We start from the raw sequence: 70,636 nt of genomic DNA, 5'->3' as shown, positions 1-70,636 counted from the left end.
ACCAGGCTGTTTTGGTTACAGTGGGTTTGTAGTATAATTTCATATCTGGTATTGTGATCCCTCCAACTTTGTTCTTTTTTCTCAAGATTGCTTCGGCTATTTGGGTCATTTTAGATCCATATACATTTTTGAAGTGTTTGCTCTAGATCTGTGAAATATGTCATTGGGAATTTAATAGGGATTGCATTGAATCTATAGATTGCTTGGGCTAACATGGACATTTTAATGATGTTAATTCTTCCAATCCATGAACACCGTATATTCTTCCAGTTGTTTATCTCTTCCTCTATCTCTTTTTGCAAGGTCTTGTAGTTTTCCCAATGCAGGTCTTTTACCTCCTTGGTTAAATTCAGTCCTAAGTATCTTAATTTTTCCCCCTCAATGGTAAATGGGATTTTTTTTTTTTTTTGTTAGTTTTTCTTTCTGAGAGTTCATTATTGGTGTATAGAAATGCCATTGCTCTGTGGCTGTTAATTTTGTATCCTGCTACCTTGCCAAATTCATTTATTAAATCTAGTGGGTTTTGGTGCAGTCTTCAGGATTCTCTATGTACAATATCATGTCATCCGGAAATAATGACAGTTTTACCTCCTTCTTTCCCATTTGGATGGCTTTTATGTTTTCTTCTTGCCTGCCTGCTGTAGCTAGGACTTCCAGTAGTATGTGGAATAAGGGTGGTGGAAGAAATTGCCCCACAGGTTGGAAAACCTCTTGCCCCACCCTGTGGATTTTAAGCCTTGCTGAGGTCTACAGCTGAGGCTCATTAAAAGATTCAGATTAAACAGCCTCAGGCAGAGGTGGGCCTGTGGGTGGTTTGATTCTTTGCCTGACCTGCTTCTGGGCCTAGGCCTTGGAAAAGCAGGCCTTGGTGTGCATCTTGGTCCTGTCCAAATGCACCCAGCCCCAGCAGAGGGAACCACCAGCCAAGGATTGTTGATAGCTCCAAACAGGGTACTCAAGGCCAGTCACAAACAGCATGTGACACTGGCCTGCACCAGAGACCCTCCAAAAAGAGTGGGAGTCCCAACAGATCTAATACATAGAAACAAACACAAACAGGCAGCCAAAAGGGGAAGACAAAAAAAGAAAAGAAAAGCCTCAAATGAAAGAACAAAAGAACTTTCCAGAAGAAGAGCTAATTGAAATGAGATAAGCAACCTATCAGATATAGAGTTCAGAATGCTGATTGTAAGGAATGTGAGAAAAGATATGGAAACTGCAGGAAATTAAGAATGCCATCCCAGAAATAAAGGATGGGTTAGAAGTAATAAACAGCAGATTAGTGGAAACGGAGAAAGGATTAGCAAATTAGAAGACCGAGTAACTGTGCTTTGTTTTAAAAGAAACAAAGGAACAGTCTTTAATCCCTTTAATCAGCAAAAATCTGTTCTCATTGGGACAACTCCACCCAGGAGTACAGGATTTTTCCTACACCTCCTCCGGTCCCGCCTCCTGAAGCAAACTGGCACCAGCAGAAGCCATCACCACCCAGCCTGCACCTCCTCTGCTTGGGCCCCCGAGAGCCCAGGAGAGTATAACTGCCCAGGAAGAGGCTGCTGGGAACCTTCCTCCTCTCAGCGGCAGAAGCCATGGAGCAGAACCTGCCCCGCTGTGTGCGCCAGGCCTGGGATTCCGTGGAGGAGTCGCAGGAACCAGAGATGCTCCCCCTCTGGATCTTCGACAGCATTGGGGCCTGGTCACTCCCTCTCTACCCTAAGCTGGACCACCTCACTTGGGACGACCAGGAGGTCCACCCGGAACTATATTCTGGTCCCTGCGGGCTTCTGCACCAGGACTGCCCCCAACACGGGCCCAGAGCACAGAACGGGTCCAGACAGGACCTAGAGCCTCCCGCCCCGGACCCCACGCCCAAGACCCAGGAGCCAGAGTTGCCCCCAGGAGAGGTGGCTGCTGTCAGAAGCCTGCCGGATGCCAGGCCCCCAGACTCCGACCCATGCGATCTGGAACTGACGCCCAAGACCCAGGAGCCAGAGATGCCCCCAGGAGAGGTGGCTGCTGTCAGAAGCCTGCCTGATGCCAGCTCCGCAGACTCCAACCCATGCGACCTGGACCCCATGCCCAAGATGTGTCTCCAGGAGCCAGAGACGCCCCCAGGAGAGGCAGCTGTTCCCAGAAGCCCGGCTGCTGCCTGCCTCCCGGTCTTCTTCCAGTTGGCACCCAGCAGCAGGGACACACAACTGGAGCCCGACACTTAACAGGGACCCTTGGAGCATCGCTCTCAGGTGGGACCACCTGGCATCCAGAGGCTGGAGACAGCGGGTCTGAGGCACCGTGGTCAGGGCGACCAGGGCCTGCCTCCCTGCCTTTCCTTTGGCTCCCCTGAGTTCTTAGGTTTGCTCTGAGACCCTCCATTGGACGATCCTCTGTGACAAATGTTCTTGCGGCAACAATTCTCACTTTTACAGTCATGTAAGCAATGTGCCTTCATAGGTATTTGTGAGGTTTTCTTTTGCTTAACCTAATAAATTCTGCAATAATTCCCCTCCTGTGTGTCCCTGTTTGGCTGTCAGGGAGGGACTGGGGGAGGGTTCCCTTATCCAGCCTGACTTTGTGCACTGGTAAGGTGCGGGCGTCTCCTGCGCACACCAGAGGGAGGGGCCTAGCGGGGCATCAAACTAGGAGGGCTCCTTGGTCCCCAAGAGTCCCGCAGAGAGGCAGCCAGCAGCCCCCAGGACTCCGCTTAGCCCAGAACTGCTTCTGCTCCAACACGGTGGCCTCCGGGTCACGGTCCTGTCGCTCTGCCGCCTCCACGGCAGGCAGCCACTCCAAACGCACCTACAAGCACTGGCCGCCTGTGGGCCAGAGCTTCTCTGTCCCGAAGGCGCTTTCCTGAACGGTCCCTTCCCGGAGCTCTCCATCAACCTGATTTCCAGCACACAACCCAGCTGACCTGGTGCAAGCCAGCAGGGGCGGGAGCCCTTGGTGCCAGGGACGCTGGGAAACCTGCCACTAGTCCTTTGGAGTGTGGGCTTCCCGAGCCCACATTTGGAGTGGGCACACTACCTTCCAACCCCAGCTCCACCCTGATGCCTTACCAAGGCTCATGCTTATTGCAGGTAAGGAGCAGAAATCCAACCGGCAAATGTAAAGAGTTTATTAAAGGATTCATGAATCAAGTCAACGCGTTTAAACTTTTGGATAAGTAAAAAGAAATGTCAAAATTAGAAAGATTAATTTTTTTTAAAAAAGTTAGTTATTCTAAAATAAGACATAAAATTTAATTTGATTAAAGAATTAAAATAAAAAATTAAGGTACAAATAATTTAATGAGAAATATTAAAAATAATGCTTTAAAATAAAATATGAAAATAAAATTTTAAATTAACATCTAAAGTTAAAAGATAATATAACCGTTAAAATGATTTTTAATAAAAGAGCTTTATATAACACTGCATAGAATTGAAAATAACAAGATAAAACAGAAATTGTAAATTGTAATAACATCGAACACTGCAGGCTGGCAGGCCTGGCTCAGGTATTGGCCACTTGGTCGCCCCTCCAAGCGCACGTGCCCAGCTTTCGCGTCAATCCCCAGTCGGGGGCCTACGCAAAGGGTGGTCTCTCTGTTTCCCACTCGCCCACTTATTCTCTCTCTCTCTGTCCCTCTCCGTCCATCTCTCTCCCTCAAATCAATGAAAACACATTTCAAAATGAATAAATATTTACAAATGAGAATAAAATAAATCTTTAAATCAAAGTATTTATTAAATTAAAAGTTATTATACAAACACGATAAAATAAAACTTTAAATACATTTCATTTTTTCATATTTAACAAAATAATAAACATAAAACAAATGAACATAAACTTAAAATAAAATTTTGCAATAAAATAAATCAAGTAAAATAGTATAAAAATACGTAAAACTTAAAATTTGAAAATTAATGAACCATAAAACTCTAAAGTGACCAATACGATCATACAGAAATTTTATACTTTACCAAATTTTAAGTGAAAAAATTATGATATATATTTTATATTTAAAATATTACATATCGCCTAATTATTACACAACTTTATAAGTATATAACATTAGTAAAGTAATTCACATAACTATTACTTGTACAAATGAAAGAAACAAGTTATTTAAACATTTTCTTTCAATAAACCAAATAGATCATTTCCATAGAATAAATATAATTATGAAGTATAAAATGTATATCATAGAAGTAATAAAAATCAATATAATATGACTGAGTAACATTGCTATAAAAATTTTATTAAAATAGGAATGAATATAGAAATAAAATGCATAATTATAATGAATATTATAAATATAAATTATATAAACAATAAAAATGGTACACATGAACAATATAAAGGATAAATACGAAGAAAATATTCTTTTAAATGTAATAAGTCTAAATTTAATTAGTTAAAAATAAACATTTTACTAGGAATAATATAAAATATATAGTTACGTTAATATACTAGACTATGTACTACTTAAATTGCATTTTCCCGCGGTGTTAGGCCGCTGACCGCGCTTCCGTTGCGGTGCAGCGCCGGGCGTTCTCCGCGGCGCCCCGCCCGCTGCCCGGCCTTCGGCGCCCGGCGTCGTCTGGGCAGCGCCCCCGGGTCCCGCTGGTCTTTGGCCATCGCATCGGGTTCCTTAGCCCCGCAGCGCAGCGGCTGCGCGGACCCCGCCCACACCCGCCGCCGCCTCGCGTCCCCGCCCCGCGGGCCTCGCGCCGCCCCGCGCGCTCCGCTAACGCGTCTCGCCGCGTGGTTCGGTCCCGGCCGCAGCGCGGCCCTCGGGCTCTGCGGCGCTTCTGCGTCTCATCGCCCCGCGGACTTTCTCGAGGTGGCTGCCGCGGGTCCCTCCGCTTCCAAGGACTCGGCCTTCGGGCATCTCCGCCCTGCGCCCGGCCACCACCCGGGAGCATAAACGCGCGGGGAGCACACATACCCGGGAGCACAAATCCTCGGGGAGCATAAACTCCCGGGAGCATAAGTACCGCGGCTGCTGCCGTCCCGGGCGCCTTCGGCCCCGCCCCCTCCAAGGCCCGCGCCCTCCGGCCCCGAGGTCTCCGCGGTGGAGCAGCGCTTTCCCGACGCCGTGCGGCAGCCTCGGGATTCCCAGACGTGGCCCCCGCGCCCCAGACTCCGTGGAACCGCATCTCCGAAGACTCGGCGCCGGGGCCGCCGCCCCCGCCCGGGGCTAGGAGAGCGCGCGGCGCCCGCGGCGGCGACTGCTCTGCGGTCCCTGGGCGCCCGCGCCCCCCGCTACGGGCGACACCGAGAACTCAGGGCGCGCAGGGCCCCTCGCGCCCGAGCCCAGCGCCGCCCAGGCCCGGCCTCTATCCGGGGCCACAGCGCCCACGGGTTCCGCCCGACCGCCCGCGTTTCCGGACAAGCCCAGGGGGCGGCGCGACCCGACCACGGCCCCGGGGCGCGCCTGGGGTGGGCGGTTGCTCACTGGCCCCGAGCTCCTTGCTCGGCCGCGGCCCTTTCCCTGCAAACGGCGCTATTTGCAGAACCGCAGGTTTTCCTTCCCTTCCATTCGCTGGTTCGTTCGCAGGGCGGGTCCCGGGAAGCTCCGCGGGCCGGAGGGCGGGGCCCGGTGCTGCTGAGCCCTCCGGCCACGGTGTGCGAGGGACTCGTGTCAGCCTGCGGAGGTGAACCCGCTTCCCTGCGTTCCAGTGAGTTACCCTTTCCTTAAACGGGCACTTTTACTACATTCGTTTTTCTGAGATGCTTTTCCCCATGTAGGTTTTCTTACTAATTCTCGGGTTTGTGCTTTTACTTACCTATGTTTAGTTGCGTTCATTTTATTATTCTCCCATTCTCATGCTTTCACTGGTTTCCCGCTAATTTACTCTCCGTATGTGGTACTTTGCTTACAAGGACTTGCTGCTGGCACCGCGCACGCGGGCTTCGCTGGTGCACCGCCGGGCTCCCCCCTCCCGGGCCTGGGCGAGATCCCCGCGGGCTTCGCTAGTGCACCGCCAGGGTCCCCCCTCCCGGGCCTGGGCGAGTTCCCGCGGGCTTCGCTGGTGCACAGCCAGGCTCCCCCCTCCCGGGCCTGGGCGAGATCCCCGCGAGCTTCGCTAGTGCACCGCCAGGCTCCCCCCTCCCGGGCCTGGGCGAGATCCCCGCGGGCTTCGCTGGTGCACAGCCAGGCTCCCCTCTCCCGGGCCTGGGCGAGATCCCGCGCTTCGCTGGTGCACTCTCAGGCTCCGCCCCTCCCGGGCCTTGGGCGAGATCCCCGCGCTTCGCTGGTGAACCCTCAGTCTCCGCCCCTCCCGGGCCTGGGCGAGATCCCGCGCTTCGCTAGTGCACCGCCAGGCTCCCCCCTCCCGGGCCTGGGCGAGATCCCGCGCTTCGATAGTGCACCGCCAGGCTCCCGCCTCCCGGGCCTGGGCGAGATCCCGCGCTTCGATAGTGCACCGCCAGGCTCCCGCCTCCCGGGCCTGGGCCAGATCCCGCGCTTCGATAGTGCACCGCCAGGCTCCCGCCTCCCGGGCCTGGGCGAGATCCCGCGCTTCGCTAGTGCACCGCCAGGCTCCCGCCTCCCGGGCCTGGGCGAGATCCCGCGCTTCGATAGTGCACCGCCAGGCTCCCGCCTCCCGGGCCTGGGCGAGATCCCGCGCTTCGATAGTGCAGCGCCAGGCTCCCGCCTCCCGGGCCTGGGCGAGATCTCCGCGCTTCGCTGGTGCACCCTCAGGCTCCGCCCCTCCCGGGCCTGGGCGAGATCCCGCGCTTCGCTAGTGCACCGCCAGGCTCCGCCCCTCCCCGGCCTGAGCGAGATCCCGCTCTTCGCTGGTGCACCCTCAGGCTCTGCCCCTCCCGGGCCTTGGGCGAGATCCCCGCGCTTCGCTGGTGCACCCTCAGGATCCGCCCCTCCCGGGCCTGGGCGAGATCCCGCGCTTCGCTAGTGCACCGCCAGGCTCCCCCCTCCCGGGCCTGGGCGACATCCCGCGCTTCGCTAGTGCACCGCCAGGCTCCCCCATCCCGGGCCTGGGCGAGATCCCGCGCTTCGCTGGTGCACTCTCAGGCTCCGCCCCTCCCGGGCCTTGGGCGAGATCCCCGCGCTTCGCTGGTGAACCCTCAGGCTCCGCCCCCCCCCCCCCCCCGGGCCTGGGCGAGATCCCGCGCTTCGCTAGTGCACCGCCAGGCTCGCCCCTCCCGGGCCTGGGCGAGATCCCGCGCTTCGCTAGTGCACCGCCAGGCTCCCCCCTCCCGGGCCTGAGCGAGATCCCGCGCTTCGCTAGTGCACCGCCAGGCTCGCCCCTCCCGGGCCTGGGCGAGATCCCTGCGGGCTTCGCTGGTGCACCGCCAGGCTCCCCCCTCCCGGGCCTGGGCGAGATCCCCGCGGGCTTCGCTGGTGCACCGCCAGGGTCCCCCCTCCCGGGCCTGGGCGAGATCCCCGCGGGCTTCGCTGGTGCACCGCCGGGCTCCCCCCTCCCGGGCCTGGGCGAGATCCCCGCTGGCTTCGCTGGTGCACCGCCAGGCTCCCCCCTCCCGGGCCTGGGCGAGATCCCGCGCTTCGCTGGTGCACTCTCAGGCTCCGCCCCTCCCGGGCCTTGGGCGAGATCCCCGCGCTTCGCTGCTGAACCCTCAGGCTCCGCCCCTCCCGGGCCTGGGCGAGATCCCGCGCTTCGCTAGTGCACCGCCAGGCTCCCCCCTCCCGGGCCTGGGCGAGATCCCCGCGGGCTTCGCTAGTGCACCGCCAGGCTCCCCCCTCCCGGGCCTGGGCGAGATCCCCGCGGGCTTCGCTAGTGCACCGCCAGGCTCCCCCCTCCCGGGCCTGGGCGAGATCCCGCGCTTCGCTGGTGCACGCTCAGGCTCTGCCCCACCCGGGCCTTGGGCGAGATCCCCGCGCTTCGCTGGTGCACCCTCAGGCTCCGCCCCTCCCGGGCCTGGGCGAGATCCCGCGCTTCGATAGTGCACCGCCAGGCTCCCGCCTCCCGGGCCTGGGCGAGATCCCGCGCTTCGCTAGTGCACCGCCAGGCTCCCCCCTCCCGGGCCTGGGCGAGATCCCGCGCTTCGCTAGTGCACCGCCAGGCTCCCCCCTCCCGGGCCTGGGCGAGATCCCGCGCTTCGCTAGTGCACCGCCAGGCTCCCCCCTCCCGGGCCTGGGCGAGATCCCCGCGCTTCGCTGGTGCACCGCCAGGCTCCCCCCTCCCGGGCCTAGGCGAGATCCCCGCGGGCTTCGCTGGTGCACCGCCAGGCTCCCCCCTCCCGGGCCTGGGCGAGATCCCGCGCTTCGCTAGTGCACCGCCAGGCTCCGCCCCTCCCGGGCCTGGGCGAGATCCCCGTGCTTCGCTGGTGCACCGCCAGGCTCCGCCCCTCCCGGGCCTGGGCGAGATCCGCGCGCCTCGCTGGTGCACCCTCAGGCTCCGCCCCTCCCGGGCCTTGGGCCAGATCCCCGCGCTTCGCTGGTGCACCCTCAGGCTCCGCCCCTCCCGGGCCTTGGGCCAGATCCCCGCGCTTCGCTGGTGCACCCTCAGCACCGCCCCTCCCGGGCCTTGGGCGCGTTCCCTCCCGCGCACCTCGCTAGGGCACCGCGGGGCTCCGCTTCTTCCCGGCCTTGGGGGGGGGATCCCGGGCACCCCCCACCCTTTCGCGGGATGCCCCTCCCCGCGTCCCGCAGCTGGCTTGCGTCGCACCACGGGGGTCCTCTGCGTGTTATGATTCTTTGCCTGACCTGCTTCTGCGCTCAGGCCTTGGAAAGCAGACCTTGGTGTCCATCTTGGTCCTGTCCAAATGCACCCAGCCCCAGCAGAGGGAACCACAAGCCAAGGATTGTTGATAGCTCCAAACAGGGTACTCAAGGCCAGTCACAAACAGCATGTGACACTGGCCTGCACCAGAGACCCTCCAAAAAGAGTGGGAGTCCCAGCAGAAATAATACGTAGAAACAAACACAAACAGGCAGCCAAAAGGGGAGGACAAAAAAACAAACAAACCTCAAATGAAAGAACAAAAGAACTTGCCAGAAGAAGAGCCAAATGAAATGAGATAAGCAACCTATCAGATATAGAGTTCAGAATGCTGATTGTAAGGAATGTGAGAAAAGATGTGGAAACTTTGTAGGAAATTAAGAATGCCATCGCAGAAATAAAGAATGTGTTGGAAGTAATAAACAGCAGATGAGTGGAAACTGAGATGGGATTAGCCAATCAGAAGACTGTGGTTTCTTTTAGAAGAAACAAAGGAACAGTCTTTAATCCCTTTAATCAGCAAAAATCTGTTCCCCTTGATAACTCCACCCAGGAGTACAGGATTTTTCCTGTTTCTGCTCAGGTCCCGCCTTCTGAAGCAATTGGCACCAGCAGAAGCCTTCACCACCCAGCCTGCACCTCCTCTGCTTGGGCCCCCGAGAGCCCAGGAGAGTATAACTGCCCAGGAAGGGGCTGCTGGGAACCTTCCTCCTCCCAGCGGCAGAAGCCATGGAGCAGAACCTGCCCCGCTGTGTGCGCCAGGCCTGGGATTCCGTGGAGGAGTCGCAGGAACCAGAGATGCTCCCCCTCTGGATCTTCGACAGCATTGGGGCCTGGTCACTCCCTCTCTACCCTAAGCTGGACCACCTCACTTGGGGCGACCAGGAGGTCAACCCGGAACTATATTCTGGTCCCTGCGGGCTTCTGCACCAGGACTGCCCCCAACACGGGCCCAGAGCACAGAACGGGTCCAGACAGGGCCTAGAGCCGCCGGCCCAGGACGCGACGCCCAAGAGCCGGCAGCCAGAGTCGCCCCCAGGAGAGGTGGCTGCTGTCAGAAGCCTGCCTGATGCCAGCCCCCCAGACTCCGACCCATGCGATCTGGAACTGACGCCCAAGACCCAGGAGCCAGAGATGCCCCCAGGAGAGGTGGCTGCTGTCAGAAGCCTGCCGGATGCCAGCCCCCCAGACTCCGACCCATGCGATCTGGAACTGACGCCCAAGACCCAGGAGCCAGAGATGCCCCCAGGAGAGGTGGCTGCTGTCAGAAGCCTGCCTGATGCCAGCTCCGCAGACTCCAACCCATGCGACCTGGACCCCATGCCCAAGATGTGTCTCCAGGAGCCAGAGACGCCCCCAGGAGAGGCAGCTGTTCCCAGAAGCCCGGCTGCTGCCTGCCTCCCGGTCTTCTTCCAGTTGGCACCCAGCAGCAAGGACACACAACTGGAGCCCGACACTTACCAGGGACCCTTGGAGCATCGCTCTCAGGTGGGACCACCTGGCATCCAGAGGCTGGAGACAGTGGGTCTGAGGCACCGCGGTCAGGGCGACCAGGGCCTGCCTCCCTGCCTTTCCTTTGCCTCCCCTGAGTTCTTAGGTTTGCTCTGAGACCCTTCATTGGACGATCCTCTGTGACAAATGTTCTTGCGGCAACAATTCTCACTTTTACAGTCATGTAAGCAATGTGCCTTCATAGGTATTTGTGAGGTTTTCTTTTGCTTAACCTAATAAATTCTGCAATAATTCCCCTCCTGTGTGTCCCTGTTTGGCTGTCAGGGAGGGACTGGGGGAGGGTTCCCTTATCCAGCCTGACTTTGTGCACTGGTAAGGTGAGGGCGTCTCCTGCGCACACCAGAGGGAGGGGCCTAGCGGGGCATCAAACTAGGAGGGCTCCTTGGTCCCCAAGAGTCCCTCAGAGAGGCAGCCAGCAGCCCCCAGGACTCCGCTTAGCCCAGAACTGCTTCTGCTCCAACACGGTGGCCTCCGGGTCACGGTCCTGTCGCTCTGCCGCCTCCACGGCAGGCAGCCACTCCAAACGCACCTACAAGTACTGGCCTCCTGTGGGCCAGAGCTTCTCTGTCCCGAAGGCGCTTTCCTGAACGTGTCCCTTCCCGGAGCTCTCCATCAACCTGATTTCCAGCACACAACCCAGCTGACCTGGTGCAAGCCAGCAGGGGCGGGAGCCCTTGGTGCCAGGGACGCTGGGAAACCTGCCACTAGTCCTTTGGAGTGTGGGCTTCCCGAGCCCACATTTGGAGTGGGCACACTACCTTCCAACCCCAGCTCCACCCTGATGCCTTACCAAGGCTCATGCTTATTGCAGGTAAGGAGCAAAAATCCAACCGGCAAATGTAAAGAGTTTATTAAAGGATTCATGAATCAAGTCAACGCGTTTAAACTTTTGGATAAGTAAAAAGAAATGTCAAAATTAGAAAGATTAATTTTTTTTAAAAAAGTTAGTTATTCTAAAATAAGACATAAAATTTAATTTGATTAAAGAATTAAAATAAAAAATTAAGGTACAAATAATTTAATGAGAAATATTAAAAATAATGCTTTAAAATAAAATATGAAAATAAAATTTTAAATTAACATCTAAAGTTAAAAGATAATATAACCGTTAAAATGATTTTTAATAAAAGAGCTTTATATAACACTGCATAGAATTAAAAATAACAAGATAAAACAGAAATTGTAAATTGTAATAACATCGAACACTGCAGGCTGGCAGGCCTGGCTCAGGTATTGGCCACTTGGTCGCCCCTCCAAGCGCACGTGCCCAGCTTTCGCGTCAATCCCCAGTCGGGGGCCTACGCAAAGGGTGGTCTCTCTGTTTCCCACTCGCCCACTTATTCTCTCTCTCTCTGTCCCTCTCCGTCCATCTCTCTCCCTCAAATCAATGAAAACACATTTCAAAATGAATAAATATTTACAAATGAGAATAAAATAAATCTTTAAATCAAAGTATTTATTAAATTAAAAGTTATTATACAAACACGATAAAATAAAACTTTAAATACATTTCATTTTTTCATATTTAACAAAATAATAAACATAAAACAAATGAACATAAACTTAAAATAAAATTTTGCAATAAAATAAATCAAGTAAAATAGTATAAAAATACGTAAAACTTAAAATTTGAAAATTAATGAACCATAAAACTCTAAAGTGACCAATACGATCATACAGAAATTTTATACTTTACCAAATTTTAAGTGAAAAAATTATGATATATATTTTATATTTAAAATATTACATATCGCCTAATTATTACACAACTTTATAAGTATATAACATTAGTAAAGTAATTCACATAACTATTACTTGTACAAATGAAAGAAACAAGTTATTTAAACATTTTCTTTCAATAAACCAAATAGATCATTTCCATAGAATAAATATAATTATGAAGTATAAAATGTATATCATAGAAGTAATAAAAATCAATATAATATGACTGAGTAACATTGCTATAAAAATTTTATTAAAATAGGAATGAATATAGAAATAAAATGCATAATTATAACGAATATTATAAATACAAATTATATAAACAATAAAAATGGTACACATGAACAATATAAAGGATAAATACGAAGAAAATATTCTTTTAAATGTAATAAATCTAAATTTAATTAGTTAAAAATAAACATTTTACTAGGAATAATATAAAATATATAGTTACGTTAATATACTAGACTATGTACTACTTAAATTGCATTTTCCCGCGGTGTTAGGCCGCTGACCGCGCTTCCGTTGCGGTGCAGCGCGGGGCGTTCTCCGCGGCGCCCCGCCCGCTGCCCGGCCTTCGGCGCCCGGCGTCGTCTGGGCAGCGCCCCCGGGTCCCGCTGGTCTTTGGCCATCGCATCGGGTTCCTTAGCCCCGCAGCGCAGCGGCTGCGCGGACCCCGCCCACACCCGCCGCCGCCTCGCGTCCCCGCCCCGCGGGCCTCGCGCCGCCCCGCGCGCTCCGCTAACGCGTCTCGCCGCGTGGTTCGGTCCCGGCCGCAGCGCGGCCCTCGGGCTCTGCGGCGCTTCTGCGTCTCATCGCCCCGCGGACTTTCTCGAGGTGGCTGCCGCGGGTCCCTCCGCTTCCAAGGACTCGGCCTTCGGGCATCTCCGCCCTGCGCCCGGCCACCACCCGGGAGCATAAACGCGCGGGGAGCACACATACCCGGGAGCACAAATCCTCGGGGAGCATAAACTCCCGGGAGCATAAGTACCGCGGCTGCTGCCGTCCCGGGCGCCTTCGGCCCCGCCCCCTCCAAGGCCCGCCCCCTCCGGCCCCGAGGTCTCCGCGGAGGAGCAGCGCTTCCCGACGCCGTGCGGCAGCCTCGGGATTCCCAGACGTGGCCCCCGCGCCCCAGGCTCCGTGGAACCGCATCTCCGAAGACTCGGCGCCGGGGCCGCCGCCCCCGCCCGGGGCTGGGAGAGCGCGCGGCGCCCGCGGCGGCGACTGCTCTGCGGTCCCTGGGCGCCCGCGCCCCCCGCTACGGGCGACACCGAGACCTCAGGGCGCGCAGGGCCCCTCGCGCCCGAGCCCAGCGCCGCCCAGGCCCGGCCTCTATCGGGGCCACAGCGCCCACGGGTTCCGCCCGACCGCCCGCGTTTCCGGACAAGCCCAGGGGGCGGCGGGACCCGACCACGGCCCCGGGGCGCGCCTGGGGTGGGCGGTTGCTCACTGGCCCCGAGCTCCTTGCTCGGCCGCGGCCTTTTCCCTGCAAACGGCGCTATTTGCAGAACCGCAGGTTTTCCTTCCCTTCCGTTCGCTGGTTCGTTCGCAGGGCGGGTCCCGGGAAGCTCCGCGGGCCGGAGGGCGGGGCCCCGGTGCTGCTGAGCCCTCGGGCCGCGGTGTGCGAGGGACTCGTGTCAGCCTGCGGAGGTGAACCCGCTTCCCTGCGTTCCAGTGAGTTACCCTTTCCTTAAACGGGCACTTTTACTACATTCGTTTTTCTGAGATGCTTTTCCCCATGTAGGTTTTCTTACTAATTCTCGGGTTTGTGCTTTTACTTACCTATGTTTAGTTGCGTTCATTTTATTATTCTCCCATTCACATGCTTTCACTGGTTTGCCGCTAATTTACTCTCCGTATGTGGTACTTTGCTTACAAGGACTTGCTGCTGGCACCGCGCACGCGGGCTTCGCTGGTGCACCGCCAGGCTCCCCCCTCCCGGGCCTGGGCGAGATCCCCGCGGGCTTCGCTAGTGCACCGCCAGGCTCCCCCCTCCCGGGCCTGGGCGAGATCCCCGCGGGCTTCGCTGGTGCACCGCCAGGCTCCCCCCTCCCGGGCCTGGGCGAGATCCCCGCGGGCTTCGCTGGTGCACCGCCAGGCTCCCCCCTCCCGGGCCTGGGCGAGATCCCCGCGGGCTTCGCTAGTGCACCGCCAGGCTCCCCCCTCCCGGGCCTGGGCGAGATCCCCGCGGGCTTCGCTAGTGCACCGCCAGGCTCCCCCCTCCCGGGCCTGGGCGAGATCCCCGCGGGCTTCGCTGGTGCACCGCCAGGGTCCCCCCTCCCGGGCCTGGGCGAGTTCCCGCGCTTCGCTAGTGCACCGCCAGGCTCCCCCCTCCCGGGCCTGGGCGAGATCCCGCGCTTCGCTAGTGCACCGCCAGGCTCCCCCCTCCCGGGCCTGGGCGAGTTCCCGCGCTTCGCTAGTGCACCGCCAGGCTCCTCCCTCCCGGGCCTGGGCGAGATCCCCGCACTTCGCTGGTGCACCCTCAGGCTCCGCCCCTCCCGGGCCTTGGGCGCGTTCCCTGGCGCCGGGGGCAGGTCGCCCGCGCACCTCGCTAGGGCACCTCCAGGCTCCGCCTCTTCCCGGCCTGGGGGGGGGGGGGATCCCGGGCACCCCCCACCCTTCCGCGGGATGCCCCTCTCCGCGCCCCGCATCCGGCTTGCGCCGCCCCACGGGGGTCCTCTGCGTGTTATGATTCTTTGCCTGACCTGCTTCTGCGCTCAGGCCTTGGAAAGCAGACCTTGGTGTGTATCTTGGTCCTGTCCAAATGCACCCAGCCCCAGCAGAGGGAACCACAAGCCAAGGATTGTTGATAGCTCCAAACAGGGTACTCAAGGCCAGTCACAAACAGCATGTGACACTGGCCTGCACCAGAGACCCTCCAAAAAGAGTGGGAGTCCCAGCAGATCTAATACATAGAAACAAACACAAACAGGCAGCCAAAAGGGGAGGACAAAAAAACAAACCTCAAATGAAAGAACAAAAGAACTTGCCAGAAGAAGAGCCAAATGAAATGAGATAAGCAACCTATCAGATATAGAGTTCAGAATGCTGATTGTAAGGAATGTGAGAAAAGATGTGGAAACTTTGTAGGAAATTAAGAATGCCATCGCAGAAATAAAGAATGTGTTGGAAGTAATAAACAGCAGATGAGTGGAAACTGAGATGGGATTAGCCAATCAGAAGACTGTGGTTTCTTTTAGAAGAAACAAAGGAACAGTCTTTAATCCCTTTAATCAGCAAAAATCTGTTCCCCTTGATAACTCCACCCAGGAGTACTGGGTTTTTCCTGTTTCTGCTCAGGTCCCGCCTTCTGAAGCAATTGGCACCAGCAGAAGCCTTCACCAACCAGCCTACACCTCCTCTGGCCCGGCCCCCAGGAGCCCAGGAGAGTATAACTGCCCAGGAAGAGGCTGCTGGGAACCTTCCTCCTCTCAGCGGCAGAAGCCATGGAGCAGAACCTGCCCCGCTGTGTGCGCCAGGCCTGGGATTCCGTGGAGGAGTCGCAGGAACCAGAGATGCTTCCCCTCTGGATCTTCGACAGCATTGGGGCCTGGTCACTCCCTCTCTACCCTAAGCTGGACCACCTCACTTGGGGCGACCAGGAGGTCAACCCGGAACTATATTCTGGTCCCTGCGGGCTTCTGCACCAGGACTGCCCCCAACACGGGCCCAGAGCACAGAACGGGTCCAGACAGAGCCTAGAGGCGCCCGCCCCGGACCCCACGCCCAAGAGCCAGCAGCCAGAGTCGCCCCCAGGAGAGGTGGCTGCTGTCAGAAGCCTGCCTGATGCCAGCCCCCCAGACTCCGACCCATGCGATCTGGAACTGACGCCCAAGACCCAGGAGCCAGAGATGCCCCCAGGAGAGGTGGCTGCTGTCAGAAGCCTGCCTGATGCCAGCTCCGCAGACTCCAACCCATGCGACCTGGACCCCATGCCCAAGATGTGTCTCCAGGAGCCAGAGACGCCCCCAGGAGAGGCAGCTGTTCCCAGAAGCCCGGCTGCTGCCTGCCTCCCGGTCTTCTTCCAGTTGGCACCCAGCAGCAGGGACACACAACTGGAGCCCGACACTTAACAGGGACCCTTGGAGCATCGCTCTCAGGTGGGACCACCTGGCATCCAGAGGCTGGAGACAGCGGGTCTGAGGCACCGTGGTCAGGGCGACCAGGGCCTGCCTCCCTGCCTTTCCTCTGGCTCCCCTGAGTTCTTAGGTTTGCTCTGAGACCCTTCATTGGACGATCCTCTGTGACAAATGTTCTTGCGGCAACAATTCTCACTTTCACAGTCATGTAAGCAATGTGCCTTCATAGGTATTTGTGAGGTTTTCTTCTGCTTAACTGGAACGCAGGGAAGCGGGTTCACCTCCGCAGGCTGACGCGAGCCCCTCGCACACCGCGGCCGGAGGGCTCAGCAGCACCGGGCCCCGCCCTCCGGCCCGCGGAGCTTCCCGGGACCCGCCCTGCGAACGAACCAGCGAACGGAAGGGAAGGAAAACCTGCGGTTCTGCAAATAGCGCCGTTTGCAGGGAAAAGGCCGCGGCCGAGCAAGGAGCTCGGGGCCAGTGAGCAACCGCCCACCCCAGGCGCGCCCCGGGGCCGTGGTCGGGTCCCGCCGCCCCCTGGGCTTGTCCGGAAACGCGGGCGGTCGGGCGGAACCCGTGGGCGCTGTGGCCCCGATAGAGGCCGGGCCTGGGCGGCGCTGGGCTCGGGCGCGAGGGGCCCTGCGCGCCCTGAGGTCTCGGTGTCGCCCGTAGCGGGGGGCGCGGGCGCCCAGGGACCGCAGAGCAGTCGCCGCCGCGGGGGCCGCGCGCTCTCCCAGCCCCGGGCGGGGGCGGCGGCCCGGGCGCCGAGTCTTCGGAGATGCGGTTCCACGGAGCCTGGGGCGCGGGGGCCACGTCTGGGAATCCCGAGGCTGCCGCACGGCGTCGGGAAGCGCTGCTCCTCCGCGGAGACCTCGGGGCCGGAGGGCGCGGGCCTTGGAGGGGGCGGGGCCGAAGGCGCCCGGGACGGCAGCAGCCGCGGTACTTATGCTCCCGGGAGTTTATGCTCCCCGAGGATTTGTGCTCCCGGGTATGTGTGCTCCCCGCGCGTTTATGCTCCCGGGTGGTGGCCGGGCGCAGGGCGGAGATGCCCGAAGGCCGAGTCCTTGGAAGCGGAGGGACCCGCGGCAGCCACCTCGAGAAAGTCCGCGGGGCGATGAGACGCAGAAGCGCCGCAGAGCCCGAGGGCCGCGCTGCGGCCGGGACCGAACCACGCGGCGAGACGCGTTAGCGGAGCGCGCGGGGCGGCGCGAGGCCCGCGGGGCGGGGACGCGAGGCGGCGGCGGGTGTGGGCGGGGTCCGCGCAGCCGCTGCGCTGCGGGGCTAAGGAACCCGATGCGATGGCCAAAGACCAGCGGGACCCGGGGGCGCTGCCCAGACGACGCCGGGCGCCGAAGGCCGGGCAGCGGGCGGGGCGCCGCGGAGAACGCCCCGCGCTGCACCGCAACGGAAGCGCGGTCAGCGGCCTAACACCGCGGGAAAATGCAATTTAAGTAGTACATAGTCTAGTATATTAACGTAACTATATATTTTATATTATTCCTAGTAAAATGTTTATTTTTAACTAATTAAATTTAGATTTATTACATTTAAAAGAATATTTTCTTCGTATTTATCCTTTATATTGTTCATGTGTACCATTTTTATTGTTTATATAATTTGTATTTATAATATTCGTTATAATTATGCATTTTATTTCTATATTCATTCCTATTTTAATAAAATTTTTATAGCAATGTTACTCAGTCATATTATATTGATTTTTATTACTTCTATGATATACATTTTATACTTCATAATTATATTTATTCTATGGAAATGATCTATTTGGTTTATTGAAAGAAAATGTTTAAATAACTTGTTTCTTTCATTTGTACAAGTAATAATTATGTGAATTACTTTACTAATGTTATATACTTATAAAGTTGTGTAATAATTAGGCGATATGTAATATTTTAAATATAAAATATATATCATAATTTTTTCACTTAAAATTTGGTAAAGTATAAAATTTCTGTATGATCGTATTGGTCACTTTAGAGTTTTATGGTTCATTAATTTTCAAATTTTAAGTTTTACGTATTTTTATACTATTTTACTTGATTTATTTTATTGCAAAATTTTATTTTAAGTTTATGTTCATTTGTTTTATGTTTATTATTTTGTTAAATATGAAAAAATGAAATGTATTTAAAGTTTTATTTTATCGTGTTTGTATAATAACTTTTAATTTAATAAATACTTTGATTTAAAGATTTATTTTATTCTCATTTGTAAATATTTATTCATTTTGAAATGTGTTTTCATTGATTTGAGGGAGAGAGATGGATGGAGAGGGACAGAGAGAGAGAGAATAAGTGAGCGAGTGGGAAACAGAGAGACCACCCTTTGCGTAGGCCCCCGACTGGGGATTGACGCGAAAGCTGGGCACGTGCGCTTGGAGGGGCGACCAAGTGGCCAATACCTGAGCCAGGCCTGCCAGCCTGCAGTGTTCGATGTTATTACAATTTACAATTTCTGTTTTATCTTGTTATTTTTAATTCTATGCAGTGTTATATAAAGCTCTTTTATTAAAAATCATTTTAACGGTTATATTATGTTTTAACTTTAGATGTTAATTTAAAAATTTATTTTCATATTTTATTTTAAAGCATTATTTTTAATATTTCTTATTAAGTTATTTGTACCTTAATTTTTTATTTTAATTCTTTAATCAAATTAAATTTTATGTCTTATTTTAGAATAACATTAACTTTTTTAAAAAAAATTAATCTTTCTAATTTTGACATTTCTTTTTACTTATCCAAAAGTTTAAACACGTTGACTTGATTCATGAATCCTTTAATAAACTCTTTACATTTGCCGGTTGGATTTCTGCTCCTTACCTGCAATAAGCATGAGCCTTGGTAAGGCATCAGGGTGGAGCTGGGGTTGGAAGGTAGTGTGCCCACTCCAAATGTGGGCTCGGGAAGCCCACACTCCAAAGGACTAGTGGCAGGTTTCCCAGCGTCCCTGGCACCAAGGGCTCCCGCCCCTGCTGGCTTGCACCAGGTCAGCTGGGTTGTGTGCTGGAAATCAGGTTGATGGAGAGCTCCGGGAAGGGACCGTTCAGGAAAGCGCCTTCGGGACAGAGAAGCTCTGGCCCACAGGAGGCCAGTACTTGTAGGTGCGTTTGGAGTGGCTGCCTGCCGTGGAGGCGGCAGAGTGACAGGACCGTGACCCGGAGGCCACCGTGTTGGAGCAGAAGCAGTTCTGGGCTAAGCGGAGTCCTGGGGGCTGCTGGCTGCCTCTCTGCGGGACTCTTGGGGACCAAGGAGCCCTCCTAGTTTGATGCCCCGCTAGGCCCCTCCCTCTGGTGTGCGCAGGAGACGCCCGCACCTTACCAGTGCACAAAGTCAGGCTGGATAAGGGAACCCTCCCCCAGTCCCTCCCTGACAGCCAAACGGACACACAGGAGGGGAATTATTGCAGAGTTTATTAGGTTAAGCAAAAGAAAACCTCACAAATACCTATGAAGGCACATTGCTTACATGACTGTGAAAGTGAGAATTGTTGCCGCAAGAACATTTGTCACAGAGGATCGTCCAATGAAGGGTCTCAGAGCAAACCTAAGAACTCAGGGGAGCCAGAGGAAAGGCAGGGAGGCAGGCCCTGGTCGCCCTGACCACGGTGCCTCAGACCCGCTGTCTCCAGCCTCTGGATGCCAGGTGGTCCCACCTGAGAGCGATGCTCCAAGGGTCCCTGTTAAGTGTCGGGCTCCAGTTGTGTGTCCCTGCTGCTGGGTGCCAACTGGAAGAAGACCGGGAGGCAGGGAGCAGCCGGGCTTCTGGGAACAGCTGCCTCTCCTGGGGGCGTCTCTGGCTCCTGGAGACACATCTTGGGCATGGGGTCCAGGTCCCATATTTTGGAGTCTGGGGGGCTGGCATCAGGCAGGCTTCTGACAGCAGCCACCTCTCCTGGGGGCACCTCTGGCTCCCGGGTCTTGGGCGTCAGTTCCAGATCGCATGGGTCGGAGTCTGGGGGGCTGGCATCCGGCAGGCTTCTGACAGCAGCCACCTCTCCTGGGGGCGACTCTGGCTGCTGGCTCTTGGGCGTCGCGTCCTGGGCTGGCGGCTCTAGGCTCTGTCTGGACCCGTTCTGTGCTCTGGGCCCGTGTTGGGGGCAGTCCTGGTGCAGAAGCCCGCAGGGACCAGAATATAGTTCCGGGTTGACCTCCTGGTCGCCCCAAGTGAGGTGGTCCAGCTTAGGGTAGAGAGGGAGTGACCAGGCCCCAATGCTGTCGAAGATCCAGAGGGGAAGCATCTCTGGTTCCTGCGACTCCTCCACGGAATCCCAGGCCTGGCGCACACAGCGGGGCAGGTTCTGCTCCATGGCTTCTGCCGCTGAGAGGAGGAAGGTTCCCAGCAGCCCCTTCCTGCCCAGTTATACTCTCCTGGGCTCCTGGGGGCCGGGCCAGAGGAGGTGCAGGCTGGTTGGTGAAGGCTTCTGCTGGTGCCAGTTTGCTTCAGGAGGGGGGACCGGAGGAGGTGCAATAAAAATCTGGTACTCCTGGGTGGAGTTATCCCCATGAGAAGAGATTTTTGCTGATTAAAGGGATTAAAGACTGTTCCTTTGTTTCTTTTAAAACAGAGCACAGTTACTCGGTCTTCTAATTTGCTAATCCTATCTCCGTTTCCACTAATCTGCTGTTTATTACTTCCAACCCATCCTTTATTTCTGCGATGGCATTCTTAATTTCCTGCAGTTTCCATATCTTTTCTCACATTCCTTATAATCAGCATTCTGAACTCTATATCTGATAGGTTGCTTATCTCATTTCATTTAGCTCTTCTTCTGGAAAGTTCTTTTGTTCTTTCATTTGAGGCTTTTCTTTTCTTTTTTTGTCTTCCCCTTTTGGCTGCCTGTTTGTGTTTGTTTCTATGTATTAGATCTGCTGGGACTCCCACTCTTTTTGGAGGGTCTCTGGTGCAGGCCAGTGTCACATGCTGTTTGTGACTGGCCTTGAGTACCCTGTTTGGAGCTATCAACAATCCTTGGCTGGTGGTTCCCTCTGCTGGGGCTGGGTGCATTTGGACAGGACCAAGATACACACCAAGGTCTGCTTTCCAAGGCCTGAGCCCAGAAGCAGATCAGGCCAAGAATCAAATCACCCAGAGGCCCACCTCTGCCTGAGGCTGTTTAATCTGAGTCTTTTAATGAGCCTCAGTTGTTGACTTCAGCAAGGCTTAGGGTCCACAGGGTGGGGCTAGAGGTTTTCCAATGGGTGGGGCAATTTCTTCCACCACCCTTATTCCACATAGTGCTGGAAGTCCTAGCTACATCAGGCAGGCAAGAAGAAAACATAAAAGGCATCCAAATGGGAAAGAAGGAGGTAAAACTGTCATTTGCAGATGACATGATATTGTACATAGAAAACCCTGAAGAGTCCACCAAAAACTACTAGATTTAATAAATGAATTTGGCAAGGTAGCAAGATACAAAATTAACAGCCACAGAGCAATGGCATTTCTATACACCAATAATGAACTCTAGAAAGAGAAACTAACAAAAAAAATCCCATTTACCATTGAGAGGAAAAAAATTAAGATACGTAGGACTGAATTTAACTAAGGAGGTAAAAGACCTGTATTGGGAAAACTACAAGACCTTGCAAAAAGAGAAAGAGGAAGAGATAAACAACTGGAAGAATATATGGTGTTCATGGATTGGAAGAATTAACATCATTAAAATGTCCATGTTAGCCCAAGCAATCTATAGATTCAATGCAATCCCTATTAAATTCCCAATGACATATTTCACAGATCTAGAGCAAACACTTCAAAAATGTATATGGATCCAGAAAGACCCAAATAGCCGAAGTAATCTTGAGAAAGAAGAACAAAGTTGGAGGGATCACAATACCAGATATCAAGTTATACTACAAACCCACTGTAACCAAAACAGCCTGGTACTTGCACAAGGACAGACATACAGATCAGTGGAACAGAACAGAGAGCCCAGAAATCAACGCAAGCTTTTACTCTCAATTAATATTTGATAAAGGAGGCAAGAACATACAATGGAGTAAAGACAGTCCGTTCAGTAAGTGATGCTGGGGAAATTGGAGAGATACATGGAAAAAAAATGAAACTAGACCATCAACTAACATCATACACAAAAGTAAACTCAAAATGGGTAAAAGACTTAAGTGTAAGATGTGAAACCATAAAAATCCTAGAGGAAAACACAGTCAGCAAAATCTCAGACATCTCTCATAGCGATATGTTTGCTGATACATCTCCTAGGGCAAGAGGAACAAAGGGGAAAATAAACAAATGGGACTGCATCAAACTAAAAAGCTTCTGCACAGCAAAGGAAACCACCAACAAAAGGAAAAGGGAGCCCACTCTATGGGAGAACATATCTGCCAACAACACATCTGATAAGGGGTTAATATCTGAAATATTTCAGGAACTCCTACAATTAACCAAAAGAAAGACAAACAATCCAATTAAAAAATGGGCAAAGGACCTGAATAGACACTTCTCCAAAGAGGACATGCAGATGGCCAAGAGACATATGAAAAAATGCTCAATGTCCCTAATCATCAGAGATGCAGATGAAAACCACAATGAGGCATCACCTCACACCTGTCAGAATGGCTCCATCAACAACTCAACAAAGGACAAGTGCTGGCGAGAATGCGGAGAAAGGGGAACCCTGGTACACTGCTGGTGGGAGTGCAGACTGGGGCAGCCACTGTAGAAAACAGTGTGGAGTTTCCTCAAAAAATTAAATATAGAGCTGCCATTTGACACAGTGATTCCACTTCTAGGAATATACCCTAAAAAAACCTGCAACACCAATCAGAAAGAACTTATGCTCCCCTATGTTCATAGCAGCGCAATGTACAGTAGCTGAGATCTGGGAACAGCCCAAGTGCCCATCAGGAGATGAGTGGATGAAAAGCTGTGGGGCATTCACACCATGGATACTACGCAGCTGTAAAGAACAAGGGTCCCTTACCCCAGGGGACAGCGTGGATGGACCTGGAGAAAATTATACTAAGTGGAATAAGCCAGTCAGAGAAAGACAAGTAGCACATGACCTCACTCATATGTGGAATCTAATGAACAAATAAAGTGATGAACACAATAGATCCAGATACATAGAAGCACAGGACAAACTGAGGAATCTCAGAGGGAAGGCGGGGGGGGGGGGGGGGGGGGGCAGAGATTAATCAAAGAACTTATAGGCATATATGTGTAACGTGGGGACAGAGACAATGGTAGGGGGAAAGCATGGGGGTGGCCCGGATGCAGGGTGGAGGGGATCAATGGGGGAAAGAAAGGAGGCGCCTGTAATCCTGTCCACAATAAAGACACATTAAACAATAAATAAATAAAAGCAACCACAGTTATTCTGGGCTGGTTTGGCCCATTTGTTGGCGTATCTGCCTGAGGACTGAAGGGTCCCCGGTTCAATTCCCAGCAAGGGCATGTACCTCAGCCCCAGGTTTGATCCCTGCCCAGGGTTAGGACAAGTGCCAGAGGCGACCAGCTGTCTCACAGGGATGCTTCTCAGTGCCCCCCCCCCCACCCCTTCTCTTCCACTCTCGCTAAGATCACTCAGTGGAGAAAGGTTCCTTGGGTGAGGACTGATTTAAAAGAAAAATAAACCACAGTTAGAGGGGAATGGCCCAGACATGCTACTTGGGAGGTTATCTTCTATAAAAAGCATCCTTTGTGCCTGACACTTCTAAGTAGCTTTATGTCCCTTGACTCTGCCGGCCCTTGTGCTTGGAACCTACCATCAGATTTTACCCAGATGACCAGAGGGAGAAGTGGCGATCTTTGCATAATGTCACACTGCTGGTCAAGGACAGAAGTCAGACTCACACCCTGGTTTTCTGTTTGTTAATTTCTGAAATAAAGTATCTTCGGAATGTCGGTCAGTATGAATGCTGTGGGGGGGTCAGGTCTCAGGGTTAAATGACCGGACACGGCGGTGGGCCAGGGCCCGTCCAGCGCAGCCTCAGTGCCTGTGCCCGGGCAGGTGGGCCCCTGCGATCACTCAGCCGGTGGGAACAGGGCTTGGCGCCAGCCGTGGGCGCAGGAATCTAGCCCACAGAGCACGCAGATCCCAGGCTCGGTGACCGCCGCCCCGTCCAGGCCAAGGCTGCCCTGCCCCTCCCCAGGTGGGGCCTGGACAAAGGGCCACACCGGGGGAGCTTTCTGCAGCTGACCTGGCGCTGGTGCCCTGGAACCCCCTGGCTGGCCATTCAGATGGCACAGCGCTGAAGGTCTTGCCCTCGGCCCTGCACCTGAACCAGCGCCCCTCCCCCGCCCCGCTAAGGCGCCTTCAGACCCCAAGAGACACCCCCAGATGCCCGCTCTCTGCGCTCAGCCGGCCGCACTCAGAGCCCGCCCCGCGTGTGACCCTGATGGTCCCTCCCTCGGGGAAAACACCCAGGACTCTCCGGCCCTCCCCGCCCAGGGCGCCCGGCTCCGCCATCCTGATGCCCGTGAGAACGAGCTGCCCGGTGGAGGAGGGGAGAGGGGTTTACGGTTTAATCGGGGGCCCACGCTCAGGAAGAGCAGCGACCACGGTAAGGAGGCGCAGGCGCCAAGGAGCTCGGCACTTTGTTGGCTGCCCTCAGAGGGGGTCTGTCGCTGAAAAGTCTGCGGTCACCCAGGGCGAGGCGGCGGGCAGGGCTGCGCTGCGGGGAGCCGGGCTCCTCCCGGCCGCGCGGGCCCCTGGAGCGGGCGCTCCCTTCGCAGCGGCGCGCGGCCTGTTCCGTTCCCGCGCCGGGCGCGCTCCCACCCGCCGCGCCCGTTCCTCCCGCGGCAGCGCCTTTCCGCGCGTGGGCGGCTCCTCCTGGTGCGGCGCTCCCTGCGCGCGGGTCCGGATCAGACGCGGCAGCAACGCGCGCGGGGCCGCCCGCCCCGTCCCCGGGCGCCTCCAGGACCACGGGAGGGCGTCTCCACCGGCTGCTTCCACCCGCGCGTGGGCCCCCCGTGCTCTCCCCGCCCGCGCCCCGGAAGCCGGGGGACCCGGGTCCCCGGAACCAGCGCGGTCCACCGCGCCCCTGCCTGGCCCTCCCCTGCAGACCGCCCAGGGGCGCGGGAAACAAGGGTGAGCATTGTGGTTTGTCACCCGCATTGTGTAGCGAAGGAAAAGAAATCTAAGAGCTCTGGGCACGAAGCTGCGTCCCCGCCAAGCCAAGGAGCCGGCGCAGGGGTGTGGCCGCGGCGTCGCGGGCCGGGCAGGGGCGCGCGGCGAGCGGCTCCGCAGAGAGCTGGGGCCTTGGGGCCAGGGCCCCATCCGCCGCCTGGCATGGGCGCTGGTGGCTGTCCCCGCCCTCGAGGACGTGGAGGCCACTCGCTGGTCCGGAGCGAGGTGACCGGGCCGAGCGAGGCTGCGGGGCCTCTGGCTCCTCGGGGGCCACGGGCGACCTGCGTCTTTGCCTCCGGCCGCGGGGGCTCGGGCCTCCAGGGGAGTGTCCCTGTCAACAGTCCCGGCCCAGAAGCCCGCGGGGGCCCGGGGCACTGCACAGGGGGGCCTGGCCGTGGCCCCCAGAGAGCCCCCGGTCCGGAGGGAAAGGCGCCGGGCGGCAGAGCAGGAGCTCAGGGCTGGGACCCGCGCCCCGTGTCCATCCCTCACCCGGCGCACAGCCCCGTGTCCATCCCTCACCCGGCGCACAGCCCCGTGTCCATCCCTCACCCGGCGCACAGCCCCGTGTCCATCCCTCACCCGGCGCACAGCCCCGTGTCCATCCCTCACCCGGCGCACAGCCCCGTGTCCATCCCTCACCCGGCGCACAGCCCCGTGTCCATCCCTCACCCGGCGCACAGCCCCGTGTCCATCCCTCACCCGGCGCACAGCCCCGTGTCCATCCCTCATCCGGCGCACAGCCCCGTGTCCATCCCTCACCCGGCGCAGAGGACCCGGGACCCCGAGGCCCCAGCCCGCGGGTTGATGCTCCTCTGGCCTGGGGGGGGGGGGGGGTCCTAACCAGATAGGAGGAAGCGGGGTGGCGACATCAATCCTAGGAGATAACTGCCTCGCCCAGTCATTTGGGGTGAAACTCTCCAGGGTCAAACTCTCTGCGTCGCAGATTGAATTAGCGTTGAAAATCAAGGTGCCAGTGGACCTGAGGAGAGAACACTGCTCTGGGGACACTGGTCTGTAGAAAGCCCCAAATCTCACTGCTGGTGTTGGGAAAGGAGACTGGAACCCAGGTCTCCAAGCAGAGGGAGGCTTGGGGGTGGGGGCTGGGGGGCTGTGAGGGAAAGAAGGGGACAGGGGAGGGGACCCACTTCCTAAACTGGACCCTCACTTACCCCCTGTCTTCTCCTGGTGAATCGTTGGGTTCAAGGACTTCAGACTGTGTTGGGACCAGTGTCAGGGAAAGAAGCTGCCGGAGCAGACGGCCTGGTGAGGGCCGATCCTCACCTGCCTCCACAGTGACCCTCTGCGGCCAGCTCCCTCCCCAGGCCTCCTTTGTCACCACTGAAAGGACATTAACTTTCACTAGGAAGTGGCGTTCACGAATGCGTTCAGTAATAAAGGTGAACGCAGGTACGTAGGGTTCCTGGGCAGAAATTATTTGGCTCAATATTCTCGTGATTATCACTATCACCACGGATGGAATTATCATCTCAATGAGAACAAATGTTGGACGCCGCCTCGTTTGAAAGTTTTCTTTCTCTAAGTGGGTTTGTTTCCTTAGCACAGCATATCCGTGGTGTATCCCCTGCAGCGCATCCTTCGTCTGTGTCAATAGCCTGTTGACGCAAGTACAGAGTACCTTAGGATTTCAGTTAGATGACTGTCTCAGGGTCCTCAGGTCTAGTCATTCCCGACACCCAGGAAGCACCTTTTGTAACCCTTCCCTGTTCCAGCTGCCGTGGTGGGAGCTGTACACACAGAGATGAATAACCGGCTTCAGTTTTCAGAACTTACATCCTGGTGAGAGAGCAGAAACAGAGTCGAGAGACCATTCAGAATACGCCAGCTCCGGGAGCCGCCACAGCCGATTTGAGGACCAGAAAGAGACACTCTAAACCCGATGCCTCCCTTCAAAGTCCAATTGTTATTGTTTGCTTAACTGAAAGTGGGGGGAGACTGCAATAGAAATAATAAATAACAAATAGCACTCTCTCTGAAAAGCAATGGAAAAATATCCTCGAGTGAGGGTTATAAAAACAAAAAAGTTGCATAGGAACGCTGTACTTTCAGGTAGAAAGAGAAATGGTGAGGGACAAACTAACAGTATAAGATCAAGAATTATAAAGAGAACATCACTGCAAAGTCTGCAGGACAGTAAAGAGACAATCATGATGATATAAATAACTTTATATCAAAAAATTTGAAAATTTAGATAAAAAAGACATTCCTAGAAGGACATGATTTACCAGAGAACTACCGGTCTGGATTCCAGTAGATACTGTAAATCCCACAGAAATTTAGGACATGCCACGTTGATACAGTTTTTAGGGTATGACAACTGAAGGGAAAATTATTTTACCCCTTACCACAAATAAGTCCAGCACTTGGGGGCTCTTCCAGTTTTTTGTTTTCTAAAGATTTTTTATTGATTTTGAGAGAGAGAGGGAGGAAGAGGGAGAGAGAGAGAAACATCGATGTGATGTGGTAGTCGGCCACCTCACTGAGAATCAAACCAGTGACCGTTTGGTGCATGGGACGACGCCCAACCAACTGAGCCACACCAGCCAGGGTGCCTCTTTCAGTTTCGAAGACAGCACAGATCACTCTTGACGACAGTGCTCCAACCCATGTAGTCGGTGACTCATACGCTTCTGAATGTTCAGCGGGGCCCAGGGGAAGACAGAGACCTTGTCCAAAGCAGGACAGAACTGCTGAGTTAGCTAACATGCCACTTAAGCCACATGACCCAAGGTACCCAGTACACGGCATGGGCACCTGTTGACCGTGAACTGGAAATGCCTGTCAGAACCCAGTGGGTCAGACTCACTGAGTCGTACAGGCGAGCAGGTGCTGCAGCGTCCTTGCCAAGGTGCAATCGGAATTGAGCCCAGGAACGTCCCGGGGTCATAGGTAAACTGAACAGGCGACCCAGAGCCCGATGTCATTTTCCTGTGCTGTAGGAATTCAGCTCACACGTAGGGGCTCTTAACTGTGAACAGCTGATGGAGGAGGCACGCATTTGGACCTGTTCACAGGTGAGTTGGTTCAGTAATTGAATGCTACTGAGTTATAGGTTAGAACAGGTTGGTATTAAGGGACAGTGGTGAGGAGAGATCTGCTTAATTGCCAGAGTTGATAGAAGTATACTTGATCCTGAATTTTTCTATGGAAGGATAAGTGACCTGAGGATTTTAAATATATATACAGCATATAAATATGATACGTGTTTCCAGGCAGTGGGAGTAGTCCGGCTAGCTGGCCAACACGCTGGTGAGGAGGGATGACAAGCAGCTTCTGCTCCATCCAGTACGTTTTGGTGTGCTGTGTTTCCATTTCGGTTTGTGTGAAGGGTTTTTTTGTTTCCCTTTGTATATTCTTTGACCCACTGTTTTCCTAGTTTCCTTGAATTGTCTTTCTGTGTCTTCTGGTAGCTCACTGAGCTTCCCTAAAATAGCTATTTTGGATTCTATATGGGGTAATTCACAGATCTTCATGGTTTTGGTGTTGGTTACTGGAAGATTACTGTGACCCTTGGTGGTGTCATGTTTCCTGGATTTTTCATGTTTCTTGAAGGTTTACATTTCTGTCTTTGCGGTTGAAACAGCAGCTACCTCCTCCAGTCTTTACTGACTCTGGGAGAGAAAGCCCAGGACAGGTTGTCTCAGACCTGCTCGGCTCACCTGCCCCACGCTTCTTGCGCCCTCTCCTGGCAGGATTCTTAAGTTTGCACGCCTTCTCTGGATCCTGCCGGGAATCGGGCCTAGTGCTCACAGCCTCTCTTTAGTTTTCCCAAAGGTGGCGCTCAAGCTCAAGTTTGTGGTTTCTCCTCTGGCTTGCAGATTCTGGAGCCAGCTTTCTGCCTGTGCTAACTAGACATTTGCCAAAGCCTGAGGAGTGCCTGTCAGTGTCCGCACAGCTGGGGAAGCGGTGCTCACCACACACTCTCACTCCCCCGTCCCACCCCCACTCCCAAGAGAAATCACAGGCAGGGAAGACCTTTCTGGACTCTCAGCTGTGCTGTTTGGGGATTAGGGGCCGTGCAGGTAAAGCCAAACTGTTTTCTTCCTCTCTCCAATGCATCCAAACTTTTTATTTTTTAATTTTTTTAAATCTAATGGTGTGTTGGAACATCTCCTCTGGAAACCCGGACTTCCATGAAGGCTCTTCTTGTCCACTGGTGATTGTCTGAGAGTGTTTTTCTAGGGGCTGCAAGACCACAGCCAAGAGGGGCTTGAGCTGGTTCCTAGGCGGCTGCGGGATCCCACGGCAGGCCTATAGGCCTGACGCGCAGGTGGGTGCTGGATCCATGCCCCCACTTTTGTCTGTGTGTGGACACCAAATCAGTGTTGCTGAGGGGCAGACAAAAACCATCTTATTCCACCATGATGCACATATCACTTCTCTGAAACTGATTTTGGGCCAGTCAGCGGAGCAGTGTTGCTGGGGAAGGTGAGGGGAAAGAAGAGAGGGCAAGTTTTGTGAGGTTAGGCAGAAAAAACGTGCAGGCACGGCCACTGCTGACCCTTTTAGCCACAGGTGGTCTAAAGGGAGGGATAAAAATTATATTAAAATAAGGTACAACCCAGGTAGAGGAAGAAATGGAATTTCAATGCATTTATCCCTTTTCTTATTTTTTACATTAGAGTCATTCATTATACATAAGTGAAAAAAAAATTTGTCTGTCTTCATGGAGCTCATGTTTAATGATAGCATATGCTTGGTGTAAAACATTTAGAAAATACTGAACTAAGGAAGAAAAAACATTACACCACTCCACCATTAAAAGACAGCCTGTGTTAACATTTTGTTGACATTTTTGTTCCCTTTTGCTATGCCTATACTCACATATATAGTTTTAAATTGGGGCATTTTGTTGGATACTAGATTTACATAATGCCATATGATTTGTGAAAAGATATGAAACTGTTAAACTTTCTTCATAAAAATTGCCAAATGGCTTTCCAGACATTGTATTAGTCAATAGTCCGAGAGCTATTAGGGGTTTAAAAATCACCAGGATTTGGTAATACATTGATTAGATATATGCGTGTGACACAGAGAGAAAAGTGGGAGAGACAAAAAAAACACTTTTCAGATTTATGACTCGTTCTACTAATGGGCAGATGTAGGTGTCAATAACCAAGATTAAAATTGCAGTAAGAGGAGTAAACGTGTTGTGCAGATGTGGCCTTGAGGCGTCTCTAGGGCATCCCAAGGGAGCCACCAGCCTGAACATCAATGTCTGAGCTGGAGCTATAGGTCTGGATTGTATATTAAGCAAGACCAAGGGTGAGCTCACCTACCTAGAGTGTGTGGAATAAGAAAAGGTTAGAAGCTGAGTCCCAGGGAACTCACACTGTCCCAAAGACTAGGCCTTGGATGTCCCAGTCTGGAGGAGCCTGGGATGGCTGGGATGTTTCTAGGACACTCTAGAATTTTCGCCTACCCGAGTTTGCACCTAAGATGGCTCTAGAGTTCCCTAATTGAGTCATCCCTTGGGTTCAGCCCTAATAAAACGAGTTGATGGGGTCAGAAGCTGAGGCATAGATTTTCTGTGTTTATTTCCTTCCCTCCCCCTCCACACACATAGGCATTTGTTGAATTTAACTTAGATTTTTGCATATAAGAATTTTTAATTACTCTAGGAAAACACGAGGGAAAATTATGCATTGGAAGTTCAGTAACAGCACTGCGAAGTTACAAAACTATGTGTAGGGTAGAACTTTAGGAGTCCCGGCAACAGAAAGCTCACATTCTGGTATCTTGACCTTCAGAAGTCAAACGAATCATTCTTAAAGACTTCCATTTTAAAACATTTTTATATAATGTCCCAGGTTTTTAGTTGTGTTTAGTGGGAGAAATAGGAAAAAGCACATCGACTCCATCTTCCTGGAAGCGGAAGTCTTGCATTCACTTTGCTTTTTCAAAAAATGTTGCATGAAAATATTTATTTTGATTCTGAGTTTTGGTCCCAATATATATACATAGGTATAGATACAGACAGATAGATATATAGATAGAGAGATATAGTTGTTAATTCTCACCCAAGGATATTTTTTCCATTGTTTTTTTTTTTTTTTTATTTTTGTTTAAACTATTACAGATGTCCCTTTTTCTCCCCAATGACCTGTTCCACCCTGTCCCTTCCCCATCCCCAGTCCCTCTCCCCACCATTGTCTGTGTCCTTGGGTTGTGCATATATGCATATAAATTAGAGACAGTGCAAGGGAGGGAGGGCTGGGGGGGGAGAGAGAGAGCGAAACATCGATGTGAGAGACACATCAATTCCGCACATGCCCCAGTGGAGGTGCCAAGGATTGAACCTGCAACCTAGGCACATGCCCTCGACCGTGAATTGAACCCGAAACCCTTCTGTGCATGTCGCACTGAGCGACACCAGCCAGGGCCAGCCGGGGCTGGTCCCCTCTTATATTTGCCACCTTAGGCAAGTACCTACACCTCACCCTGGTTCTGGCCCTGTGTGGAAGTCATCTTAGAGTCTGGAATAATTTAAAAAATCAATCCAAAATAAGGCAAGAAACGAGAAGAAACACAGAACAGTAAGACAAATAGAAAACATAATATTAACATAATAAATTTAATCCCAAATATATTAGCGTGACAGTAAAAATAACAGACTGGGACATTCTAATATGAAGACGACAAGGAAAAGAGGAAGTTCCACAGAGGAGGGCCCAGTGAGTTCCATGTTTGCAATTAAAAACAAAACAAAACCAAAGCAGCAGTCGTGCTTGGATCTTAATGCAAGGGGGGAGGGGTAGATGCAAGAGGGCATAGAGGGGATAAATATTGATGAAAAAAAGAAATAAACATTCTATTCTGTTAAAAAAAAAAAAAAAAAAAAGGACCCTTTGACAATAGCACATTCTGGAGTTTCTCCAACTTCCAGAGAATAGTAACCTTTCCACACCCGGATGTTATTACATTTCATGCTGTTGTGCCAAGATGAGACCAGAGCTGAACTCGAACACTCGAGATTCGGCAGCTGCTTGGGACAACAATGCTGAAAAGGAAACTTCTGGGCCTGCCATCTCCCCCTGCTTAGCCTGCTGTCCTCAGAGACCTGTGCTCACTGGCCCTGTCCTGCCTTCTTCCCCAGCTCCACAAGGTGACGGAGCAACCCCCCACTTTGGAGTTTCCAAGCCAGCACTCCATGACTGCTCCGAGTCAGCACCCGCAAGCCGGGAAGGCCCTACGTAACTGCCCTCAAGTCCACACTGTGGCCCTGAGGCCCACACATCGCCTGGAGGAAGAAAAGCAGATGTTAGCCCCAATAATTTTGTCCTTTTACTTTGGCATATTTAAAATACTGCTTGTCCCTACAAAAAGCCTGGACTTGTCATACTCCTTTCTTCAGCTTGCTGTATTTGGGTTCATTGGGGGCATCGCCAATTTTCAGTTCCTTTGGGCAGTCCCAAAGAAGACCTCACTTTGAATTCATAAATAGCTTTATAAAAATTCTAACAGGTAGCAATATAAACCTTATACTGGGGCATAGCAGTGAACACCATGTACTGAAAGTTTACTACATACTAGGTACTAATCTAATTGCAGATGTTACCTCATCTGCTTCCCATGAACAACACTATTTTATTTTATTTTTAAAAAATGTATCTTTATTGATTTCAGAGAGAGGAATGGAGAGGGAGGAGAGAGAGAAACATCAGTGATGAGTCATCGATCAGCTGCCCCCTGCACGCCCCCGACTGGACATGTGCCCTGACTGGGAATTGAACCGTGACCTCCTGGTTCATAGGTTGACATTCAACCACTGAGCCGTGCTGGCCGGGCAAACAACACTATTTTAAAAGTGAGGAGATGAAAGTTTAATGACGTTAAACAATTTGCCCAAAGTCACCCAGCTATTAAGTTGAAGAGACTTCAACCCAGGTTATCTTTCAAACCAAACTCTTAACCACCATGCTATCTCCTTCCCAATGTTGCCTTGAAACATAAAGGATACCCCTAAGGTAGCCAGAACTATTTGCCAATTCTCCTTAAGTTTGAAGAATACATATTAACTCCAGAGCACATCTATAAACCTGGTTATTATTAACTGACACAAAATCTGCACCACGAAGTAGAGAACCATATGGTTTCACTCATAGGTGGGATATAAAAGTGAAAGCAACAAATGAACACACGAGACAAACAAAAACTCATAGACAGAGACAGCAGTGTGGTGGTTACCAGAGGGAAGGGAGGTGGCAGGAGTAAAGGGGTCAAATATATGGTGACAGTAGATCTGACTTGGGGTGAGGTGGGCACACCTGCAATACACGGGTGATGCATCACAGAATTTTACACTTACAACCTAGATAATCTTATTAACCAATGTCACCCCAATAAATTTAATTTTTTAAAAGATCTGCACCACAGAGAACTGTGTTTGAACACTAACTTACTTCATTCTTAGGTCACCTGTCCTTGGAGGTACCTGATTATTGAACGCCTCTGGAGGAAATCACAACGTCTGGCAGACTGCTATCATACAAATCCTCGGTTACCAACTTTTATTGATCCTGTCGATGCTACTGCGATATTACTATTTCAAATCTTTTCCATTCTGTTTTGTGGTAGGCAGCTCCTAAGATTGCTCCCAATGATCACATCTCCTCGTATTTGTGCCACTGACTATGGGCTACACCTGGTGACTTGCTTCTAACAAATAGGACTCAGCAAACGTGATGGAATGCCACTTCTGAGACCACATTGCAAAAAGATTTTTACTGCCGTCTTGCTCATTCTCTCTTGCTCTTTCTGATGGAATCTAGCTGTCAGTCCCTATGGTGAACCCCATGTGGAGGGAGAGCTTGCACTGAAACCTGAAGCCCTCAGCCCAACAGGAAATGAATTTTGTCAGCAATCACTTAAGCGGCCTTGAAAGCAGGTCTTCCCCAGCTGAGCCTTCAGATGACAGCCGTCCCAGCTGACATCTTTTCTAAAAATTTATTTATTTTTTAATGTTTTTATTTATTTTTTAGAGAGGGAGAGAGCTAGAGAGATAGAAACATCTATCCGCTGCCTCTTGCACGCCCCCTACTGGGGACTGAGCCCACAATTCCAGCCAGGGAATCTCAACCACCAGCCGGGCCCAGCTGACACATCTTGACTGGAACCTTGGGAAAGACCTTGAAAACCCAGCCAAGTGACATCCACATTTCTGACCCACAGAAACTGTGAAATAATCGTCTTGTTTTAGGCTGCTACACTTTGGGGCAATTTATTACACAACCTTAAAAAACTAATACATCTTCCAATCTCAAACGTCTCCTCCCAGCACACACATAACCTTCTCGTATCTTGCATTGCAGTAGGTGACCTGGCCGCCTAGTTCGTGGAGAAAATAGTTGTGCTTTTCTCTTCAGTTAGGAATTTTCTCAACTTCTTGAAAGCAAATCTACACCCCTAAGAGCACCCAACCCATTAATCCTGTCAGGAACAGGTGGCCTCCCTCCTATCTAAGGCTGAGTCATTCCCCTTGCCTCTCAACTTCACCTTCCCTAGTCTCTTCCTCTCCACAATTAGCCCCTTTTGCTCCCATATTTTATCACCTTCTGCTGGATCCTTCCGTGTCACGTTTAAGTTGCATGTCTCTCTCATCCAAAAGCACATCAACTAAAGCTGGCTTGACCCATCACCTTCTACAGGCACTCCTTTCACTCCTCCCTCATTTTTAAATGAGAGTTCTATCATCATTATCTCATCCCCCCCCCCCCCCAATTGTTGCTTAACCTACTTGGATATAGAATTCTCCCCTGACCCCTGCAGAACTTAATTAAAACAGTTCTTACTAAGGTCTTCAACCAAAAGCATCCGTGATGCTCAATCTAAAGGATCACGCCTAGCCTGGCCAGGCGTTGCTGAGCGGTTGAGCCTCGACCCGGGATCCAGGCGATCGGGGTTCGATTCCCGGTCAGGGCACATGCCCGGGTTGCGGGCTCGATTAATGACTCTCTCATCATTGATGTTTCTCTCTCTCTCTCCCCCTCTCACTTCCTCTCTCTGGAATCAATAAAGGCATATTTTAAAAAATTTTAAAAGAAAGATCATGCCTAAGCGTCAGGTAGCTCGGCCTCTTGGAGACACTTGGCATTGCTGATCATACCCTTTTGAAACACTGACCTCCTTGCTGTCACACTGGTTTTCCTCCTACTTCGGCCGCCCTACCCCCCTTTCAGGTGCTCCCTGCCCTCGGCAACCCACACGCTGGTACTTCTCAGGGACACAGCCCTATGCCCTCTTCTATTCCGACCCTAACACTGAGAGTTCAAAACTCACTGCTTTAGGAAGAGACAGATAACCTGGGTCTGAGACGTAGGGAGGCAGGGGGCTGTGGCCCACGGGTGGCCCTGCCCCGTGTAGGGGGTCGTCTCCACTCGGCCTAATCCAATTGTTATACAGGGAAGCAGCCTTATATGCTGGAAAAGGGCTTTTTGGGGGGGAGGGGGGAGCCTATTTGTATGTACAGTTTCTTCCATTTAAAAACACACGTGTGAATGATGATGATGATATCAAAACCTTCAAGCTCCCAGTCTACGGTCCCTAGAGGCGCTCCTTAAACAATCCCATCCACTTCCACGGCCTCAGCACCCACTCGTACCGGCGTCCCCGAGGCCAGCTCCTCTCGCCCGGACTCCGCAGGTCTGCACACCAAGGGCCCTGCTGACGTCCTCTCCACTCAGCTGCCTCCTTAAAACTGCCCCCCCCGTTCCTATTTTGTGTCCCCCACGTTGGTAACGGTGCCAGCGGCCCACGGGCTCAGCAGAAACCTAGGAGCCGCCCTCGCCTGTCCTCTCGTCATGAACAGTCACCACGACACCTTGAGTGCCAAGGCCAGGCGCCGGGCAGTCCCGGTTCTACCCAGGCCCCGTCCTCGGGTCCCACGGGCCACCTGGGTTCCACCTCGGGCACCGACAGCCCCCAAGGGGGGGCCCCACCCCTGCGCCCGGCCTCACCCCGCCGCCCCTGCCGGGCCGGGAGGCTCCCCCTAGACGGCCGTCCCCCGGGGCCGCTGCCCCGCGCGTCCCCAGGCCCCTCGGCCCGAGGAGGAAGCGCCGGGTCCTCACCGGCGTCTGCACGGCCGGCCCGGCCCTCTCGCTCCGGGCGGGGCGGGGCGGCGACGGCTCCGCTCCGGCCCCCGGGTTGCAGGGCGGGGTCGCCGCTCCGCGCGCCCTCGCAGCCGCGGGCTGTGCCAGGCGTCCGTCCCTCCGTCCGCCCGAGGTCGGCGAGGCCGAAGCCCGCGGGCCTCGCTCAGCCCCGGCCCGCGGGCAGCGTCCGTCCCCCGCGGACCCTACAGATGTCTAAACGCGGCCACGTTCACCTTCGCGCGCAGCTCCGAGCCGCCCCAGCTCCCGCTCGCCTCCCTTTAGAATAAAGAGCCAATGTCGGCTACGCCCCCCCCCCGCCATGGAGCTGGCCCGCGGCTGATCCCGGGCCGCCGGCCTCGCAGCGCGGGGGGTGGGGGTGGGGGTGGGGGTGGGGGCGGGGGCGGCCGGCTCGGTCCAGCGCGCGGCGCACACGCGCGGCCCTCGGGCGCGGGACGCGGGCGGCCGGACGTGCTCGCGCCCGCCGGGGCCCCGCAGCGAGCGCACGTGCGCCGGGCGCGCCGAGCGGAAGCAGCGCCGGCCCCGCGAGGCCATGGAGGCCCAGGCGCGCTTTAGGAGGAGGGACCGGCGCGGGGCGACTGTCGCCCGGGGAGGGGAGAGCAGAGCAGGGCAGGAGCGGCTCTGAGGGCCGGAGAGGCGAGAGGGGGGCCCCGCGCTAGGCGACGAGGTGGGTGAGGCCGGCCGACCGGGCTGGAAGGGGGCGGGCCGCGGGGCGCGTGGCCCCGGAGGTCCCGGTGGGCGAGCGCGCGCTTGGAGGAGGGTGCGGAGGGTGCTGGCTGAGGGTCGCCGCCTCGGCACCGCCGCGGCCTGTACCGGCCGGGCCCGCGCAGCCCCATTTCCTCCTCGCGAGCGCGCCCGCGCGCCCAGGCCCCGGTTGGCTCCTCCCCGCCGCTGGGTGGGGGCGGAGCGGGGGCGGCGTGGCCGCGCCCTCCGAGGCCTGCGCTCGCAGGCGGCCGCGTCAGCCGAAGCCCGACGCGGTGACGCATCACGTCGACGTAAGTGACGCGCAGGCCCGGGCCGCTCCTCCTTCCTTGAGTGAGTGCCGGCCCGTTCGGGGCGGGGGAGAAGAGGGAGGGCCGGGGGAGGGAGAGAGAGGCGACCCGGGGTCGTTGTGGGCCGCGGGCCGGACCGGGTCCCGGCGCGGCGGGAGCCAGGCCGGGCAGGAGGGCCGGGCGGGCCGTTAGAGCGCCGCGGCGGCGGTGGGCCCGCTCCGCCGCCGGACCTGCGCGCCCAGGCGCCCGGAGCCTCCGGCGCGGTGCCCACCCCGCTCCAGCTCGCGTCTCCCGACTCCAATTAGGTCAGGCTCGGAGTCCGGCGGCCGCGGCTCCGGCCCCCGGCGCGCGGCCGCCACCGGCTCGCCCTCCTTTCTTCTCTCGCCTTCCTCTCCTCTCGCCTTACCCTCCCCCCTTCTTTTCCCGGCGCTGGGGTGTTGGTTTTTGTTGTCTGCCCTCGGGGTTCCGTTCCCCAGCCCGCGCTCATGGGTGTACATGACCATGCTCCTGTTTTGTAGAGCGACCCGACGGCCATGGAGGCCGAGGAGACGATGGAATGCCTTCAGGAGTTCCCCGAACACCACAAAATGATCCTGGACCGATTGAATGAGCAGCGGGAGCAGGACCGGTTTACTGACATCACCCTGATCGTCGACGGTGGGTGGGGTGGTGGGCGGCGGAGGAGTCGGGGCCGGGGCCTCGCCTCCCTTTCCCACCCTCGGCGCCCGCGGAGGGTGCGCGCCGCGCCGGGCGCTCGGCGGTGTCCGCTCGCCGGGACCGGCCCGCGGAGGCGGGTTGGCGGGCAGTCCCTCTTTCCACAGGCCCGCGGTTTTAACTTGTTGAAGTTTTCCCGCGGCGCGCTGGAGCGCAGGATTGCGGGGTGGGGACGGGAGGATGTCTCCACAGGTTTGGTTAACAGCCTGCTGCGGATAAGCCGCCTTGGGGCCTGTCTCCCTGGAGTCACGTGGGAAGTTGGATTCCCACCCACCCCCTCCCGGGTTCTCAGACGGTCTTGGAGGGGGGCTGAGACTCCTTTGCTGCACTGGTACCCTCTTTGGGAACCTCCACAGTAAAATGCGGCCTTTATCAGTCCTGGGTGTTGTCATTGTAAGGGAGGCAAACCCAGCTTGGGTGTCTTTTTCAATCGAGTGAAAATAGGGTTCTTCCAAATACTAGGCACGTTAAAGTGTTTCCTATAGCGGACACGTGCGGCTTCCTGCTCCTCCTGCGGCTGTTTCTCCTCCCTTCCCAGATGATCTGTAACCTTCTGGGTCGTGTTTGTATCTAGTAGTTTCAACTGAATAGCATATGCCTTTCACTCTTTAAGTGGTAGGAGGTTCCTCCCTCCAGAAGTGTTGTAAACTGGCCTTTATAAAGTCCACAAATAAGGGCTTTGAGGTTAAGATCTGGCTTGGTGTCTAATTGTTATTAAAATTTGTCAAGATAGCTGCCAAGAATAGTCTGACGTTAGTTCAGTAATGTATGTAGTTTTATAATTATGTTACCAAGAGAGGTTTACATTATATAATTTTCTAACTTTTTTTATGTTTGATACTTGTGAACATGTGTGATTTTGTTTTCTTTTTACCTAGGTCACCATTTTAAGGCCCACAAGGCTGTTTTGGCTGCTTGTAGTAAGTTCTTCTACAAATTCTTTCAGGAGTTTACTCAGGAACCTTTGGTGGAAATAGAAGGTAAATGCTTGTTTCACATAAAACTGCTTAGCCAACATCATAATTGGTGACATTTTAGACAGTTCATTTAGCAAGATACCATGGTACACAGGCATTGGTGGTTCCTGTTAGGAGACTGGATAGATTGATCTTTGACACCCGAGAATTCTTACTTTCAGTAGAGTGCTTGGTACAGTGACCTGCCAGGAAAAACTCCTATGTTAGAGGGTAGGTGTTGGTCTCTTAAATGAGTCTTTTCCACTGCTAAAACTGGTGGTCACTAGCTGTCTTTTGAAAACATGCATTGCAAGTAAATTCCCATCTTTGTTCAGTGGGATTATGTTTCAGACTGGGGACACTGAAGGGTACTGTAGAAGCCTCTACCAGCAGAGGTGCAGGTGACATGCTCAGTATGAAGTGGAAAGGATTAGAAACGGTGAACCATGGTAGCATTCAGAAGTTCTGGTGGCTGTAGAAAGCTGGGGACAGGAAGGGGTATTCACTAGATATTGTCTTATAGTAAGTAGTTAAGTGATTTTTTTTGGTACTTGCGTGACTTTTCTGTAATAATGGCCCACCAACTGCTAGGTGTGCTCTGTAGTTTATGTGCATTTCTTGAGATTCACAGCAGCGATCCTTTTGAAGTACATCAAGGAACAGGCTCCAAAAGGTTATTTGCCCAAGGTTGCCCAGCTAGCAAGGGAGTCACAATTCAGAACTAGAAACTAAATCAGCTTGCCTACATAAATATTGAATTTTAGCATCTTTCAAGGCTCTTGAGTTTTGGTTCTATAACTCTTTCATGGCATATATGCTCTTTGTTATGAATGGGTTGCCTAGAAACACTATTCCCTTGGAAAACTTTGTTCCTAGGGGAGTAAAAAGATGTGAAGAGTTAAGAATACCCTTTTATTTTGGTACATTCCAGTTTATCTAGCATTCTAGCTGCTACATCCATGGGTAGATTATTTTCTTATTAGCTGTGATGGACAGAGCACAGGCATAATGGAAATCCACAAAGCTTACTAAAGTGGGAGTCTAGCTGCCTAGGTGGTATTGGTTTCTCTTACAAGGTAAGATTTTATGCTGTTACTCACCTGAGACCGCAGGCAGGTTGCTTTACCTCAATTGCATATCAGTCTCCTCATCTGAAAAGTGGGTTAATAGGCTTGATTAATTGAAATAACATGCAGAGTGTCTGGCATAGTGTTGAGTGCATTGTGAAAGCTTAATAAATCAGGGCTGCTTGTCAGTTAAATATCTGTTATATATGTACTATGCTGAACCCCAGAAATGAGGACAACGAATAAGACAATCCTTTAAAAATTTACAGATTGAATCACGGATGGGCAACAGGTAAAGAAAGCGCAGAAAGTGTTGCAGGACTTTTATTGTGGAATGGTGTCACTGAGGAGGGAGAGCGGATGGTTTAGTCTACCTTGGAGAGATGGGAAAGAAAGTAAAAAAATCAATGGCCAGACTAGATTATGGATTGTGTGGTGCAGCAAGGAGTACTGAACTACCTGGAGAAGTAGGGTCTTCTCTTCTGCAGACCAGTCACCTTGGGGTGTCTCTTATACCTTTCGGCACCTCTGACCGGCTCTGTCCATTTTAGTACAGCACACACAAGCCTTCAGTGTTTAGACTGTAGACTGATAAGAAAGTTAAATGTAAGAATGCTTTCTGTTTTTGTTATTTGCCAGATTCAGGTTGAAAGACTCAGTGTGGCTCAGTGTCTTCTGAAGCCATTCACTTTGGGATTGCTGTCCCATCTCCTAGCGCACCTGGCTGTAGGCAATGCCTTGGGGGTGTGGTTAGGAAACCTGAGTGTAGTCTTGGCTTTACTCTTCATCAGTTGTGTAACTTGGGCATCTTGGCTTTTTGTTTAATCTGAAAATATGTTAAGTGGTTTTTAGACCATGTCAGGGTATTTTGAATATTACATCATCACGCTCTGGGCGCTATTCAAGTCCTCTGGAGAATGCTCTTGTGGTTTTGACTTTGGTTTATTTTAGGAGGCAGTCAACCTGGTTATGGTCAGACTGCCTTATGTGGGCCGTGGATCCAATTCCAATTCCGTTTTCAAAACCTTTATGTGCTTGTCCAGTCCAGGTATGCCGACCTGGGAGGTAGTGCATGCCATAGTGCAGTTCTCAGAGCCTCTGCTGTGTCCCCAGGTCAGTTCTTCATGTGCGCAGCTCAGTGGTGAGCTTGGGACCGCACACAGGGACGAGAAGACCGCTCTCCAGGTCTTCCAGGGGATTCTTTTCCTGGTCCTCCAGCTAGAACACTGGGGTTGTAGCCTCCCTGCGCTAGCTGCACTTCCCACCAGGGCATCCGATTCCAGGACAAAGTGGTGAGAGAAAAGGGAGAGAGAAAAGTAGCAAGGATTCTCTTCATGCTCTTTACGTCAGTCTCTTTCCTAGTTCTCTGGAAGAGAGAACTTTGTCTAAGATTAGGTGCTTGCTTGGTGACCACCAACTGCAGGTGGGCAGGATCAGAACTGGGGCTGGCCTTGAGGGAGGGCTGAGACAGAAGAATAAAAACCAAGTATGTGTGTGTGCACCCCCCCCCACACACACACACACACTCTCCATCTTCATTCCTGGTTCTCTAGCCAGAAAGAACTTCTCTGGAAGCTTTTTCTGTCTGTACCTGCTGTACAGTGACGGGATTTGGACTGTCCTCGCATGTAGGCTGGGATAGATGGGAGGAAAAATAGAAACCAGGAAACTCACTGCTCGTTTTTCAGTTTTGACTTCTCTCTGCAATCCGCTGGCTCCATTTGTTTTTCAGTTTTTGTGTATTGCTTTATGTATTCTGTTCAGGGTTTTGGTTGTAATCAGTGGAGAAGATACGTAGAGTGTGCTTTCTCCATCTTAGCTGGAGCTGGAGGACACCCCCCCCATAAAATATGAATAATGACCTGTAATGGTGGTTCTCATCCTGAGCAGCACATTAGAAACATCAGGGGAGTTTTTGCAAGAACTAATGCCCAGATCAATTAAATCAGTCTTTGAGAGTTGGGATCCAAGCATCTGTATTTAAAAGTTGTCTAGGTCTTGCCTTGCTGGCGTGGCTCAGTGATTGAGCATCCACCTATGATCCAGGAGACCGAGGTTCGATTCCCTGTCAGGGCGTATGCCCAGGGTTGCAGGCTCAATCTCTAGTAGGGGGCGTGCAGGGCAGCTGATCAATGACTCTCATCATTGATGTTTCTCTTTCTCTCTCCCCCTCTCCCTTCCTCTCAGAAATCAATAAAGAAATTTTAAAAATAAAAAGTAAAAGTTGTCTAGGTCCTTGTTGTTCAAGGTGTGGTTGGCTTGAAGGACCAGTGGTGTCTGGGCTTCCCCTGGGAGCCTGTTAGAAGTGCAGACTCTTGGGCTCCACCCTAGGCCTGCTGAATCAGCCAAGATCTTAGATGGTTCCTGTGTACGGCAAAGTCAGGGCAGCACTGCCCCAGAACCACTTTAGTTGTAGCCAGGGGTGAGAACTACTGTCTTAGAGGGCTTTGTAAAAGCATATGGCATGCATATGAAATAAATTTCAATCTTCATGTGCTCTGTGAGTGTAAACTGTCACTCACAGTCAGATGCAGGCTGAGCTAATGCTCTCCCAGTTTTCTAGGTCCCCAGTGAAGTAAGTTCCCCTTGATTAGAAACAGAGGTTCACCTCTGGCTTCAAATAAAAATTCTTGTCCTCAAAGCCAGTTGCTTTGTGGCTTGTGACTTGGATTCACACCACATAAAATCCTCAACAAACTTTCATTTCTTTGTTCGGAACACAGCCTTAAGACGGTGGGCCTATAGTGAACGAGACCGTGGGTATTCCCACTCTCCCAGGCAGGCATGTTTCCTGCCATCACCCTCTTTAAAAATCTTTATCATGGACTTCGGGGTTGAGGCATCGGTTTGATCCTAGTTTTATTATTAGTAACTATGTGACTTGGGTAAGTTACTTAATTTCTCTGTGTCTCAGTTTCCTTGTCTGTAAAACAGGGATTATAATAGTAAGTACTTCATAGGGCTGTTATAAGGAACAAGTGAGTTAGTACTTGTGAAGTGTTTAGAGTTATGCCTGATATATAGTAAATGTTATATATGTGTGTGCGTTTAACAGTCAAAATTTCATTCCATTTCAGGAAAAGTTTACACATTGTTTTTAGAAAGGACACTTGCTGCACTTGGACACATTTGGTCAAAACTCCCTCAAACAACCCCAAACCCAGTGCAATCTGGTTGTCCATCTCTCAGACCATTTTCATATAATAAAGAGTAACGTGGCCGAGACAACAAGGACAGGAGGCTTGTCGGACCCGAATCAGCTCAGCCTTCAGCGAGCCCAGTTAGTTTAGTTTCCTTGTTTGGTCACATGTAACATGGTCATATCACATCACCCTCCATGGTGTTTCTCATTACTCCAGTTGCTCTTCTGTAGGAGCCGTAGGAAATTTCTGGGAAAGGTCTTAATGTAGTTGGCTAATTAGTGCTAGAACTGGGCTACAATAAGACTGCACTGTCACTGAGAGTCCTGCCAGAAAATAATCTTCAAAAGTGACAAGTACCAACCAAGTCCCTAACACTGGATTTCTCTTTTTCTTTACTGAATGTTATATGAGATTTGGATGAACATGAATGCATGCTAATGTACGTCTTTTTCACAGGTGTTAGTAAGATGGCCTTTAGTCACTTAATTGAGTTCACATACACAGCAAAATTAATGATCCAAGGAGAAGAAGAAGCCAACGATGTGTGGAAAGCAGCAGAGTTTCTACAGATGCTGGAAGCCATCAAAGCTCTAGAAGTCAGGTAATTACTACTTTAATGAGGTGCAGTCGGTCACATTTACTGTGCTGTCAAGAGATGACTATGTGTGTCACACCATAAAGAACTGATATTGTTTCCAAGTTAAGAATATTTAAGGGTTTATAAAATTCTTCTGGATACTAATTGTTCTTTCCCTGACACTTGATTTCCTGTCCTTATGGAAAAATTGCTGAGGTTAACTCAAGTAGCATCATTTGTATCTAATAAGGACTCAGCAGCTTTTAAGGAGTTCTCTGTAAACTGTTCTGTTGCATTAAAGTTGTTGATTATTTGTACCAAGTCTTATTCTAAAGAGGGTTTGGCTTGCAAAAATTAACCTAGTACTCTTTAAAAGTGAGGATATTAGTGGAAATGAAATAGGCCAGGTAGGGCCCATAATCAGGGAAGTTAGAATCAGGTGGCCTGAACGTGTGCCATTGAAGTGCGTACTTGCTGGCTGGACCGAATCTGGCTTTGAGTTTGGAAGCACCTAGTGCAGAGAAAAAGGACAACACTCAGTCTCGTTATTCATGGTTATAATATGAGACCAAATTAATTGCTCAGGAGCCATTTCTGGTATTAAAACACATCATCTCATAGGAAGTGTTAAGAAAACATTCGCTGATGCTGTGAATAAAGACTTCACCATCTTTCACGTTGAATGGTGGCTTTGTATCATAGTGACTCAGAGCAGGCTCTCCAAGTAATATCCCAGCTGTGCCACCATGTGTGTGACTTTAAGGAAGTTATTGTCAGCAGCTCGGTTTCCTCTGTCGAATGGGGATGGTAATGGTACTTTGTGCATAGGATTATTTGTGAGAGTTAAGTGAATTGATGCATGTAAGGTGCTTAGCATGTAATACCCTGAGAAGTAAATTGCTGTTATCTCCTTGCCCTGTTCCTTATTATGATCCTCAGTGTAGGTTACTGGAGTAGCATTAAAGGGCAGCTTGGTAAAATTAGTTTTACCTGGGCAAAATAATTTAGTCCAGCTCACTGGTGTGGTTTCGTCAAAAGTTATAATTTAGACTAACTCTAAAAAATGGTCATTCATAAATATAATTTCTCCTAATAAGCTTTTAATTAGTTTGATGACATTTCAAGGTTAAACTTTTCTGACAAGAGGGTAGTGGATATATATTCTCTGATGCCTAGGGCCTGGCACATAGGTATGTAGTAGATGTTTGTGAATGATTGGGTGGGTGCATACTGATTAAAACAGATCAGTACTCCTATGGAGAGAACTGAGACATCAGTTGCCAAATAGAGGTGAGATGAGGACATATACCTGATTAGGTCATATCTTCTCAAAGTGGAGGTAGACTAGGGGTATATATATGGATGGGGCAATACCAAATTTGTGGTAAAATCCTAGACGAGAATCTTCATTAAAAAAAAGTAGTGTTCTATCTGTGTGGTCCCTTTGCTATATGTGATAACGAGTAGTAGTAGCTCACTATAGGGAAAGTCCTTGGCAGCAGGACAGTGGAGCAATGTATTCTGGGTTGGATTTGGGAGGCCTTTAACTGAGTTTTTGTATATTCATGGGAGATGAAGGTAAGAACAAGTGGGTACAGTTTTTTCCTAGTCTTATTTAGAACCTTTTGGAGGACTTATAAGACTGGGGTCCCTATATAACTATAATCAGTGCTTTTCAGTATAAATACAGTAATATGGGGAATTGTTTCTTGAACCACTTAGGCATGCAGTACACTCTGAAGAGCTTTCTGAAAATAGGAAGACCACAGTATTACATACTGGTTGTTTATAATAATAAAATTTAAGAATAAAAATGAGTTGTTAAATTAGCTGGTTAAGGCAGCTCTTTATTGAGAAGATTATTGTATAACTTTTTCAGACACTGAAGGTAAATGAGGTACTTTTTTCGCATTTGCATTATGCAAGCATTTTTAGAATATAAAGTAAACTTTCTGAATGACACTGAAGAAATAGTAGGATCCTATGTCGCTTTGCTGGAATTGCATCATTGTTTATCTGAATGAGAAGGTCCCTGTTATTTGGTAGGAAGCAGCAGTTGCCTTACAGATTTTTCCTCCCCAGTCTTTTGAGGTATAATTTATATATAATATAATTCACACACTTCTAGGGTAGAGTTTGAATTTTGTTGATTGTGTACAGTGGTGTAACCACCACCACAATTGAGACATAGGAATATTTCCATCACCCTCAATTTTCTCACGACTGCAGTGGGTTTGATCCCCAGCCCCAGGCAGCCACCGATCTGATTTTAGCACTAGTTTAATCTTGGTTAGAATATACTGTAAATGGACTTTTACATTGTGTGGTCTTTCATGTTTGACTTTTAACTTAGCATATGTTTTAGAGAGTTTCCATGCTGTGGGTATCACTATTTTGTTCCATTTCGTTGCTCAGTACTGTTCCAATGGTATCGATAATACCACCTGTTGAAGGACATTTAGGTTGTTTCCAGTTTTTAGCTTTGACAAATGAAGTGGCTGCGAACATTTGTGTACATTCTTTGGCCAGGTGCTTTCGTTTCTCTTAGGAAAGGCCTAGGAGTGAGATATCTAGGTTGTGTGGTAGATGTGTTTAATTTCTTTTTAAACACCAAACTGTCTTCCAAAGTGGTATGCCATTTTCCATCCCAGCCTGCAGTGTGTGTGTTTCCGTTGCTTCACAGCTCTGCTAACACTTGGTATGTGAAGCTTTTGCACTGTAGCTGTCCTCATAGGTATATGGTGGTTATAATTTGCATTTCCCTAATCACTAATGATGTTGAGCATTTTTTATGTGCTTCTTTGCCATCCGTTTATCTTTTGGTGAGATGTCCACATCTTTTGTCCATTTCTAAAATTGGGTTATTGTCGAGAACTGTGAAGGGTCTGAGATTTTATCCTTTTTGCAGGCTAAGTTTTATGGATGTTGGCAGAAGACATGAGCTTCCCAAGTCACAGAGAAAGGACTTTATTTCTCTCGCAGCATAAACTTCATGTTTGTATCAGTTTCTTGCCCTGTCCCCCCTGTCAAGTTCTGCAGGGGTGGCACAGTGACTTAGGTGTGTGGTAGACTCACAGAGGTTTGTGTCACAGTTGAGAACTCTGAGCTTTAGGAAACCCAAATCTTTTATAGTGAACCTTCGCCGCAGAGGGCCCATTATCTTCAGTCCACAGGCCAGTAAGCGAGCCTGCTCTCTACTCTGGGAGAAGATGGGCTCTATCTTCTAAGGCTGCTTGCTGTACAACCTTGAAAAGATCGTCCAGAACAAAGGCTGCCCGTGTCTTTGTTTACAGGACATGAGAAGCGTAAAGGATCCACAGAGAGTTGTCTGCCAACAGTGTCCTTGTTTGTACATTATTTTAGCTTCTGGAGAGTTTTCCCATGAGTGTACCACTCCGTGACCACTCTTTGATTAACCAGTAGGAACTGGGACCTAATCCATTCAACTCTTCTTACACTGGACTTCATTAAGACAAGTATCCACAGAACTCCAGGCAGCAGGATGTGGCCACCCTGCAGTGGTGAGCTTAACCATATGTCCATTCTTCTAAGATCCTGGACTCAGCCAACTGAATGGTCCCTAGAAAGCCAGGTGGCTATCTCCTTTAGTTTCCGGATTGACTTTTCAACTTATCCCTAAGCTCTAATCTAAGAATAGCAAGATGTTTTAGCAATTGCACCGTCTCCATATTGGCCCCGGGCTGGGGGGAGTTGAACGCAAGGCTGTCATCTGTAATAACTCTACCTGGTGATTTGAGCCTGACAGGATTGCCTTCCTGAGCCCAAGTAATGTCATTGATCACATCGACTTAAGCCAGGCACAAATGTCTGCTAGCTTTTTATATGGATGACCCCCATTGGAGGGAAAGTTACCCATGGCGCACGCATAAATAACAAATTGGTTATTACTCCAGAAAGCTCCCCCAACCAACCAGGGGTAACCTCATTTTGGGGAGATCTCCACAGTCATCTGAAAACTAACCTTATTTACCAGTGGTGTTTCCTTAAACACTGATGGTCTCTCCTACCCACTCGAGTTGTAAATCATCATAGTTTTGGGAGGGAAGGAACTTACCGGCTTCCACACAAGAAGTACAGTCCCAGGGCCACGTGGGTGCTTCTGAAGGAGAGTGTTGTTCAGTATCGTTTGTGCCCCCAAAGTGGGACCGTCATCAGTCATGGGCACAGGTCAACATTACTTCCACTGTGGCCTCCCCTTTTCCTGGCTCAATCAGAATGACTGAGTCCAGTCCTTGACCTTGGAAGGATTGTCTGAAAGAAGTCAGTTCAGTGTGTCCTGTTTGTCATGAGCACCTGAATGTCAGCTGAGTGGCAGTCATCCACCTCACAAATGAACCTCAGCTTTGGGAATAGTAGTAGTGGGACAAACAAACATCTGGTGTTCTACACAGGACACGCAGGAGCTTGGCCACCGCCGTGACCCCCCCCCCCCCCCCCCCCCCCCCGCTGCCCGCTGTTTCCAGAATTCTTGGTAAAGTTAAGGAAAATGATGCTCAAATCGTGGTCAGAGCCATCTGGTGGCAGATGACATATCTAACAGATGACTTCAAATTGCAGCAGTTGAGAGCTGCACCAACATTTTCCCACCTGAGGATGGCTCTGGGCAGTTCTGAGGGACAAAGATTGTTAATATCCCTTCCTCCCCCTCCCTCCTGGAGTCTAAGATGTTCTCTCTCCAGGCGCCAGGGTCATTGCTTTCCTAACACCTCCATAACATCAGTGTATTCCGTTCTAGTAGCTGTAATTTCATTTCTTTTCCAGTCACCCCCTCCTTTCATTCTGAATGGCCAGGGACAAGGGTATTTTTATAAAAACTAGAGACCCATGTGTCTTCCGCTTTGGATTACAAGGACCAGTGTAAGTGTACTTGGCAAGCAGTATATTCAATCAAATGGTCATTATCCTTAGGATCTGGGATAATGTCAGTTCAGTAAGAGAATCCAGATGGCTGACCTGAAATTGAGTTTAAACTGCTAGGCCTACCTTTGACCCTTCTATCACCTGGAAGAGGTGCCATCTCAGGCTGTACCAGAGTTGCCATTAGGGGAAAAGAAAAGGATTGTGTTTAAGAATGGTTAGGGCAGAATCCTAAATTTCCAAGTAGGTTTACACAACTTCCCATCTTTTTTGTCTCAATCGTTACCCAGGAAGCAGCTGAAAAGAGATGATTGCTTTCTGGGGACAGCTGAGTTTAGTGACCAAACTGTTTACTCGGCTATTTGGACAAGGAGGAGGTGAGGGAAATAGAGTCAGAAATCTTTCTGAGTCAATATTTGAGGCCATTACAGTGCTCTCAACATCAGCATTTGTGGATGGTGGGGAGTTTGAAAGGTCCAACAATACCTTGACCATCACCCAATTACTAAGTAGCTTCTGGCGCATCATTATCAGACCGCAGATGGTCCAGAAAGCTAAACATAGGACTCAGATTAGTCTCAAAGGCCACAGTGGTGGTGTGGCCAGAACCAGCTAATCAGACTGGAGCAGCAACAGTATAACCAGACAGGAGTGGCAGCAGTGCTGAGTTGCTACTCATAGCCCCAAGACGGGGTCAGAGGCTGAGTGTAGGCAGTCCACCAGGAACGTTGGGAGACGGCACCCTGTGCAGTGTGGCCTCTGTCACCATGAGACAGGCGGGTGTCACAAGTCTGGCATGCAGTGGCAACATAAGGTCCTTGACTAGAAGCTCTCAGCTGCAGAATGAGCAGCCTCAGAGACTTCTAGCCAGAGGGGTCATTAGGGTTGTGGGGCCCCAAGAGCCGAATGTGTTCTACAGCTTGATGGACAGCTTCCAGTGCAGCCTGTTGGTTGGAGCCCCCCTGAAAGATGCTGATTTGCAGATTAATTCACATAAAGAAGAGCGGAGAATGCTTAAGGGAGGTACATACTGTCTCTTACCCCAAATGCCATACGATGCTGGGCCTTGTTTTGGGGGGAGGAGGAAGTGAGGAAACAGTTTTTCTTGTACTGTTAGAGGGATTGAGTTGTGAATCCACCTGCATGGCCCCAAGAAACTTCTTGGTGAGCAGGCCCCTGAATTTATTGGAAATGTGATAATGCTGTGGTCAGAGCTCTGAGAGTGAGACTTTGAGCTTGCCTGTCAGTAGGATATCAGCGGTAGATTGTAAGCTTTAGTCAGCATAAGACAGAACACTAGCACCTCATTCTGACCCAGCTACCGTTGGTAGATGTCAGGACAGGTTGTTCCAGGAGCTCTTTTCTGCCTGTGGCTCTTTCCAGTTGGGGCGATCCATCTCTGGTACTTACAGGATGGGAAGTGCAAATCCTGCTGCACACTGAGATGTCAAAGCAACAGCAGCGTGTGAAATCAGCCCCTCCCACAGAATCCGGACAGCTTCTTTGCTGCTGTGAACCTGCCCAGATCCATTGGTTGAATACAGGCGTCTCTTCATGGAACCAGATGGGATGGTGACTTAAACTCCTGAATCTAATGGAGCCACGAAAGTTTGAGTCCCTCCCTTGCTGAGTTTCCCCTAGCATGCTGGACAGGGTATATGGTGTCTTCTATGTGTATCCGTGGGAACAGGGAGACCTTGCCTCTACCCCTAATTATCTTTCTTCAAGCAGGTGAGGTCAGGATAGAGGGGGAAGGAAAGGAAGAGAGGGAGAAGGTGACTCCGTGCCAGTACACAAGGCACATATGTGCTTGGTTTCAAGCTGTGCACGGGCTGCATGTAGCTCAGCCAAACATGGGCCAGTGTTTCAGCCACTCAGAGCCCTGTGTCAGGCAGCATGGCCATCCTGCTGACACCGTGACTCAGCAGCCCTGTCCACACGGCTTTCCAGCCAGGGTCATGAGGACCTGACCCTGCACAGTGGTGGCTTTTTAATGAGTACCTTAATTCTGGATGTTTGCTGCCCTGTTGTCATGATACTGTCTTGACGCTTTGCCTGGTCTAACATAAAGGTTGAGGGCTTTTCAGCAGGACTGATCACAAGAATATATGTTGTTTTGGATTCTTTTCTCATTCCCCAATGACTCATCTTCATCAGCATTGTAAATCCAGTCGGGCAGGAAAACTCCTACTAGTTGATGCCTTGTCATAGGAGTTTGTCTCCCCAAGAGGACCAAAGCATCCCAGGGCACCAGGGCCCACTGCAAAAAAGTCTTGAGACCTTTCGTGGTCATCTCCAAATGAATCTAAGGTGGACACGACAGACTGCAGGAGGGGCTGAACCCTGGGATGGCCCAGGCGTCACCATCCTTCCTCAACACACATTATGTACATTGCCCCCTCATCTCCCTGCCGATCAGTTGAAGTTCTGATGACTCAGCTGTTTCTGTCAGTAGCAGCTGTGAATCTCTCCTCTCACACTTGCTTTAGGTACATGTCACAGCAGCTTGTCTGTGAAGGGGTGGGATCTTCTGTCTCCACTCCCTTACACACACACAGGGCCCCCCCCCCCCCACCTTAGTGTTAGGTGTTCAGATGGGATGGACTTCAGGCTGAACAGCAGATTGGCAGGGAAGCCCTCCCCGCACACACACACCTCAGGAGAGTTTGTAACTACCAGACACTGTTCCAGCAGCTATCCTTGAACTTGCTGCTCAGTACTTACCCTACAGCCACCTTCCCAGTTTTTCCTCAGTGATAGGTGGGTGCTTCAGCTTCCTGGGGCTGCTGTAGCAAAGCACCACCAATCACGTGGCTTAATCCAACAAAAATGTACTGTCTCCAGTTCTGGAGGCTGGAAGTCCTAAATCGAGGTGTTGGTGGGGCCATGTGTTCACTCAGAAGCCTCTAGGGGGTGAGGATCCTTCCTGGCCTCTTCTAGCTTCTGAGCCCTGGGGGTTCCTTGGCTTGTGGCAGCACGACTCTAGCCTCTGCCTCCATCTTCACGTTGCCATCTTCTCTGTCTCCATACAGCTTTCTCCTCTTCGTGTGTGTGTCCCAGTGTCCCCCTTCTTGTGAGGACATAGTTGGGTTAGAGGAGGGCCACTACAGTGACCTCATCTTAACTTGATCCGTCTACAAAGGCTTCCAAATAAGATCACATTCACAGGTATTGGGGCAGGGCTTTCAGCACAGCCTCTTGGGGGATGCAGTTCAACTCGGCAATAGCCAGTTAAGTGGAGGACCAGTTACTGCTCAGTGCCCATAAAGGTCGTTCAGCATAGTTTTTGAGGCCAGTTCTGATGAATTTCTTCAATCCCATCAATTGCTCAGGAGGCATCATCTTCCTGTTTCACAAAGCTTTATCTTTTTCAGCATCCTGTCCTTGTTGCCAAAACGTGGCAGGAACTGAGGGATCTGAGCTCTTACCCTACTTACAAGCCAACAAGTTATTCTGCCACAGTTTCATGGACGCTGATAGAAGATATGACTCCTAGGTCAGAGAGAAAGGACTTTATTACTCTTCACACAGCCAGCAGTATGAGTTTTATATTCGCGTAGGTTGCCCTTCTCCCCCAAGTCCCACAGGAATGACCAGTGGCTCAGGTGAATGCTGTGTGTGGGGCTGGGTTACCTCACAGCTGAAGAATCTCTAGCCTAGGAAACCCATATCCTTCATAATGGGCTGTGAGCAAGCCTGCCTGACCTCTGTCCCAGAGGTGACGTTACTGGATGGGACAGCAAGCAAAGCTTTCCTGCTCCCTCCCAAGGGAGCCGTTGTCCCTATCTTCCCATGCGCTTGGCGCTACTGCAAACATCCTTGGAAGATAGTCCAGAACCAAAGCCTTCAGTTCGTAAGACTACAGTGTGGAAACACGAGACTCATGGAGAATCATCTCCCACAGTCGTCTTTCACAGAGCTTATTAAATTGTGAGAATTCTTTTTATATTCTCCATACAGGATCTTTAACAAATATGTTTGCAGATATTTTCTTCCAGTCTGTGACTTTCCTCTCCATTAACTGTATTTCAGAGTGCACAAGTTTTTAAGTTTCATGAAATCCATTTTATCAATTTATTGCTGTGAAGGCTTTTCCTTTTTGTGTGTTAAGAAATCTTTCACTAACAGATTTTCTTCTGCTTTCTTGTAGAAGTTTTTGGTTTTACATTTAAGTCTGTGATCCATTTTTAATTTTTTGTGCATGTGATACAAGGATATGAGTCAGGGCTTATTTTTCCCATATGAATACCAGTTGTCCAAGTACTACTGTTAAAGATCATGTTTTCTTCATTACATTCCCTGGGAACCTGTTTTCAAGTCAGTGGCTAGGTGAATGGGTCTCTTCCATTCATCTCTGTGTGTCCCTTTACTAGTCTCCTGTCTTAACTTACTGCATCTTTACAGTTAGAGTCAGGTAGGATAAGCTCTCCAGTCTTGTTTTTGCCTCTCCATGTAAATTTTATTATCAGCTTATCAGTTTTTTCCAAAAAGCCTACTAGGATTTTGATCTTACTGATTTTTAAATTCATACATTATGTGTTTCAGGAACAAAGAAAACTCCGCTCCACTAGATGAAAATAGCACAGGAAAGAGTGAGGCCAAAAAAAGAAAAATTGCAGAAACTTCCAATGTTATCACTGAGTCGTTGCCATCCGTGGAGTCAGAACCTGTTGAAATTGAGGTGGAGATTGCCGAAGGCACAATCGAGGTGGAAGACGAAGGCATTGAAACCTTAGAGGATGTGGCTTCAGCCAAGCAGTCCATCAAGTACATTCAGAGCACGGGCTCCTCTGATGACTCCGCCCTGGCACTGTTGGCAGACATTACCAGCAAGTACCGTCAAGGTGACGGGAAAGGGCAGCTCAAAGAAGACGGCTGTGCGTCTGACCCCACAAGCAAACAGGTAGAAGGTATTGAAATTGTGGAACTTCAGCTGTCACATGTGAAGGACTTGTTCCATTGTGAGAAATGTAACCGTTCATTTAAATTGTTTTACCATTTTAAGGAACACATGAAATCACACTCCACTGAGAGTTTCAAGTGTGAAATATGCAATAAAAGGTATCTTCGGGAGAGCGCGTGGAAACAGCACCTCAGTTGTTACCACCTCGAAGAAGGTGGGGTCAATAAGAAGCAAAGAACTGGGAAAAAAATTCACATATGTCAGTACTGTGAGAAACAGTTTGACCACTTTGGACATTTTAAAGAGCATCTTCGAAAACACACAGGTAATTAGCACATGCCTTATGCTAAAAGTATGTTTTTTCCAACTCACGCCCATCTGAATGTCTAAGTCCCCTTTTATTAGCACCATGGAAGCCATTGCCCATAGCTTCTAATGTGCAGGCTGAGTGCACATTGTCTTTATAATAATAGCTTTTGAAATATTGATGCTTTAAAAGCAAAATCAGTATCAACTTTGAAAGTAATTGTCACTCTTGCACCTTGTCAATTTTTATATTTTTTAAAAAAATGTGAAGTACAGTTTGTAATTATTTCTTAAGGGTCATAAATTGTGAAATTTTAATTATAGTGGAACTTCACAGTTACTAATTTTACATTTCCTGCCTTAAGTTAACACCTTACATAGGTGTCTACATTTATAAACAGTCCTGGATGTGTTTGTGTCTTCCTGTACATTTGGCCGTCTCTTTTGGCTGGTAGGTAGACAGTATATGCCCATCTCCCTCCGTCTCTCCATGAGCAAGTGTGACAGGCCTGGTGGTCAGCCAGGGACACGAGAAGGGAAAGGTCTTTATCCTGTGAGCCATCCCAGGCATGAGGAAGAGTCGGAGGGAGTCTGCCTTAGGGCCTCTGCCCATTCCAGTTTTGCCTCTATCCCCTGAGCCTGTTTTTCCCTGTCAGACTCCCTGTGCTCGCCCCCACCCCCCAAGCATTCTTTGCTAGATCTCTTGGGCGAGATACAGGAACTGCCACCAGTGACTTGCATCTTCGGGAGTCCCTGACCCACTACAGCAAAGGTTTGGGGAGAGCAGTTGCTGCAGTGTGCTGAGTGCCAGACATCTGGACACTTGTTTCCATTTCCCTCTGTGTGACGGCTAAAGCTGTTAGGAACAGACACAGTGCGCGCAGTATTGCTGCCCCACGTGGTTCAGAATCTCTCTCTCCTGTGCTAGAGCGTAGAGAACTTTGGATGAAATTTTTTCATAGATCCTTCACTGTTTGGAATTGCTACTTGAAACTGAAAAACCAGATAGATTCAAATAATGTGTATCCCTCACTATTCAGATTCTTGGTATTAATACTCAGGAACTGAATAAATATGCAAATAGCAAGGGAACCTCATACTAAGGCTTAGTATAGATTTAAGAGGCTTTTTTTCTCTTTTTAAATTATAGTTGACATTTAATATTTTATATTAGTTTCAGGTGTATAGCATAGTGGTGAGACATTTGTGTCATTTACAAAGTAATTCCCCCCTCCAATAAGTAATGGTACCCACCTGACACCATACATACTTACTACAATATTATTTACTATATTCCCTATGCTGTACTTTACACCCCTGTGACTATTTTGTAACGATCAGTTTGTACTTCTTCATCCCTTCAGCTTTTTTTACCCAGTCCCCCAACTCCCCCATTTGGCAGCCATCAGTTTGTTCTCTATCTATGTGACTTTTTCTGTTTTGTTTGTTTATTTTTTGTTCTTTAGATTCCACGTATGAATGAAATCACATGGTATTTGTCTTTCTTTGTCTGACTTAATTTCATTTAGCATAATGCTCTCTAGGTTCCATCCATGTTGTTGCAAATGGTAAGATTTCATTCTTTTTTATGGCCAAGTAATACTCCATTGTATATAGGTACTAAGCTTTTTTATCCAATTGTCTATTGATGCGCACTTAGGTTGCTTCCATAGCTTGACTGTTGTAAATAATGCTGGTTCCATGTGTACCCAAAAAGAATGTATATTCTGCTTTGGGGTGAAATGCTCTAAAATTACCAATTAAACCCATCTCGTCTAATGTGTCATTTAATGCCGCTCTTTCCTTGTTGATTTTTAGTCTGGAAGATTTATCCATTGATGTCAGTAGGGTGAAGTCCCCTCCTGTGACTGTGTTACTGTCTATCTCTCCCTTTATGTGCATCAAGATTTGCTTTATATGTTTAGGTGCTCCTATGTTGGGTGCATAAATGTTTCAAGGGTTGTATTTTCTTGTATTAATCCCTTTATCATTATGTAATGTCCGTCTTTGTCTCTTTCTGTAGCCTTGGTTTTAAAGTCTGTTTTGTCTGATAGAAGTATTGTACCCCAGCTTTTTCCCCCCTCATTTGCATGAAATATCTTTTGTATTCCTTTGCTTTTGTTCTGTATATGTTTTCAATCTGAAGTGGGTCTCATAGACAAGCATAAACACAGGTCTTGTTTTCTTACCATTCAGCTACCCTGTTGTCTTTTGATTGGAGCGTTTAATCTATTTACATTGAAAGTGATGGTTAGGTATGTAGTTACTGCCGTTTTATTATCTGTAGTTATGTTCTTGTTCTTAAAGAGGTCCCTTTAACATTCCTATAATACTGGTGGTGACTCCTTTCGGGATAAAAGGCTTTGAGGTGCTAATTTGGGTAACTAATAAGAATTTATGGAATCTTTAGGGGAATTACTTTCTTACTTCCAAACATTACATGTATGTACCTGTTATATATTTGGAAACTGCCTATAGTTGTAGTTCCTTAAAAAACAAATATCTCTTTCACTGGCCTATTGAAAAACACTTTTGTGGTAACTGGAGTCGTTTAACAAAAGGATCGACATACTAGAAGCATTAAATTGGCACATAAGCGTTACTTTGATAGGGGTTTCCAGTACCCCACAGGTAATCACTCATCTATTACTTCCTGATAGGGAAAGTAGAAGTTACTGTCTTTTTACCGAAAACTACCTAGTGACTTACCTGTTTGTAAGTAAGACAGCACAGGCCCCTTTGGAAGTTTTAAATGTGCCTCCTGAGTCGTGCACTTTGTATTTTGGATAGAACAGTAGAATATAGAGCTAAAGGACCTTGTTGAATGTTTTTGTTTTTTCTTTCAAAATGAAATGAGGTAACTTAAGTAACTTAATTAACTTAAGTAGTTGTTACAGATGATAGAACCAGATGCCCATTGGCAGACCAGTTTAGCAAACTGAACTTTGTTCTCTTTTTAACCTCAATTGTTGCACTAATACTAATGATTAGTGACTAGCTGCAGATGTGATCAGTGAGCTGGTGAGTTCAAGAGGAGCACAAGTAAACAGTTTCAAATTGTGTTTATGTTAATAAAGGGTGGATCGTTCTTTCTGTTATAACAAACCAAGTGTAAAAATAAGGAAACAATCCTTTTCCTGTTTCCTGCCCTCAAAGTACTCATAATGCACCCCCTCAGTTTCATGGTTTTCATACTTTTATTAGTTCAGCGATTTGTTTCTTGTACATTCTTAAAGCAGGCAGTGCACTCTACAGCTTAATTTACAAAACTCTGGCTGCTGTCCTCTGCATTATTGTGTTTCCATTTGGAAAATAATAGGGAAATGCCAACCTGCTAGGTCATGGAAATAAGGAAATTTGAGAGTCCCTGCCCTCAAGGCACCGTCACTGTGCGGCAGACTGGGTGCTGGTAGAGGAGCCCAGAGTCTGTGGGGTGCCTGCCTGGGCTCTTTGTTTATGACGGAAGAGATAAGGTGGCTTTCTAGAGGCCCACCCTGTGGTGACTCCCATAGGAGCAGGAGTGAACCCGGAGGTGAGCGGTCCAGGCAAATGAAAGGAAGCAGCTTGACCAGGGCACTGCTAGTAGGTTTTATGACTGGAGGGTCAGGTCCAAGTACGGGGAAGCCAGGAGATGCAGCCATGTGGCATGCACTAGGCGCCTCCCAGTGAGCGGTTCAAGGGAAGGAGAAAGTGATGGGAGGCGAGGCTAAGATCATGTAAGTATTTTCATAAATGCTGTAAATGAGTTCAGGTTTTATCTTGGAAGGCGGGTCAATTTAAAGAAATGTAAACCAGAAAGAGATCTGTTCTGATTGATGTCCTACAGAGATGACTGGCAGGGTGGGTTGGAGAGGGTGAAACCTCGGTCCTCTTAGGAAGGTTTCAGAGAGATTGAAACAAGGAGGGGCTGTGGAAAGGCCGTGATGGTGGAAAAGGGCAGAATCAGCAGGATTTGGTGATGGGTGGGATGGTGGGGTGAGGGAGTAAAGGAGGGTGGCTCCGGCTTTCTGCTTTGGGTATGTGATTGGAGGTTATTCACTTAGAAAGAAAAATACATAAGGGTAAGCACTCGGGCGGGGGGTGGGCGAAGGAGATGTCAGCTAGGCACACCTTGGGACACCAGTGTGAAAGAACCTAAAGGAGACCTCTGACTACGTGTTCAAGTAACTGTCTCCTAGTTTCCCAGGGAGGTGTTGTGCAGTCACGGGAGGGATGTGGGTCTGGGAGTCAGAATCAGATTCTGCCCCAGTCCTGACATTGGCCAACATGGGGAACTTGTACTTTACCTCTGGGCCTCTCCTTGTCTTTGTAAATAAGGGTTGTGATACCTACTTTATAGGTTGTGACAAATAAGAGAAAACGGTAAGAGCACTTTGAAGACTGTGTTGTCCACACAGCTAAAATATAATTAGTCTGTTGCTATTTTTAGATTTTACTGGGCTTATTAGACTGATTTTTTTAAATACAGAAGATCAGTTGGCTGACAATGTAAAGTGAACCTCTTTCCTACTTGAGTAGATTTCTCTAGAGGTAGCACCCGCCGTTCTTTGCATTTTCCAGTAACCATAGAGAGAGACACAGCTTTTAAGAAGACAGACAGGAGCTTGCAATACAGTGCTATGCGATTTAATTTATCTTGAACGCTGTTAATTTAATTTACCTTGAGCGCTGTTAAATACATGATGCATTCGTGGATCTGCTTAATTGTGCTCATTGTGGCTGCAGGCATTTCAGTGCTCCTATTGATAACACACTGAGATTGTTTCTAAGTCTCGTATTTAGACTGTCTCTAGTCTGCTGTTACAAACTATACAGCAGTAAGTATACTTGTACATATATCTTTGTGTACATGTTTGAGTAGTTTTATTTATTGATTGGTTTTAGAGAAAAGGAGAGAAACATCTTGTTCCCCTTATTTATGCATCATTGGTCATGTGCCCTGACCAGGGGTCGAATCCGCAACCTTGGCGTATTGGGACGACATTCTAACCATCTGGGCTACCCGGCCAAGAGCCTCACGTAATTTAATTTTTAAGAGCTGAGTTCTGGATCCCACAACCTCCTGTCTCCGAGACTCTTCCACCTGTCATTCCCACCCTTCTCTCCTTTTCTGCTGAGTCCTTCTCAGCAAATAGGTAAATACTGACTCTTCCGCCGAAAGAGCTTCTCGTTGGCTTGTCCCCCTCTGGCCACTTCTCGTTACTTCCAAGCCCTCTTGAAAGAATCTCAGTACTGACTTCCCACTGACGTGCCTCACTCGCTGTCCCTCTTCCTACAGTCTGGCTTCTGGTTGCACCCCACCACTCAGCTGTTCCTGCTGGAGTAGTGTGGTCTCCACGTTTTCCTGCCTACGTTTCTGTTCACCTTGGCACCGATTACTCCCCTCGCCTTTCTGAACGTCCTTTAAACTCCCCCAGTGTCCTGTTCTTCTGCTGGTTCAGTCCTGTTCTTGCTGCCTCCTCAACCCGCTGCTGTAACTTGAGATTTCATTGGGTACTGCCCTGGATTCTGTTACCACAAGACAAACTGAGAGTCTCATCCACATCAGAGGTTATCACCGCCTGCGGTAGCCGCTGGTGTGTCTCAGTCCGCCTCTGGCTCCAGATTTGTCTGGACAACTAGCTGCACCTCAAACTTAACGGACGCAAAACTGAATTTACAGCCTCTCCCAGCACACCCTGCCCCAAAACTACGTGGACATTTGTGTTCTGTATCCTGGTTCGTGGTCTACGCCAGGGACCTGGAGTCGCTGTTGATGCCTCCCTCTTTCCTCCTCACCCACCAAGTCTCTGCCCAGATAAACTTTCCTCTTGCCTTTCCTCCCCTCATTCCAGGCCAGGCAGAATGGATCCCTCTCTTCTCTGCTCTGCGGTACCTTTCCCACCCCTCCCTTATCTGTAACAAGCTCTGCGGTTCCTTGCCTGCATTTATTTCCAGGTCTTTCATCTTCATGAAGTACTCGACCTGTGATACGGAGTTTTTAAACACAAGGACAATTTCTTTGTCTTCCTAGACAGCGCATGGTCTGGCACACAGTAAATGCTCAAAGATGCCCGTGGAGTGGACAGTGGCGCATTTCCCCAAAATAGAGCTTGAGCTTAATTTTTATCTAAGGGAGGGTACACAATTTTTAAGAAATGCAAACATATGGAATAGAATTTAGATCCAAATTTTATCAAAAGAATCAACTTTTACTCACTTTTTCTGTTTTTCTTAACTTGTCAGTATAAATTTTTCTATTCTAACAGGTGAAAAACCTTTTGAATGTCCAAATTGTCATGAGCGATTTGCTAGAAATAGCACCCTCAAATGTCACCTGACTGCATGCCAAACTGGAGTGGGGGCAAAGAAGGGAAGAAAGAAGCTTTATGAGTGTCAGGTACGTGCGGGTGCGTGCTGTCCTTAGAGGAGTCTGTGTGAAATCATTCAACGTGGAGGGAGGGTGACAGAGTCAAGCAGAGGTTTGGAGAGAAATGAGAGTCAAGAACGTCACTGTCTTGATTTCATAAGGGGGTATAGTAGTGTTTTCTACCTGACCCTCGATGACAGTGTGAATCATTTATGTTCTAAACAGCAGGGAGTCTGAGACTGCAGGGGTGGAGCAGGGAGAGGAGGGCCAGCTGTAATGGTTCTTCCATGATTAGTGTATGTTTATCCCAAGTAATGTATGGTTCTGAATTTTGTTGTTAATGGGAGAAATTATACCATTGTTACTTTACAGTCTTCGAATTTATAGGACATTTAAGCAATGAAGGCAATATTAAAATGTTTCCCAAAATATATTTAATTTGTTAGTTATATCAGCTAAAAGACCATAAAAGAATTATGAAATCCCTTGGAGCAGATTGTACTACAAATACCATATTCATAACATTTTCAGAAAAATCTTTAACTCTTCCCTTACAAGGAATAAATGAATACATACTTAGTTTGAAGTACTGTTAACACCATATGTTTGGTTATTTCAGGTCTGTAACAGTGTGTTTAACAGCTGGGACCAGTTCAAAGATCACTTGGTGATACACACTGGAGACAAACCCAACCATTGTACTTTGTGTGACTTGTGGTTTATGCAAGGAAATGAATTAAGAAGGCATCTCAGAGATACTCATAATATTTCTGAGCGTCTGGTAGCCGAAGAAGTTCTTTCTGTGGAAACGCGTGTGAAAGCGGAACCTGTGACGTCCATGACGATCATAGAGCAAGTCGGGAAGGTGCACGTGCTACCCCTGCTTCAGGTCCAGGTGGACTCAGCCCAGGTGACGGTGGAACAGCTCCATCCGGATCTGCTCCAGGACGGCCAAGTGCACGACTCCCAGCTGAGCGAGCTCCCGGAGCAGGTCCAGGTGAGTTACCTAGAAGTGGGTCGCATTCAGACCGAAGAAGGTACCGAGGTGCACGTGGAGGAGCTGCACGTGGAGCGGGTCAGCCAGGTGCCCCTGGAAGTCCACACCGAGCTGCTCGAAGCAGACTTGGATCAAGTGGCCCCTGACATCGTGAAGCGGGAGGAGGGGGAGCGCAGCCAAGGAGACGCCGCCCAGGCTGCCGAGGCTGCCGGGGAAGCTCACGAAGACTCTGGGGAGTTAGAGACCAAACCAGCAGTGGACTCTCCGGCGGAAAGCGCAGGAACCGAGAACAGAGCACCGGTGCCGGTTTTAGAGTGAAACAAGTGAACCGGTTTTTAAATTGATGTGTTGGGTGTTTGAACTGATGCTGGGCAGTGTGACTGCCCCGGAGCTAACAGACAAGTGGACCAAAGTTAAACTCTCCCTTCTTGTGCTGAACTGTTTCTGTTGAACGGACTGATTCCCTCCCTTCTTATGCCACAGAGAAGGGGTGTTTCCCCCCTGTGAGTGGGACGTTTTGAGAAGTATATTTCTGGAAACTTTAAATGGATTATATTCTTCTATAGTTGGGTACGAATGTATCTATTTTCATTGTGGTAAGGGTCCTCCCTTCTCTTTCCCAGGTTGTGTTCTTCCTCAGAGTTTTTCTGTATTGTGAAATCAAACAAAGTCATTAGAATACAAGCGGGCGTGTTCTAATGCATGCTAGAAAACAGTGTGTAGAAACCGGCTGCATGAAGAAAAGTGCATTGTTACTGTGCAGTTACGTTTGGCTTCCGCCTTTCTTTAGTTTGAGCAGTGTTCTTGTCTACCGGTAGTCACGGATGCATCCTGCAATGGAAACAGAGTGGTGGTCACAAATGTCCAGAATGTTAAAAAAAATCCACACCCACGTGCCTTTTCAAACCAACTGAACTTCTATAAAGCATCTCGGGTTCTTTCAAAGTTTGTTGTGAGGAGCAATGTAGGTGATGCTACATAGTACTTGGTATTTTTCCTTATAATGACAGCTCCCAGTTCTTTTTCACTTAAGTTAGGTTGAGAAATTTCATTTAATGGCAGCTGAAGGGCCATTTTCAATTGGGAAAATTCATTTATATCTGTGGTAAACTTTATTTTGATGAAAAATTGCACTAGTATTTTACCACCAGATTAAAAAAAGAAGATGAGCATCATTTAAAAATTAATGTATTTAAAGTACAGAGAAAAACATGTATATAATATATCAGGCTTTGTTTTGAATGAATCTTTTCCCCCAATCCTTAATGTAAAGATCTTGTGCTATAACTTTTAAAGCCATACAAATAAGAGTGCTAAACTGTGGACTTCGAAGTAGTGTGTAAATATTTTTAATCAGTATTACTTGGAAAATAAAATATAACAACCACATGAAATAAACCAAGATGCTATTTTCTTTACCTGTTAAATATTGGGAGATATTTACATTTTTAAAGTAAACTTTAAAATTGTGTGTTCATGACTCTTTTTTTTTTTTTAGTTACCAGTGTGGCAGTTGGTTTGTGATCAGAGGTGTTTTCTCATCTGTATTAACATGACTTTATGCACCAATATTAAGATGACTGACACATGAATTGATAAATATAATTCTCAGGACACACCGCCAATCCTCAAAAACCAGTTAGGGAGGGAGGGAGGGAGGGAGGGAGGAAGGAAGGAAGGAAGGAAGGAAGGAAGGAGAGGTTGATATTTGCAGTTAGTGAACAGTGGGCACAAAATCTTATTTTGAAAATGACTTTTTCACTTACTAGTGTGTTGAAGTAAAGATCTGTTCAGCTTACCCTGCTTTGGTCATGCTGATGTTAAATGTATCCCATCCAGGAGGTACACAGAAGACAGTGGCTTTCCACAGCTGGAGAAGTCGCGGATTAGAGGTAACAGGAATAGGACATTGTGTTTGTTTTAAGATCAAAAATGTTAGACATTTCCAAGTCTTTTCTCTTTGGCGGTTGGGTACTGACTAAAAAGGTATATATATACCTTTTTCTTCTTTGAAGTCAGAAAATACTGATGAAAGAAATTATATCACATTGAATTTTTAATTTGTCTTAGAATGTCCGTGTTTGAGTTAGTTGTAGTTTTAAAAAACAATCCCTGACACATAATGATCTCAAGTACACAAATTCCTAGTGCATTTTGAATGCTGAAAATAGCTCCCACTGTGCCCTAAAGCCAAGGTATGAAACGAAGGTTTATTTGTAAACAATCTTTCAAGAGCCCTGACTACGAGGTGGGGGTGGGGATCAGAGCCCACAAAGTGTTAAAGTCACTGTTCAGGTTTTCACATTTGACAAGGCCTTTGAAGGCGGGTCTGGGGGGCAGGGGTATTTCATTTTATTTTTCCCGAAAGGTATCAAGGGTATGTCCGTGTTCTCCAAATGCCAGCAGATTTGATTGCAGGAGAGGAAAGCTACCCATTGTGATAAACCTGTTGACTTGCAGTTTGCAGAGCATTTTACATGAAGCACAGCCACTAAAAGTACTGAACTGGGTATCTCCTTCCTCCCGCTTTATTCCTGCTGAGGTTTTTGACTGGGTCTCCGATGTGCCAGCTGGGCAGGAGTGCCAGACACTCGCCACCCCAGGAATCCTGAGTGCGCTAGAGACCGGTTGGAGCCTCTTCCGTCTCCCACCCACCACTTCCAGCAGCAGTTCTCTGATGCTCCGACACCTACTGGGTGTCCATCAATTCACGTCAGACGCTGAGTTACCATAGACTTCCCAAGTTGAGGTCACAAGACTGCCCCCGGACACTGAGGATAGCGGCACCTTTTTTAAAAAATCATTTTCCATTGATCTTTAGAGAGCATGGAAGGGAGGGAGAGAGAAAAATTGATGGGAGAGAGACACATCAACAGGTTGCCTCCTGCACGTGCCCAGACCAGGGCAGGGGATTGAACCTGCAGCAGAGGTACCATGCCTTTGGTGGGAATTGAACCCAGGACCCTTTAGTCCACAGGCAACACTAAACCACTGAGCCGAATCAGCCAGAGCATAGCCACACTTTTGCCTGGCCAACTACAAACTAGGGATTCTCACTCCTCAGATTCAATCATTCACTAGAATGACTCAGGAACTTGGGAAAACCTGTATAATAGTTTTATTATAAAGGATAAAACCCAGGAACAGCCAAATGGAAGGGGTACACAGGGTGGGGACAGTTGGGAGGTGGGCAGAGCTTCCTCCTGGGCTTCCCCCTTGCAGCACATGGACCTGTTCACCAACCTTGTCCACTGAAGTCTCATCGCCCAGACTTGATTAACTCAGCGCCCACTGTGCATTGAACTACTCTGCCCCTCCTCCTTCCCTGGAGATCTTGGGGTGAGGCTGATAGTTCTAACCCTCTACTGTGGTTGGTTCCTCTGGCAACCGAGGCTGAGCCACCTCTTAGCATAAACTCAGATTGGGGGCCAGAGGGGCTTGTTTCGAATAAGAATGAAGTATTACTCAGGAAATGCCAAGGGTTTTAGGGGCTCAGCGCCAGGACCAGGGACCGAGACCAAGTATTTTTTATTCCACCACACCTACCATCTGAGATTCAGAGGAAAGCTGAACAACCCTAATGTCAATGCGTTTAAACCTAGAACTCTTTCTTGAATGTGTATAAAACCAGAAGTTTCAAAAGGCTACCATCCTCCTGCACCACTGGAGTAGGAATGTTTTCATGGGATGGCAATGTCCCCATGCATTCAATTTGGAAGGAAAGATTTCAGGATCAGAAGGGTCTGTGGAGGTCTTCTAGACTAAGTGTCCACTCTGTGCTTGAGTAAGCCAACGGCATTGACTGAGGCCTAAATGAAGATAAAAGTCTCCACCAGGAAATCAGGTGGATTTAATGCACATCTTCAACTGAACAGCACTAATTGTTCTAAGCAAATGCTCAGATGGTCACTAAGGTGTTGACATGGAAAGAGTGTTTTATAATTCACCCAAAACTACAAGAAAGTGCTTGACCTGAAGAGTCCGGCTGATTCTGCCAGAGGAAACATAATAGCGTTGCCTTCACGAGGGTCACACTGTCCTCTGTGTTAGTGACATCGGGGGGCGGGAACCTAGGCTGTTTCCCACGTGTAACGTGCTGATGTGCACCACAGCACTGACAAAACTCACGAAGGATTCAGATGAGAAGCAGCAGGAGTCAAAACTATCAAACCCTCACCAGCACCGTTTCGTAGGTGGTGGCCTAGAAGTGTGTTGCTTTATTTTTTAATGTTTTTACTGATGTCAGAAAGAGGGAGGAAGAAGGAGAGAGAGAAACATCAATGACGACGGGCTGCCTCCTGCATGCCTCCTACTGGGAATCTAGCCGGAAACCCGGGCATGTGCCCTGACCCAGAATCAAACTGTGACCACCTGGTTCATAGGTCAGCGCTCAACCCCTGAGCCACGCCAGCCCAGGCAAAGTGTATTGCTTTAAACAGTAAATGCGAGGCTGTCCATCATAAACATATTCTGAATTTACAGGATATCTGAAAACTGCCCAGTGTTCTATAAACGTTACTTCATTCATTCTGTTGACATGGTAAGTAGGAAGGCAGCCTGTGAACTCACCTTTGCTGCCACCTAATATGACACATGCTCACGCTAATGAAACAATGCCCACCTTGATATTTGCACCAAAATATAGCCCAGGGACACGAAATTTCACAGTAACATAATAGCATCATTTATGAGTCACTATATGTCAAGCACTTTACAGTTAGTCACTGCAACGACCTGGCGAGATAAGCAAGTGGAGGAACCCGAGAGGAGGGAGAGAGCAGCAGCTAGAGAAGAGAGGAGCCAGAGTCCGAAACCAGGGAGCAAGCTCAGCAGACCCCACTCCCCATCCCTGGAATGCAGGGGCCCCGTGTGAGATCTCTGTCATTGCCAACACACTGCACAGAGCAAGGCTAAAACACTCGGTCTCTGTTGGGAATCCACATCAGCCCTTGGGGTCAGGGGTGGAAGGAACGGGAGATCCGTGCTGGCAGGATACCGGCGGCAAATTGCATTGGGCTATCTCCTGGCCACTTTCTCGTCCTGAGACCACCCCATGCAGGCAGTGGCTCTCCAGTGTCAGCGAGCATCAGGATTGTTCAACCCACGTTGCTGGACCACGCACCCAGACGTGCTGACTCACCTGGTCTGGGTCAGGGCCTGAGAAATTGCATTGCTCACAAGCTCCCAGGTAATGGCGGTTAGTCCTGGAACCACATTGGGAGAAGATGGACACAGGGCAGCTGAGGGGAGCACAGACGACTAGCCTGTGGCCTGAACCATTCTTGACGGTCTCTTCCATTGGATAGTGTGGCCAGGTGCTACTCCAACCGGAAAACCCAAATCATCCACTAGGGATGCTTTTGCTTCATCTCAGTAACCCGGATGTGCTCTGGACACACAGTAAGCCAAAGGTGGACTTAGAAGTTGTCTCTGATGCTGAGTTTTAACTTCCCTTTTCTGCGATCGTGTTCAGGAACCTCTGAGCCCCTAGAATCTTGCATCAGCTTTGCTCTCAGGTGGTCTGTGGGACGATGGAGGGCCTGTCAGGGTGGGTGTTTGAGGATCTTGGTTTCTAGGCCGTTTCCCTATGATCTCCTGTCCTGTGAATTATCACATCATAGAATTCATTGACTATTTTATATTATATTGTTTAAAAATGCAAAGTTTTGCCTGGCCGGTGTTGCCCAGTGGCTGAGCGTCAACCCCGAAATCAAGAGGTCACCGGTTCCATTCCTAGTCAGTGCACATGCCCGGGTTGCGGGTTCGATCCTCAGTAAGGGGGGTGCAGGAAGCAGCTGATCGATGACGTCTCTTTCTTTCTCATTGATGTTTTTTCTATCTCTCCTTCTCCCTTTCTCTCTCTCTAAAAATAAAAACATTTTTTAAAAACTTAAAAATGCTAAGTTTTCTCCTGTATTGGATTGCTTTAAAGGAGAAAACAGACTGACAGCATGAACTATTTTAATGATTACTCTTTTTATAAAAATTATCCTCTTGTCTTTTGAGGTGATGGCCTCCCTTTAAAGACAAACCTTTCTCGGAGAACCCCTATCCCACACAAATGGGCACCGGCTCTAACACCAGGGAAGAAATCTTTTCAAGTTCCCTTTGTTTCTTGCCCCTCTGGAGGGCCAGGCCATGGAGCTGTCCAAGGTTTTGTTTCTTGCCCTTCCTGTTCCCGGCCTCTTTCATCTTCCCACAAAGAGGCAGGGAGGGTAGGAAAGAAGGGAACCGACTCTGGAGTCAGGCTGGCTGGGTTTGAATCTCAGCCCCAGCAGTGGATGGCTCTGGGACCCTGAGCAAGTCAAGTAACCTTTGTGGGCCTCAGTTTCCCCTCTGTGACCTTAGGGGTGGAAAGGAGAGAGCACATACCTTGTTAGGCTATTTTGAGAATTTAATCATCTTTGTGAAAGTACTTACAACAGTGCCCGGCCAACAGGAAAAAAAAAAGGAAATCTCTGGGTTCCAGGATTTCTACCATAAAAGGGTTTTTTAGAGTTCGGTGCTTTCCCCCTCAGCACCGGCCTCAGGAACACAGGCTCCGGAGGGGGTCTCGCTGCGCCCACCCGGGCCCCTGGTCTTCGCTCTGCCACAGCCACGCTGTGTGACGCCTGCGAAGTTAACCGACTTCTCTGACCTCAGTCCCCTTCTCTGTAAAACGAGGGCCTTGACCTTCAGTAAGCACCCGGAGCTCCAGTGCGCGAACTGCAGGCCGGCCTGCGCGCGGTCAGCGAGTGCGGCCGGGAAAGGGTTTCCCGCGCCCGTCATCACTGGGGGGCGGCCAGGCTCCCCGTGGAGGGGACGCCACAGGCACCCTAATGCCTGCGAGGGCCCCGGGGGGGGGGGCGCCAGACCCGCCCGAGGGAATTAGCCGTCTGTCGCAGAGCTCGCTGGAAACCCCCTCTGTTGGGACAGTTACTGGGGGGCGGTCTCCCCAGGACCGGGAAGCCTTCGATCCAGAGGCTGCAGCCTTTCAGTGCAGGCGTGAGTTAAGGGGAGCTCTGCCCCCGGCCGCCCCGTTTTGGCTGTGTCGCCCCTGCCCGTCTCTGCTCTAGGAGGGGTCCCCTCTGCGGCAGGCCCCCCCCTTGGTGTCTGCGATGGGCGCCCCGCCCCGCGCCCCCCTCCCCGCCGCCCCCCTCCCGGCTGCCATGGAAACCGGCCTCCTGGGTCTGGGCCAGAGCCTCCCGCCCGAGCCCCCTCCCCCGGGCCAGCCCCCCGCGCCCGATTGGTCCTCGGGGGACGCTGCGGGGCGCCTGGGCCCCCGCCGAGCCCGGCCTGGGCGGAGAGCGGGTTCGCCTTCGCCGCGGCTGCTGCCGCTCGGTCGGCGCCCCTGAGAGCCGGGGAAGCCCGGGCTCCCCTGCAGCGACGCCCGCCCCGCCCCGCGGCGCCCCGCGCAGCGCTCCCGGCCACGCACGCAGCCGAGCCGGAGCCGGGCTCCCGGGAAGGTAAGGGGGGCCCGGGGCTCGCAGCCGGCACCCCACCCGCCGCCCGCGCTTCCGCCGGCTGCAGACCTGGGGCTGGGAGGGGCCCCCTGTCCCCGCGACCCCAGGGGCACAGGGAGACGCACGGCTGGTGGAGGGGGGCTGAGCTGGGGTCAGGAGGAGGTGGGGCGCTCCTGGGGGGCGTCCCCTCCCGGGCCCCTCGGAGGAGAGGGCGTTAGGGCGGGAGGCGACCGTGCGCTCACGCGGGTGGCCCGAGCCCGCGTGGCCCCCCGCGGACATGTGCGCGTGAGTCCCGCGTGCGGCTCTGCGGGGCGCGCGTCTGTGTCCGCCGCACGCGAGCCTGGGGGCCGCCCGGCGCCTCGCCCCAGCCCGTCCCGGGGCGCTCCGCGGGAGCCCGGCTGGCGGCGGGCGGGACTGGCTGCGGGGACCGTGCCCGGGCGGAACCCGCCGCCACGGCCCCTAAGGAAAGCGCTTCTCTGGGGAGAGTGCGAGAAGGAAGGACCCCGTCTTCCCTTCCCCACGCCCCTCAGCAACGAGGAGCTCCGCGGCTCGGCGACAGCCACGGGGTCACACAGGGTCCTCAAAGTGTCATTTCGGATCAGCTTTTGTGTGCCCGACCCATCTGGGCAGGCGGAGAGGTCGAGGCAGCCGAGGGCAGTGCGCGGAGCCCTCCCGGGGCGGCGAAGGTTCAGCCATCTGCCCTGTCTCCTACCTGCCCCCTCCCCGCCGGCCCGCCCCTCGGGCTGCGCACCCCACTCGGTCCTCCTGAGCTGAGACAAGGGGACTCTGTTAGGCTCACCCTGCCCCACCCTCCGCTCCCCCGCTCCCAGCGCGGAGCGAGCGAACCGCACTCCCAGCTCCAACCCTCGCTGCTCAGACAAATTCGGGAACGAAACGAATCGCGCGGGCGCTCGGGCCGCGGGGATCCCACAGGGGCGCAAACAAAACCGGACCGGAGGCTCTGCTCCGAGCCCAGCCACGATTCCCAAGCGGAATCTAGAGCGAGCATTTGTTTGTGGCAACATGGTGCGGGGTTTCTTTTTTTTCTTTTTTTAATATGTATCAAGCTTGCATCATCAGTATTCGATGTGATTCACAGAAGGGCTTCAAGAGATGGTTTCTGTTACTGTTGCAAAAGCGCTTCTCGGGTTTTTTTCGTTGCCATGGCAACCGAAGAAGTCACCCTGCGCCGCGGGGACGCTCCCCGGCCGGAGCTGGGAAGTGTTCTTGAGATCTCCTCCTGCCCCCTTAAGTTACCATGGTAATAATAACTGAGCTTAGAAGTTACTTGTTTCTTTTCTGTCCTTCAAGCACTAAAAGCCCAAGGCATGTTGTTGCTGTTGTTAATTTTATTTTTTCAGAGTTTGCAATTTGCAGACCAGATCTTCCCCCTCTGACCACTGAAAGTAAACACTGCCCCCCAGCCAGCCAGTCCTGGGGCGCAGCTCTCCTCCCCTGCTCCCTGCGCGGAGGGGAGCGCTTGCTATTGATGGAAGCCTGGCCTGCCATCCCATCTCCCTCCCCATCGAGCATTTAAACTTGGAGTCCTAATTAGCCTTCTAATTAGGAGATGGGGGGATGAAGGTGGGGGGATCCCAGAAAGAGGCTAATGGGGAAAAGCTAGGTTCAGCTCTCTATGGACTAGTGTTTCATGTGCTGTTGGGTTTGCCCAGTAAAGCCCTCTCCTGGGTTTATTTTTGGCTTGACCACTGTTAAGTGGTGAGCCTGGAAAAACCTTCAGAGAGGCCTCCTCTGTGTTAGCAAGAAATGTGGACTGGATATTTAGTTTTCAGTATGTGCTTTTTTCTAATAACTAGCCTACACCTAAAATAAAGGCAGGTTTGTGTGAAATCGAAATTTCCTAGATAAGCCATAGAGCCCTTGGATGCTCTTGGTTTAGCCTTAGATTTTTAGTTTAAATGGGTTAATTTGGGGGGGAGTATTGCTTTAATTAGCAAGTGTTTGGTACCTTTAAAGAATCATAATTCTTTACACATCGGTAATTCCCGAGCCATGAATCCTGTAAATTAACTTTAAACATTGATAACATATGATTGGAAAATTCAAATACCCCT

General features: G+C 50.4%; 1 protein-coding gene across 6 annotated transcripts; it reads left to right on the top strand.

Moving 5' to 3' along the window:
* The first annotated feature begins 36,882 nt into the window (after window positions 1-36,882).
* On the top strand, window positions 36,883-62,517 carry ZBTB35 (zinc finger and BTB domain containing 35). 6 transcript variants are annotated; one of them, XM_087815274.1, is made up of 7 exons: window positions 36,883-36,904; window positions 37,748-37,886; window positions 38,822-38,923; window positions 43,566-43,710; window positions 53,110-53,792; window positions 60,022-60,152; window positions 60,742-62,517. In XM_087815274.1, exons 2-7 carry the CDS (start codon window positions 37,763-37,765, stop codon window positions 61,435-61,437), a joined length of 1,881 nt encoding a protein of 626 aa, XP_087671400.1. In that variant the 5' UTR covers window positions 36,883-36,904; window positions 37,748-37,762; the 3' UTR covers window positions 61,438-62,517. The 6 variants fall into 6 exon arrangements, with proteins under 6 accessions (XP_087671400.1, XP_087671399.1, XP_087671401.1 ...); XM_087815273.1 differs by lacking the exon at window positions 36,883-36,904 and adding an exon at window positions 37,480-37,534; XM_087815275.1 differs by lacking the exon at window positions 36,883-36,904 and having other exon boundaries at window positions 37,615-37,886; window positions 53,110-53,467; window positions 53,570-53,792.
* Window positions 62,518-70,636: the final 8,119 nt, after the last annotated feature.

Source organism: Miniopterus natalensis, chromosome 3, assembly GCF_054644295.1.
Source record: "Miniopterus natalensis isolate mMinNat1 chromosome 3, mMinNat1.hap1, whole genome shotgun sequence".
Taxonomy (NCBI): domain Eukaryota; kingdom Metazoa; phylum Chordata; class Mammalia; order Chiroptera; family Miniopteridae; genus Miniopterus; species Miniopterus natalensis.
The sequence above is the reverse complement of the archived record's forward strand: the minus strand, read 5'-3'. Positions and strand labels throughout refer to the sequence as shown.

Excerpts from the sequence above, each read along its gene's own strand:
- ZBTB35 (XM_087815274.1), top strand. The coding sequence starts at position 37,763 with ATGGAGGCCGAGGAGACGATGGAATGCCTTCAGGAGTTCCCCGAACAC. Across the intron at positions 38,924-43,565 it reads ACCTTTGGTGGAAATAGAAG|GTGTTAGTAAGATGGCCTTT; the intron begins GTAAATGCTTGT and ends TCTTTTTCACAG. Across the intron at positions 53,793-60,021 it reads GCATCTTCGAAAACACACAG|GTGAAAAACCTTTTGAATGT; the intron begins GTAATTAGCACA and ends CTATTCTAACAG.